General features: G+C 44.3%; 5 protein-coding genes across 5 annotated transcripts; 2 read left to right on the plus strand and 3 right to left on the minus strand.

Annotated features, from left to right (window-relative positions):
* Window positions 1-4,883: 4,883 nt before the first annotated feature.
* WFDC13 (WAP four-disulfide core domain 13) lies at window positions 4,884-9,200 on the minus strand. The gene is made up of 3 exons (XM_086330848.1): window positions 9,113-9,200; window positions 6,406-6,556; window positions 4,884-4,926 (listed from the first exon to the last, which is right to left on the minus strand). The coding sequence occupies exons 1-3, from the start codon at window positions 9,198-9,200 to the stop codon at window positions 4,884-4,886; spliced, it is 282 nt and encodes a 93-aa protein (XP_086186974.1).
* Window positions 9,201-10,646: 1,446 nt separating this feature from the next.
* Window positions 10,647-11,901, plus strand: WFDC10B (WAP four-disulfide core domain 10B). The gene is made up of 2 exons (XM_086331249.1): window positions 10,647-10,725; window positions 11,667-11,901. Exons 1-2 carry the CDS (start codon window positions 10,647-10,649, stop codon window positions 11,801-11,803), a joined length of 216 nt encoding a protein of 71 aa, XP_086187375.1. The 3' UTR covers window positions 11,804-11,901.
* A 3,264-nt stretch (window positions 11,902-15,165) lies between these two features.
* On the minus strand, window positions 15,166-25,171 carry WFDC11 (WAP four-disulfide core domain 11). The gene is made up of 4 exons (XM_086331250.1): window positions 25,116-25,171; window positions 23,112-23,164; window positions 21,387-21,483; window positions 15,166-15,382 (listed from the first exon to the last, which is right to left on the minus strand). Exons 1-4 carry the CDS (start codon window positions 25,169-25,171, stop codon window positions 15,166-15,168), a joined length of 423 nt encoding a protein of 140 aa, XP_086187376.1.
* Window positions 25,172-26,837: 1,666 nt separating this feature from the next.
* WFDC10A (WAP four-disulfide core domain 10A) lies at window positions 26,838-30,822 on the minus strand. Its single transcript, XM_086330849.1, has 2 exons — window positions 28,079-30,822; window positions 26,838-27,151 (listed from the first exon to the last, which is right to left on the minus strand). The coding sequence occupies exons 1-2, from the start codon at window positions 28,164-28,166 to the stop codon at window positions 27,003-27,005; spliced, it is 237 nt and encodes a 78-aa protein (XP_086186975.1). The 5' UTR covers window positions 28,167-30,822; the 3' UTR covers window positions 26,838-27,002.
* Window positions 30,823-48,579: 17,757 nt separating this feature from the next.
* Window positions 48,580-67,462, plus strand: WFDC8 (WAP four-disulfide core domain 8). The gene is made up of 7 exons (XM_086335162.1): window positions 48,580-48,603; window positions 53,885-53,976; window positions 59,212-59,321; window positions 62,929-63,069; window positions 64,367-64,534; window positions 66,091-66,231; window positions 67,323-67,462. The coding sequence occupies exons 1-7, from the start codon at window positions 48,580-48,582 to the stop codon at window positions 67,460-67,462; spliced, it is 816 nt and encodes a 271-aa protein (XP_086191288.1).
* Window positions 67,463-69,184: the final 1,722 nt, after the last annotated feature.

The following is a 69,184-nucleotide window of genomic DNA, read 5'->3' on the forward strand; positions in this document are numbered from 1 at the left end:
AGGCCTCCCTGTCCATCACCAACTCCCAGAGTTCACTCAAACTCACATCCATCGAGTCAGTGATGCCATCCAGCCATCTCATCCTCTGTCGTCCCCTTCTCCTCCTGCCCCCAATCCCTCCCAGCATCAGAGTCTTTTCCAATGAGTCAACTCTTCACATGAGGTGGCCAAAGTACTGGAGTTTCAGCTTTAGCATCATTCCTTCCAAAGAAATCCCAGGGCTGATCTCCTTCAGAATGGACTGGTTGGATCTCCTTGCAGTCCAAGGGACTCTCAAGAGTCTTCTCCAACACCACAGTTCAAAAGCATCAATTCTGCAGTGCTCAGCTTTCTTCACAGTCCAACTCTCACATCCATACATGACCACAGGAAAAACCACAGCCTTGACTAGATGGACCTTTGTTGGCAAAGTAATGTCTCTGCTTTTGAATATGCTATCTAGGTTGGTCATAACTTCCCTTCCAAGGAGTAAGCACCTTTTAATTTCATGGCTGCAGTCACCATCTGCAGTGATGTTGGAGCCCCCCAAAATAAAGTCAGCCACTGTTTCCACTGTTTCCCCATCTCTTTCCCATGAAGTGATGGGACCGGATGCCATGATCTTCGTTTTCTGAATGTTGAGCTTTAAGCCAACTTTTTCACCCTCCTTTTTCACTTTCATCAAGAGGCTTTTTAGTTCCTCTTCACTTGACTTTATATATATATATATATATATATATATATATATATATATATGTATGTATATATATATAGGCTGTGCTGGGTCTTTGTTGCTGTGCGAGGGCTTTCTCTAGTTGCAGTGCGTGGGGGCTACTCTCTACTGGTGGTATAAGGGCTCTAGGATTTATGGGCTCAGTTGTTGTGGTTTGCCAGCTTAACCACCCCAAGATATGTGGAATCTTCCTAAACCAGAGATCAAACCCATGTCCCCTGCATTGGCAGGCAAATTCTTAATCACTGGATCACCAAGGAAGTTTGATAGCTGTCGTTTGAATAGGTCAACCTTCATGTGAGAGGACCAGCTCACTAGGTCAACTTGAACACACCTGGTCAATTCAGGTGATAAAGGAGACTGCAGAGTTTTCTGAACAATGTCTCCAGCTCTCAGGCAGGATTTATCAGGGATCCGCAAGTAAAGAAGGGTGTCACATAAGAGAGGAGTAGGATATGGAATTATGATACATTTATCTTGGGAAAAGTTTATTTGGAGGAGATGTGATTGGGGCAACATTGAATCGTGGGACTGGGTGACCACAAATTTCCAAGTTGGTAACATTTACATGGGACTCGAAGAGAGAAGCAACATCTTTCTTAGCTGCTGGAGGTTTAGTAGAGAAATTGAGATCATTGTTAAATTAGCTGAGCTTTTCTTTGGTTTAATCACACAGTCTTTCAGAGATGGAGTGCTTTTCATAGATATGCCTTGTTCCATCTTAGAAGCTGTTTCAAACATCAGACACACGATACTGGTCTTTGAGAGCTAACGTATATGGAACCTAGAGAAAAATTTTTTAAGAAACATAAAGTTTAAGGTAGAATGTACACTTTGATTCCTTTATAAAACAAGAATTTTAGACAAACAAGGAATTGGGATTACTGAATAATAATAGTCACATTTTCCTTAGACTCTCTGCCAGGCACTGTGGCGTGTACTTTTATCTGTCTCATTTCATTTTGTCTCATGACACAATTCATCTATTTACTGATGAAGAGGTTGGAGCCCTGAAGACTTGGAGATACCCAGTGTCACCAGGTCAGCAAGCGCAGAGCTGGGCTGAGTCCCACAGCAGCCAGGATCCCTAGCCCTTACTTTCTCCTAGTCCCCCTTATGAATGGGATATTCCCACACTTCTTTTTTGCTTGTTATTCATTCTATTTCTATCTTCAAAATCAAATATAAATGAGTCTTTAAGGAAAAGAATTTGCAAAACACCTGAGTCCAGACAAAAATTGAAACAGACAGCTCCATCTGAATGCTTCTGGATGCTTCACTGGGCTAGCCAGTGAAGATTTTCTTTGGGAGAAGAATTCATGAAATGTTAGGATTAGGCTACACCTTGCCAGCCTGCTTCTCATCCTCATTTGAAGTCAGAATTGTGTCCTCACTATGGGCTTCCTTGGTGTCTCAGATGGTAAAGACTCTGCCTGCAATGTGAGAGACCTGGGTTTGATCCCTGGGTCTGGAAGATCCTCTGGAGAAGGAAATGGATACCCACTTCAGTATTCTTGCCTGGAGAATTCCATGGACAGAGGAACCTGGGGGGTTACAGTTCACAGGGTAGCAAAGAGTTGGACATGACTGAGCAACTAACACTTTCAATTTCACTATGTGCAAGGCATGGTGTTGGATTTTAGGGTACCGTGGCATAGAAATCAAACACAGTTTCTACTTTTAGGAAACTCACATTCTAGATAAAGAAAATACTAAGGTAAACAACTACAGTACAGTGTGATAAAGTAGAAGGTAGGACCAAGATGGAGAAGGCAATGGCAACCCACTCCAGTACTTTTGCCTGGAAAATCCCATGGATGGAGGAGCCTGGTAGCCTGTAGTCCATGGGGTCTCGAAGAGTTGTACATGACTGAGCGACTTCACTTTCACTTTTCACTTTCATGCATTGGAGAAGGAAATGGCAACCCACTCCAGTGTTCTTGCCTGGAGAATCCCAGGGATCGGGGAGCCTGGTGGGCTGCCGTCTATGGGGTCACACAGAGTCGGACACGACTGAAGCGACTTAGCAGCAGCAGCAGGACCAAGATAAGGTTCCATGAAAAGACAAGAGAACCATTCTGTGTGGGGTGAATTGGTGAAGCTTCCATGGAGATCTTTTATTTAATATGAAACTTGAAACATGAGTGGGAGTTTGTTGAAAAGTGGGAGAAAGATATTCTGGGCAGAAAGAAGCTGGGGCATTGGCATAAGACCAAGTTTAGTGAGGCAGGTTTCTAAGCCTGAAAGGGCTTGGAAAGGAGTTTTGAAGCCCGAGTTGACAGCTGGACGAAAGCATCAGTGGAAACATTCAGTGGAAATAGGAAGTGTGAAAATCTACTCAGCAGAAATGAACTAAGTCACCCACGGTGACAATCCTTTGGGCTTGTCACCCCAAGCCTCAGGTTTGTAATCTAGCTCCACCACTGACTGGTTGGCTAATGCTGAGATTATTACTTTAATGCCACAATTCTCGGTTTGTCTATAAACTGGGTATTATTGTTGCTGTGAGGACCCCGTGAGATGAAGGCATCATGGCTAAAAATGTTAGTTCTCATTGACTAAGTTGGAAGCCCTTGACAACACCCAGCAGAGCCCAGGTTTCCTGGAAGACTGTGACAGGATTTGCCTGGTCTATGCTATCCTCCATTCCCTGTCTCCACAGGAAGCTCAACACTGCCTTTTCTGGGAATAAGATCAGTATTTTTTTTCAGGCTCTCACTGGTACTACCATCTTCTACCTTGCCTGAACTTCCCAGCCAACACTGGGGTCTCCACAGTAGGAACTGTCAGTTCAGGGGAACCATTCTGCAGAGGACAGGCTGCAGGATTGGGGAGAATAAATACTGTGACACAAGGATCTAACAGATCTGACAGTGAATGCTGTACGGGTCCTGGATTAGGTCACAGAGTTGATGCATTGGTTGCTGGCCAGTGTGTGACTTGGGAAGTTAATTATTATTAGGTGCAGAGGAAGTTAGCATGGCTGGCTCCTCAGGACCTGAGCGACTGTGGTGACATGCACTTCAACACCTTCACTGGCCTCTGCTCGCTACCATTTATCTAATGAGTGCAGGGTTTCTAAGCTGAATACCAAGGTTTTAACTTGGAAACTCTGTTGACTTCAGAAGGGCTGTTAGAAGACCCTAAGCTCCTCATTTCCCCCCAGACAGCCTGAAAAAAAAAAATGCTACCAAGATGTGAAGTGAAGTGAAAGTCGCTCAGTAGTGTCTGACTCTTTGTGGGTAGCCATTCTCTTCTCCAAGGGATCTTTCCAACCCAGGAATAGAACCTGGGTCTCCCACATTGCAGGCAGATTCTTTACAAGCTGAGCCACAAGGGATGCTCCCAAGGTATGAAGAGTAGCTTTCTTTTTATGGTGGAGTTACAGAAGATTCCATTTTTCTCCCTTTTCTTGTAACTTTGGTAAAATAATAAAGATAACCCCCCCCCCCCCACCCCGCTCCACACACACACCTTTTGCTTTGACCAAGCTGCAAAGCATGTGGGATCTTAGTTCTCTGACCAGGGGTAGAACCCGTGCCTCTTGCAGCAGAAGTGCGGAATCTTAACAACTGGAATGCCAGGGAAGTCCTCCCCCTATTTTTTTTTTTTAAAGAGGAAAAGCCTGGAACCCAGAAAGTGTGAGTTGCTGGCAACTTCTAACCTATGCAGCGTCTTCACAATGACCAGGTTCTTCCATTCCACATGGCCTCGTGTAATCCTCACAGAACCCGAGGGACATGTTTGCTTATCTTTCCCATGGGGACGTGGATGGTCTCAGAGACATAAGGTGAGCTGACCAAGGCCACACAGTGTGAAGGGCTCAGCTCTACTCCCTGCCCAGGGCGCTATCCACCCAGAGGCTGGCAGACCCGGGTCCCTGGCATAGATTCAGATCTGAGTGTCCTGAGTTCCCCTTGGGCCATGACCCAGCCTCCTTTGCTGATCTGTGTTGCAGAACTGACTCTGGACCACATCCTGCCCCAGGGAGTGAGGACATAGCCCCAGGAGGGGAACAATCGAGGCGGGGCCATCAGCGACAAAAGGTTCTTCTGACCTTCTGGGAATCTGTGAGTCCCTGGAGAGGCTGGAGAAGGAAAACTGGAGAAAACTTGTCTGGGGAAGCCCAGGCCCAACCCTGATACTTACAAAATGCTCTGGGAAATAGGCCTCACTTTCCAACCCCGTTGTTTCTTAAGGTTTTGGGTTTGGGTCTGTAGAAGAAAAATATTTTCAAATGTTACCTGATGAAGTTTTTTTCTTAGAGATATCATTTTCAAAATTTCCACTACTTCCATGATTGAAACAAGACCGTGAAGCTAAGTCCTCATGTCATAGGGAAAGTGGAACCTCAGAGAACCCAGAGAACACAGAGATTCAGACTTAGGCTTGTGCCTTCCATGGTGGAGCCTTGAAAGATGTTGAGCTGAATGGTAAGGGCCAGTCTTGAGAGAGAAGTGGTTGTCTTATCACTAAAATTTCCTGAGTAATTATTATGTGGCAAAGGGCTTCCCTGGTGGCTCAGACAGTAAAGAATCTGCCTGCAATGTGGGACACCTGGGTTTGATCCCTGGCCTGGGGAGATCTCCTTGAGAGGGGAATGGCTACCCACTCCAGTATTCTGGCTTGGAGAATTTCATGGACAGAGGAGCCTGGCAGCCTATAGTCCTTGGGGTCACAAAGAGTTGGGCATGACTGAGCGACTAACACTTATACAGAAAGGAAAAAAGATAGTATTATGTGGCAAGCAATGTTTTTAGAGATTGTCTGGATTTTCTACTTTAACTTCACTTTTGCTATTTCAGTTTTACAGATGGGGAAGCTGTGGCCCAGATAACTCAGACAAGAAGTGGTGAAGCCAGGATCTGGGTCCAGAGATCTAGTTCTGGGCTCATATTTGATCACTCTGGACCAAGGTCCTATGTGGGCTACTATGCCCAAGGCAGGAAATGCAGCAGAGAGTAAGATAGTTTAGAAGCTCACTGGTTATGTTTCCTGTCTTGTGGGTCTCTTGAGAGCTTGTCTGGACCTCCATAACCACCATACAAAGATGGGGAAAAAAAGAGTCCCCATTTTCTGCATGAGGAAATGAAAGGCAAAAATAGGGAATTGTCCTACTCAAGGTCACAGAAAGACATGGTTGCAAGATAGGATTAGAAACCAGACATTTCATCGGGCCTGTAATACCCTTTCTCTCTTCTGGGAGTTCTCCCTATTCAACAGAATTGGGGCCAGTGATGATGCCTGGGCAAGTAATCAGAGCATCCCTTGTACTGGAGCATCTGCAGAACCCAGGAACACTGCTGGGGGTGGGTGGTTGGAAGTGTGGTGTTTGGTAAAAGAGTGTGAGCAAAACCAGAGAACAGAGTTACTTTGGGATTCCAGTGATGCAGCTCCAGATACAGGGTTCCAGAGTATGGATTCTGAGACAGGTCAGTGGATGGAGGAGTTTATCAGAGAGGTGTATTCAGAGAGACAGATATAGAGATTGACAGATGTGATGATAGGGAGAGAATGATTATGTAGTTCTTGAGTGGAGGAAGGCTCCATCAGGACATTTATGGTAATTATTCTTGGTAAAGAGAAAGAAATGGTAGAGAGAAAGAGATCCATCATCGTGACTGGTAAGAGACTCTTCTATTGAGCTCTCACCAGCAGTGCTACGGTCAGGGCTGGGCAGGAGAGGCCCTTACCTTTTGCGGTTTACATCTTTGTTTAATGTACAGACTATACCACAGAAGGCAGAACAGCACTGAAATCCTGGTTGGCAATCTTCCTGCAATGTGCAAAAATCAGTACAGTTTTCTGGGTCTGATCGGCAGGGTGGAGGTTCCAAGATATACCCTGGAACACAGTAGGAAAGAGAAGCCTGGAGTGACATTCAGAACTCTACAAGTCCAAGGAACTGCTAGGGAACCAGGCACGCTGACTCCCCCTAGTGTGGTCACAGGGAGGTAGAATAAGATTTTGGGGCCGAGAACTCTTTCCATCAAAGACAGAGTTTGGGAGAATCCTGCACGTAGGGGTCACTCATCATCCTTAGATCAAATGCTAAGTCCCCATTGGCCCTGGTTGAGTCTGGTTCAAGGGAATGAATGGCATATATGTGTGGGTCCATTTGTACTGATTCATTGTGTAGACTCAAATAAACAATAGTTTATCCCAGGGTTTGACCTAACATGTTATTTGTGCATAGGAAGAATGAGTAAAAGGGATGATTTTTGAAATTGATGAAGACCGCTTAGCACACTCAAGTTATTGGCATCAGAATGCTAGAACCCAAATCTCAAATGAGTTCTGGGGATGACTTCTTTCATGGGAAGAAGGATGGGTATTTCAGAACGGGGTGCAAAGATCAGCTGGTCATCTTCCCAGGTCTCTAGTGATTGAGAGGTCAGAGTTCCATGGCCCCCCCCACTTTCTATTGTTGGAGAAGAATAAGTAGACATTCCTTTACCCCATCTACCAGAAATTAGATCAAAGCCAAGAGCACCTCTACCAGGGGATCCTGCCCCAATGCTCCAGCTCACAATATTCTCTCTGTTCCTGAACTCTAAGGCATTAAGAACGAACCCATTAACTCCTTTAGTCAAGCCCTGCCAGATCTTAATTTTGTCCCTTTTGACTTGTCATAGGAAGAGCATTCTATAAGTCTTTGTTGGTTTACTGCTCTGCAGGTATTTGCAATTATAAGGGGATCTGTAGGATATCATGCTGATCTAAAAGGAGTAAGTGGTGAATGAAGCTGGGGCTATAACAGTAATAGCAAATGACACCGGAGATGGTGAGTAAGAAGCCAAGATCCAGGCCGATGACAGTTTGGCAGAGACCAGGGCTTCCCTAGTAGCTCAGACGGTAAAGCATCTGACTGCAATGCAAGAGACCTGGGTTTGATACCTGGGTCAGGAAGATCCCCTGGAGAAGGAAATGGCAACCCACTCCAGTATCCTTGCCTGGAAAATCCCATGGACAAAAGAGCTTGGTGGGCTGTACAGTCCATGGGGTCACAAAGAGTTGGACACGACTGAGTGACTAACACACAGTACTCAGTACTCAGCCTGTCATCCTTTAGCTCACTGGATCAGTGCAAGAAATTGGGCTTCCCTGGTGGTTCAGTGATTAAGAATCTGCCTGCCAATGCAGGGGTCACGGGTTCAGTCCCTGGTCTGGGAGGATTCCACATGCCGCGGAGCCACTAGGCCCTAGCACCACGATTACCGAGCCTGTATGCTGCAACTACGAAGCCAGTGTGCCTAAGCCTGTGCTCCACAACGACAGAAACCACCGCCACAGGCAACCTGTGCACTGCGATGGAGTAGCTTTTGCTTGCTGAAACGGGAAAAATCCCTCGTGCAGCAATGAAGACCAACACAACCAAAAACTTAAAAAAAGAAATTGGAGCTGATCCCCACTTTGGAGAGCTTGGGGCTCAGTGGAACACTGTGGGAAAAGAGTCCATGAGCCAGGAATCTCAGAGAGGTTGACCTTCTCAAGTTTTGCTTCCTTTTCAGGGTATCTGGTCCTAACCTCAGTATGGTACTTACCAATCTTTCATAAAGCCTCCGTGTCTCCCTTTCCTCAAATTTTAGTCTTTGGTTCTCCAGCTAGCCCCTATCCTGGATACCCCTGTTTTCTTGCAGCTTGTTTAGCCTTCCTTGGTTAAACCTGGACTCTGTCTCTGAGAACCTAACATAGGACCGTGCTCCCTAGGTACATGAGACAGGACACTCAGTCCTCTCCTGAGCCTGCAGTATTCTGAAGCTACGTCTCCTATGGAGAAGTGCAGGGATAACGAATAACAGCTGTGGCCAGAGCTCTTATTTGGTTGGAGCTAGGCAACAGTGGCTGCAGAGATGAACCTGACACCTTCCCGTGGATGCTAATCACTGATACCTGTGCAGGCACCTCTGAGCATTTAACATGGGTCATGTAATGCAACACTTTGCTTCCTTTCCTCCCAAAATATCCTCTGAGGCTAAGATTACGTAGGTCGCAGGTTGAATTCTGCCAATTTAATTTTCCTCTCTGTTTCAATGCTTGAATAGTTGGCCCAAGCATCCATGAAGAAGCTGGATGATGGAGGTGATAACATTGACAGTAGTTAATACTTACTGAGCACTTACCCCGGTTCAGCAGGGGCACTCTATGTCTACATGCATAGTCTCCGTTTCTTCTCCCAACTACCCCACTATTATTCTATCCATCACAAAGATAAAATCCACTCTACTTAAGCTCACTCAGTGTGAAACAGAGCAGGGATTCAAACCTAGATCTTGCTGACAATAAAACTTGGACTCTTGAACACGAAACTGTATTTTTTCATGAGATGTATCCATCCCTCACATCCTCTCATCTGTCCAGATGCTTCTTCCCTCCCCTGGGACCAGACCCAGCACCTACTCCTAAAATGTTGCTTGGGACTCCCAGAGACCAGCTGCGATGCTACGTGAGTCAACAGCAGGAGCTGGAGAAACAGCGCAGGCTTCATGCTGCTGGTAGGATGGGTGGGCAAGTCCTGGTCAAAGCTGTGACCAGGCACAGCTTAGAACAGAAGGCAAAGTGAAGGCAAGGAGCTGTGACTGCCTTACACCGTGTCCACCAATCAGGAGGCTTTGGCAGAAATCGAGGCACCTCCCAACCACGCCCACTGCAGGGCCAGGTAGCATTTTCGAATCCACACTCTCATCACCCCCCTCATCCTGACCTTGTCAGGTTTCTCATCTATCTCTGTCTTGTTAATATCCTTTCACAAAGTTTTAATAAGTTCTTCTACGTAGAGTTCTGGCTTGTCTTTGTTATATTTATTCCTAGAGGTTTGAACTGTTAAAATTGTAAACAGCATCCTAACTTTTTAATTATTCCTTTTCATTTGCTGCTAATGTAGATACATGACTTTTGTGTATTGATCTGTAGCCAGTTATCTTAATAAACTCTCGCATTGTTTACCGTAATATCTTGATGTGTTCTTTTCAGTGTTCAATGTATTCAACATCATTTGCAAATAATGACAGTTGTATCAGTTGTATTTTTCCTCTTGGAACTTTATTGCCCCCTCCCTTTTTTTTTGGTACACTCTGTGGCATGCAGGATCTTATTTCTGCAGCCAGGGATTGAACCTCATCCTCTGCAATCCAAGGAGGATTCTTAACCACTGGACCATCAGGGAAGTTCCCATCATTTCTTTTTAATGATGATAACATTTAAGATGTATTCTGTTAGGAACTTTCAGGTATATAATACACTAAGATTAGTTGTAATCACTAGGCTGTACATTCCGTTCCCAGAATTTATTAATTTTATAACTGAAAGTTTGGACCATTTCCCCAAATCTCCTCTTGTCCCCCAACCTCAGCTCCTATGAACCACAATACTACTCTTTGTTTCTATGAATTCCGTTTTTTAGATAACACATATGTGATATCATTTATCTTTTCCTGTCTGGCTTTTTTCACTTATCCTAATGCCTCAAGTTTCATCCAAGTTGTAATCAATGCCAGGACTTCCTTCTTTCTCGTGGCTGAATGATATTCCATCATATATATGTATCACATCTTCTTTATCCAGCCACCTATGGTTGGACTTTGGTTGTTTCCGTATCTTTTAAACTATGTTTCTTCTTTAATTTCTTCTGTAAATTATTTTATAAAAAAAATATAGACCTACAGTTTTTTTTTGCAGAAAAAATGGTCTGTTTACAAAAGGAGAAGATTAGCTGTGAGAGGAGGACCGTCCCTGTAGCAGCCCCAGTGCCACAGGAGTGGGCCGTGGTGAGGGGCAGGCCACGTGAGGAGCAAGAACTCCTTGCTCTACCCTGGCTTGGCCAGGAGAGGCAGCGAGGAGCCCAGGATCACCTTCCTTTCTCCTCTTCCCTCTCCCCACTCAGCTCTCCAGGGGAGTCCGGGCCAGAAGAGGGCTCACCACTCTGGCCAGAGTCATGAGAGCCCAGGCTCTGCTGCTCCTCTGCGTTCTGCTGCTGCAGGCCCCAGGAGGGCAACACAGCCAGAAGACAAATCGTAGGTGGTGGGGGAGGGGGCGGGAGGGGGCGGGGGAGGGGTGACCCGTCCAGTCTAAGGAGGACCTGGGAGTTCGAACTTTCCGGCACATCCTATTCGGTCGGACCACAGCACTGTGAAGACTCTGGTTCTTCCCAAACCACGGCCCTCCAGCCTCTTTATCTGGCTCTGGGAAGAGTGATGAGGGGGTGGAGGGGGAAACTGCATCTTTTCATTCCCCATCCCTCAAATCCAGAGACATGTGGTACCTACAACAGGGAAAGATACACCTGAGCGAGAATCAGGTGGGAAAACAAACAGCTATTCTTTGGTTTATGCACACAGGTGACAGGTAAACATTCCGAGACATTCAGGGGAGCAGGTGTAGAATGAAAGTACGTGGGAGAGCAACATTTGGGGTGCAAGGGTCAAGGTAAATTTATCTCAGAGGGAGCAGGATGCTGAGAGTGGAAGGGAAACACTGAGGGTGCTACTTTGCTGGGAAGTGGCAGGGATGGAGCAGACAGTGGCAGCATGAGAGGAGAGAGACGACGAAGGGGCAAGTTCATCTTCCTCTCTGGTCCCCGCGGATGGTGGAGAGTAGGGGAGAGTTAGCAGGTCATCCTCGCCTTTGTGGAGTTCTCAGGGGTCGGGTGCAGGTTCTGTGGAGGTGACTTGGCCAAGGCCATGACAAATATGGGAGACGGAGTCCTGTTGCAGGATTATGGAGAGAGTCCAGGAAGTCCAGGCATCGAGGTCTATTGGGGAAGAGTAGGAGAAATGGATTTAAGATACTACCCATCACCAGGATCTGGTGAAGGGCGGAGGTGAGTTCCCTGAAAAGTCCAAGTGTCTCCTGAGTAGATTTTGAGGTCTCAGATCTCTGGGGGGCTTTCAACTCGAGAGGAGTTCTCTGAGAAACCTGGTTCCATTGACCCTGCTTCTGCTCCTGCTCTTTTTAGATCTCAAAGCTAAAGCCTGTACGAAGCGGCCCACGGAATTTACTTGTGGGAACCACTGTTCATACTTCCAGCACTGTCCACAAAATACCATATGCTGTTCAACCTTCTGCGGGAACATTTGCATGAACGTCCTGTGAGTCAGAGAGCCTGGGGCCTTACATCTTGCCCCCCCAGCCATCTCCGCAGACACTATACCTGCGGCTGAAGATAAGGACCTGACCCTGGACACAAGGATATCAACAGGAATGCCACCCTGTCCAGCCAGTATCTGAACAACCTGTCCCTGTCAAATAAACCAGAACGAATGTGGAAGGGCCTGCCTAGTTCACTCCCAGTGCCTGTGATCGTGGAGAACCCGGCACAGACCCCAGAGGGCCCCCGCCTTTCTGGGTCTGGGTCTCTGATCTCTCCTCTTGTCAAGCTTCTCTGCTCCCCCTCCCCACCTCCCCCTGCTTCCCTGCCAGCCCCCCTGTTCCTCTGCTCACTGAACCAGGACTCCTGGGGGAGGACCTGCTCGGTGGCACCTCCTGGTCCGCAGGAGAACGTGCCTCGCCCGGAGCCACAAAGGGCCAAGTTCAACATGACATGCCGTGAGGCTAGACCCTGGGGCACAGAAGGGGAGGCCCCCGAGAAGGACTCTTCTTAAACTTGGTCCAACCCCATCCCATCCTGCTCATCGTCCTTGAGAGGTTCAGGTCACTGTCTCTTTGCAACAAAGAAAGTGAATCCCAAGTGAGATGACATGTCCAAGGTCAAAGGAGAGGGAGAAGTTGTGGTCTGCTTGGAGGAGGAGGTTTCCTCTGTGCTCCCCTCTCTGCATCCCAGTGGGACGGTCCACGGGGAGTGAGTCCTGTGCTGTCCCCACTCCAGCACCACCAACAGGCTGCTTGTGGAATGAGGCCTGGCTGCGATCCCTGGGACTCCAGGCCCTTCCTTTAACTGTGCGGTCCCAACCTTTCCTTATGGCCTCATCTTTCTTCTTTTTTTTAATCCAGAGGGAGGAACAGTTGGTTCAGGGTGATGTGACAGGATTAATTGGCACAGGATGCCTTGGGTCTTGCCCCTGATTTCATGGTGAGTCAGTAGAAATTCCTCCCTGGGGTCCAGAGTCCCTACTACTCTGTACAATCACCACTTCTCTGATGTGGTCCTGGGACTAAGTCCAGAGACCGGGCGAGTGTGTCCAGCTGGGACGTGGGGTCAATTGTGAAGAACTTGGGAGGGCAGACCCTGCTGGAGGTGGGGATGTGGTGCTATGCTCCAGGCCAGTGGCTCCTGCTGAGCATCAGTGAAGGAGACACACCATGCCTCCATCAGCCTAGAGCCTCTGACCCATCTCAGGAGCATCACAGGGCTTCTGGTACTGCAGGGTCTCCTCTTCTGCTAAGAGCTGCCCTCAGACAAGGGGGCCTTAGGAAAGAGATCATGATCATAGGTGCCAGGCTGACCTTTTCCTTTCCACAGTCTACCCTGCCCTAGAGAACTCAGAGGCTATCCCTGGAATGTTATGGTTAGGAGTGCTTGCCTGGACACCAGTGCGTGTTCTGGTTTTATTGAAATAATCGAGTGCCTCTTTATTACATAAATAGAAGGAGTGGAGGTCCCTTGGAAGACCTTGAAATTTATGGAGGCAAAGGAAGAAACAAATGCATACTCTGCTTTGATTTGGGTCTCCAAAAGGTCAAGTCCCAGCCTGCAGAGAACTGCAAATCAGAGCTGATCTGTTTTGAGCCAACCCATCGCCTCATGGTTGCAATGACTTTAGCATGACTTGTTCTCGTCCCCTGCTCTTCTCTATGTCAAGCATATGAAAGGACCCTAGAAGTATCCTCCTCATCTCGTACATCATGATGGTGGTCAACCCCCACCTGCTCCCACTGACTGCCCCCAGTGTTCACAGGAGGATTAATACTGATGCCTTCATCAGCAAGTGTATTCCATCCTGTGTCTCTAGCTGTCTGTGTCATAACTAGACACAGAATGCCTAAGTAAGAAGCTTCAGGAAGATATATGGAATGCAGATGTTGGGGTTAGGTGCTGGGTGCAAGATTTACTACTAAGAAATGCCCATCAGCCCAAATATATTGGTTCCTTGAACCATTCCAGGAAGATTTTCTTTCCAGAAGGAGATGTTCATAAGTCCAAAATAACATTATCTAGGAGTATGCGTGCATGCATGCTGGGTCCCTTCAGTTGTGTCTGACTCTTTGAGACCATATCTACTGTAACCCACCAGGTTCCTCTGTCCCTGGGATTCTCCAGGTAAGAATACTGGAGTGGGTTGTCATTTTCTTCTCCAGGAGATCTTTCCAACTCAGGGATCAAATCCATGTCTCCTGCATTGGCAGGCAAGTTCTTTACCACTGAGCCACCAGGGAAGCCCCTGTGTGTGTATATATAAGGTTGACCAAAAAGTTCATTCGGGTTTGTCCATAACATCTTACAGGAAACCCAAGTGGACTTTTTGACCAACCCTATATATATATATAGCTGAGCGTGAGTTCATATTGATATCTCTGATTTTAATCCAGTAACCCAGGGTTCATTCTAGCATTTTCCTTTTGCTTATTTCTAACTTCTCTCACAGAAACCTGACTCTTATCTACCAGTTACTTACCTGTTCAATCTTTCATAGCTGTAAAATAGTTTTAGAACTGTTTACCCATACCCTGTGAAAACAAATTCACCGGAGACCTGCTGTCTGAAAAATGGAAAGAAAGGGCTGCTTGCCAGTTACCCACATTAAAATGGCATGCGAGAAATAAACTTCTTTTTTTGAAGTCCATGATTTAGCCTATTAGTTCTAAGGTAATCAAATGGGGAAGCAAGATTTGGAAGCAAGAGTTGGAAACTTACATACATACTATGACAATAGAAGGGAGTGTAATAATGGCATTCAAGGGTAGTGGAATGGAGTGGAAAAAAAGTCAAGGACCACTGCTGGCAGGTGAGTTTATTAGCCAAGGATTTACTCCTTCCCAGCCCTCAGTGAGAATGAACTGGTGTCTCAGTGGGAGGCTAGGCTTTTAGCTTCTTCAGTGATTAGCTGCAAGAGAAAAAGGTTAGATGCTTAGAGGCTCTGGAAATCTGGGAAGCAAGAATTCATTCCCAAGCTTAATATTATTCATCTTTACCAGATCTTGAAACAAGAATACTTCATGTAACAACAGGAATTGTCCACTTCTGATTTGGAGGAAGGGATGGTATTAGTTCACTGAATAGATACAGGTAGAAATATGGGATCTGGGTAAGCTAAGATGGTTCATGGTAAAGTCTGACTGTGGATGCTATGGCTAGAAATCTGGATGAAAAAACAAAAAAAAACACCAAGCTGTTGAAATATAGAATGAAGACATCACAGGCATTGATTATATATCGAAAGAAACAAGGTGCTCCAAGCTGGTATCTTGGTCTATTTGCCAGTGAATTGGCTTCCAGGTTTAGTGGACATGGTCTTCTGCTACGTTTGTGCCTAGGATTTAGGACCTCAGCCCTCTGTTTAGGGATAACAGCATCTGAGAAAAAGGTGAGAATCAGTGATGACACACACCCAGGCGTGCATCTCCAAACTCACTGTATTTTCCCAGCAGATGTTTCCACAGTAGGTCCAGCAGCATGTGTGATTTATTTTTACACATCTAAAATTTCTAGAACACTTGTTGTTACATTCTCGGATGGTTGGCTGTCCCCAGCACTCCTGAAGGAGCAATTCCCTCCTGAAAATGAGATGAGATGGTAAGACATTGGTGGGGCCGTATAAACAAGTGTGGGAAGAGAAGTCCTTCATAAGCTTAACAGCTTATGTTAAGCTAGAGGGCCCCTCTAGGGGCCCCTCCTAGAATCCTGGCCCCAAGTCCCCACTAAAGTACCTATCTTCTAAGAAAATCCCCTTCCTTAGCCTCCTCATTGTATTGTCACTGACCCCATTGCATCTTTACTAAACTCTTAGACTTCTCTGCTCCCCAAGTCCTATAGTGTTGCAGACTTCTGGGTCCTCTTTGAACATCCTAGAGATAAGACTCCATATACTCCCAGCATTCATCTGCCCTCCTATAAAAGTTACATCTTTATAACGGGGGATCTCAGAGTCTGAGATAACCTCTACCCTCGTTATCACACCTATTTCACAGCATGGGAAACTAGACCGGGGAAAGTAAGGAATAGATTGCCTCACTTTCTTCCCCTCCTTGCTGACCCTGCCTTTAATGTAACTCAGCCTCAGGACTTCTCTGGTGATCCAGTGGTTAAGAATCCGCCTTCCAATGCAGGGGACATGGATTTGATCCCTGATTGGGGAACTAAGATCCTACATGCTTCAGGGCAACTAAATCTGCATGCCACATCTAGAGGAAAAAAAAAATCATCCTATTAAAAAAAATAAAGTAATTCAGCCCCTCTCCAAATTCTCTCTCTCATCTCATTTTCTTGGCCCCCTCCATTGATTTCATTTTCTCATCATATGGCCCCCAACATTGCTCCACTAAAGACCCATCTCATGTCTCTTTTCCATATTTTTACATTCTGAACTATCCTACCAATGGGTCGGCTTTAACTCAAGCAGTCATTCCATTGCATTGGACTTCTGAAATATCCTATCGCTAAATTAAGGGTATATATCATGAAATGATATTGGTATCATTTGGTAATCATCAACATGCACACAGTTAGGACACAGAGCTTCTGGAAGAATGGGAAAATATGGTAGCTCTCTACTGGTGCCCCATCTCCTCCAAGATAGCCTGACACGGGAAAATATTATATCCTTATAATTTATGGAATGTATCTAAAAGCTGACAGATACTCATTGATACTTTTAAGGTTGGAAGAAGAAACACTGAAGGATCTCAGCTTGTGAATTTCTTGGATCTCTGTCTATAGAAAAGTATCTATACACTAATGCTCCAACAGGTGATCCAGGGAAGTGAGTCCTGGGTCAGATGTATCAGGCACGATACTTCTTCATTTGTCCAGAAATAAGCACAGCCCCTTCATGCCCTTTTGATCCTCAATCCAGGCTCATCACCTGCTGCTATATCTTTCCTTCACTGCTCCCAGCACAGACAGTAGTACCATACAGAGGAACATCATGAGGAGAGGTGTCCAGAACTTCATGATGTTGACCATATATATATATATACGTCTGAATAGGTGTTGTCAGGAGTTCTTTCCTTTGAAGTTGCTTCTAGAGATCAAAAGACACAAATAAAGAGAGCTGGGAAGCAAGAGGAAAATTCTCATGAAATTTCTTTACACTCTGTCCTCTAATTATTCTTCCTTGACCTCCACCACCCAACCACAGGTACAAACCAATTCTGGATGTTGACTTTGCTAACAGATATCTCTCCATCTCAAGTTTCATGCCTTCCTTTTGCAGGAACCCGCCCCAGCCCCCCTGCTTTTTTTTGATGTGCTATCTTCCCTTGATTAAAAAATAACTCAAGGGATTTCTGGTAGTCCAGTGGTTACAAATCTGCCTGCCAACACAGGGGACGTGGGTTCGATTCCTGCTCCAGGAAGATCCCACATGCTGCAGGGCAATGAAGCCCATGCACCGCAACTACCGAGCCACCACTCTAGAGCTTGAGTGCCGCAACTGCTGAAGTCTGTGTGCCTAGAGCAAGTGCTCCACGACAAGAGAAGCCACCACAATGAGAAGTCCGCACACCGCCACTAGAGAGAGCCGGCACAGAGCAACAAAGACCGAGTGCAGCAAAATAGATGAATACATCTTTAAAATAATGATAATTCAAATTTAGCACTTAAGACAAGCTTCATGCCTTCCTTTTGCAGGAAAACCTTTTTTATTTTTATTGTTTTGCAAGTGTGTGTTATTTTCCCTTGATTAAAAAAATGACTCAGGGGCTTCCCTGGTGGTCCAGTGGTTAGGAATCTGCCTTCCAATGCAGGGAACTTGGGTTTGATCCTTGGTCAGGAAACTAACTCACACAGCACAACTAGAGAGCCCATAAACTGCAACAAAAGATGAGCGTGCTGCCACTGAGACCCAACGCCAAATAAATACATAGAATATTTTTTAAAAGAAAAAAAAAGGAAGTAAGTGGTCAGGGAAAGATATCACAATAAACCAGCTGGTAAAGAGATGGATTCAGCCAGATCAAGACAACCACAAGTGAGCAACTTCCATCATTTGGGTGGGGGAAAACTCAAGCCATGAAACCACCCATGACAGAGTCAGTTTGAAGCAGTACCAAATCCAGAAGGTACAAAGTTCAAGAATGCAACACTGCCTGCCAGAGGAGCTGTCCTGACCCCGTTATCTATTCATGCTAGATAAAGCCACCTCCAAATGGCTCTTAGCTACCTGCAGGAGGAGAGGAAAGAGCAAGGAAACTGACCACTCTCTTTCTAGGTGTGGAGGGAACAACCGTTTTAATTCAAGCTTAGTGTTTCAACTATGCTTGGGCTTAGACTTTTTTCTAAATTTATTATATTATGAATAATATATTTTAGCATATAATATACTATTATATTTTAAATTTAAGCAGTGACTAGAAAAGTCTAGTTCTATACCCAAGCTCTCATATAGAACCAAGAAATGAAGTAGCTCTTCTGGATATATTTAAATGGGACAAAGGACAAGACTTTCAACATATTACTAGTAACATTCCCAGTGAATATTAATGATATGTGTACCAGTAACACAGATTATTAATATTTTCCCATGGATCATAACACATCTGAAAATTTGTGATTTCTCTTTCTTCAGGGGGAAAAATGTCTTTGGAAACCTCCTTGCAACTGAAATTCGGTTAAATGCATTTGTAAATGTGGAGATCCTTGGACAAAGGATACTGCCTATCTCAAACCCTAGGTGGGGTTGGTGCCAGTTTTTCCTGTTTTAAGATTAGTTTATTCTCAAAAACAGACTCACAGATTTAGAGAAGGAACTTATGGTTATCAGGGGGGAGGGCGGTCTGGAGTGATAGCTAGGAGTTTGGGATTAACAGGTACACACTGCTATATTTAAAGTGGAAGGACTTCCCTGGGGGTCCTGTGTTTAAGATTCCTCAATTCCAATGCAGAGGGGCACAGGTTGGATCCCTAGGGAACTAAGATCCCGTATGCCCCACATGCCTCATGCCATGGCCAAAGATTTTTTTTTAATTTTTAAAAATTAAAACTGATAGCCAACAAGGACCTACTGTATAGCACAGGGAACTCTGCTCAATATTATGCAACAATGGGAAGAGAATTTGAAGAAGTATTTTTAAAAAATAAAAGAAAAGAGAGGTAGAATGAACTGGGAGATTGGGATTGATAAATGTACAAATGTATATACAGATACATGTATACATGCATAACGCAGATGGCTAATGAGAACCTACTGTATAGCACAAGGAACTCTACTCCATGCTCTGTGGTGACCTAAAGGTCCTAAATGGAAAAAAAGCTATATGTGTATATATATATATAGAGAGAGAGCTGATTTACTTTGCTGAACAGAAGAAACTAACACAACATTGTAAAGCAACCATACTTCAAAATTTTTTTAAGTACAATTTAATTTTATCAATAATGGCTGTGGTTTCTCATAGCCTTAAAGAGTTAGACATATAAAAGGAACCTAGATGGGGTCGCTAAGAGTCGGACACGACAGCGACTTCCCTTTCATTTTTCACTTTCATGCATTGAGGAAGGAAATGGCAACCCACTCCAGTGTTCTTGCCTGGAGAATCCCAGGGATGGGGGAGCCTGGTGGGCTGCCGTATATGGGGTCACACAGGGTCGGACACGACTGAAGTGACTTAGCAGCAGCAGCAGCAGAGACACATAACTCTAAAATGTTTAATTATTTAAAAATTGGTTTATTTTACCAACAGGATATACATCCTGTCTTATCAATAGGAGGAAAATTCTCTCCCACTTGACACCACACTGAAAACTGTCAGTGTGGCATAGACAGTAAATTCCTGTGACTTTCTGGAGTCAGATATTCAAATTCCTGTGAATTCCCAACCCCAACATGCCTAGTTTAATATAAGCTATGTGTTTGGCTAACCACCTAATTTCTCAAAGACTCAGTTTCCCTGGATGTATTATTTTTGGGCTCCAAAATCACTGCAGATGGTGACTGCAGCCATGAAATTAAAAGATGCTTGCTCCTTGGAAGAAAAGCTATGACAAACTTAGATAGCATATTAAAAAGCAGAGACGTCACTTTGCTGTCAAAGGTCCGTATAGTCAAAGCTATGGCTTTTCCAGTAAATAGATGTAAGGGTTGGACCATAAAGAAGGCTGAGTGTGGAAAAACTGATGCTTTTGAACTGTGGTGTTGAAGAAGACTCTTGAGAGTCCCTTGGACTGCCAAAGAGATCAAACCAGTTAATCCTAAAGGAAAGCAATCCAGAATATTCATTGGAAGGACTGATGCTGAAGTTGAAGCTTCAATAGTTTGGCCACCTGATGAGAAGAGCTGACTCATTGGAAAAGACCCTGATGCTGGGAAAGATCGAAGGCGGGAGGAGAAGGGGACGACAGAGGGTGAGATGGTTGGATGGCATCACCGACTCCACGGACATGAGTTTGAGCAAGCTCCGGGAGATGGTGAAGGACCAGAAAGCCTGGTGTGCTTCCTTGGGGTTGCAGAGTCTGACACGACTGAGTGACTGAACAATATGGGGATGATATATCCACGTAGCAAACGTTGACTATATGAAGCACTAGCAAATAATTTAAGTTTTAAAAATTAAAAAATTAAGCCTCTTGGCATATGTTACAAATTATAAAATAGGAAAATATAGAAAATTTTGGGGATTTCCCTGGTAGTCCAGTGGCAGACTTTGCCTTCCAGTGCAAAGGGGTTTGGATTCAGTCCTTGGTTATGGAGCTAGATCCCACAGGCCTTGCAGCCAAAAAATCAAAACATAAATAAAAGAAGCAATATTGTAACAAATTCATTAAAAGACTTTTTAAAATGGTCGACATGAAAAAAATCTGTTAAAAATAATAAAATAAAAATTGAGGCACATAGACGGTTAGCTGGGTTGCCTTTAACTTCTAAAACACTGTTATTTGGAAATGATTTCAAAATTACAAGAGTAAGACTAGTCAAAGAACTTCTACATACTATTTACTCAGATTCACGTATTTTAAGAATTTACCCCAATTGCTTTCTCTCTCACATGTGTGTGCGTGTATATATATATATATGCCTAAGCCATTTGAGGGTAAGTAGATACATCATGGTTCTTATTTAGGAATAATACTTCAGTGAGTACTAACAATAGGAGCATTCTCTTCTGTGATCACAGTACAACTTCATTAAATTGAACACTTCTAAATTCTTTTTATCGAATCTACCATCAGTATCCCATTGTGTAAATTCACCCAAGAATGCCCTTCCTTTATCTTTTATGAGGTTGAAATTTTTGACGACACTAGACAGTTTTTTCTTTTAAATAACATTCCTCATGTGGGGTTTGTGTGCAGTGTCTTCATGATTAGGTGCAGGTTATGCGTTCTCCCTGAGACTACTCTGAAGACAATACACAATGGGCCATGTGTTGCCGACAGTAGTGTCAAGTGTATTGTAGGCAATACATGGTGAGTCGGCGTCCATCTGTCTCATTTTCTCTCACTTTCTCCATTCGAACATCAAGGACCATTACTTCTTTCTGGGAGCATGAATTGGACACAAGCCACAAATGAAAGCATTTTCAGCCTCACATTTCCAGCCCCAAGATTCTGACCCTCACCTACCTCTGAAGTTGTTGGAGTTGGAAGTGCCGGTATTTATATGACTGATGGCTCTTCTTCCTGGTCTCTGCGAACTGCCGAGCCCTTGCACATGGGGAATCTGATGAGCAGAACAGAGCTCGAAGGTTCAGAATGTAATCATGGTTCTGGTTGTGGCAGATCTGGGAGTTCTGCCAGTAAGTTGGGTACATATAGAACATTGTCCCTAAATTCCTGTAAAAAGTACTCAAGGAGTACTTTTTTTTTTTTTTTTAATCTCTTTGTGCTGCAGGTAATACAGGTAAAAGCCAAACACTGGAGAACTTCAGGAGCCTTCCCTCCCTCAACACACACATTTCCTGGCTGTCTGGGTGATTGTAAGGGTAGTGAAGGATCTGCATATCTCTTTTTTGCTAACATGTGTGCGATGACTTTTGTAACATCCTATCCATCTCTATGTTAACTTCTCCATGGTTAGCACCAGCCTAACACTACCTGCAATGGCACCCAACTCCAGTACTCTTGCCTGGAAAATCCCATGGACGGAGGAGCCTGGTGGGTGCAGTCCACGGGGTCGCTAAGAGTCAGACATGACTGACCCCACTCCAGTACTCCTGCCTGGAAAATCCCATGGACGGAGGAGCCTGGTGGGTGCAGTCCACGGGGTTGCTAAGAGTCAGACATGACTGAGTGACTTCACTTTCACTTTTCTGCATTGGAGAAGGGAATGGCAACCCACTCCAGTATTCTTGCCTGGAGAATCCCAGGGACAGAGGAGCGTAGTGGGCTGCCGTCTATGGGGTTGCACAGAGTCGGACACGACTGAAGCGACTTAGCAGCAGCAGCAGCACTACCTGAGCACAATGTCCTGTGGGTTTTGAGCTACTGAAAAAACAGAGCTCTGCCAAGAGAGCTTGGAAAGGCCACCTAATACGGAGATTTACAACACAGACTTAATCTGGATTCAAATTCTAGTTCCCACTTACTTTTGGTGAGTCACTAATCCTCTCCGTGCATCAATTTCCTCACTGACAAAGTGGATTAATAGCGGTGCTTTCCTCATAGGGTTATTGTGAGGGTTCCCTGAATGATTATCTGTTAAGCACTTAGAACCAATGTCTGAATTAAATCAACAAATGAGAGTGTTACCCAATGAAGTGTCAAGCATCACCCAGTTTAATACCAGATTTACTACCTGTCAGATATTTAACATGTATTAGCTAGTACTCTCAATGACCCTATGAGTTTAGTACCATCATTCCTATTTTACAGATGCAGAAACTGAGACATAGAGGAGTTAAGCAACTCCTTTGAAGTTCTTAAGGGCAAGATATAAATAAATAAATAAGAAAGTAAACAAGTAAATAGATACAGCATGATTGTGGCTATCTAGTTTTAGCTGTTTTTAGAAAATCCATACCGATCAATAAGGAGCAAATAAATCACTCCACACATAACCGTCAGCCTAATGAGGAAATAGAGAATGTTACAAATTTCAGTTTGTTAGGAGAGAAATAAACACCCCAACGTAGCAGGTGCAGTGTCAGAGTCCGTGTTTGTGCATGTCTGCCTGGTCACTCAGTCATGTCCAACCCTTTGTGGCCCCATGGACTGTAGCCCACCAGGATCCGCTGTCGATGGGATTTTTCAAGCAAGAATACTGGACTAGGTTGCCATCTCTTTCTCCAGGGGATCTTCCCGACCCAGAGATTGAACCTGTGTCTCTTGTGTCACAGGCGGATTCTTTACCTGCTGAGCCATCAAGGAAGCAGAGACATACGAAGACCACAGAGACTGCATGCCTGTAAATGAGGTAGGGGCACTGGGCTTAGGCCAGGACACAGATAAAATAACCCTCAGAAAATGGAAGTCTGAATGCAAATGGAGGAATGCTGAGAAACAGGCTGCCATCTACAACAGATCCCTGGACTCTGAGAAATCAAAAAGAGAGGTGCAAGTACAAGAAACCCTAAGTAGGCAAACACAGGAAGACGTCATTTCTCAGAGTGCCAGCGGGGACACAGAAAGGGCAGTGCCTCTGGTAGACTTAGAGGCCGTGGGAAAGGATGAAGCTAGAGAGGAAGGCAGTGGGTCCTCAGAGTCCACACACCTGATTATACAGGTGACTCATTTCCTCTGGAACTGATCAAGCTCAGTCTCATTTATACCATTTCCATTTGACAATGAACCGCCTCTATGCACTGCCCCCCATTTTGAGACTTCACAGATCAGAAAACCCCCCAAGTTGCGATGGAAGCTTTCAGTTGCAGAGTGGTTTGATGTCCCCTGGTTAGACATGAGTCTTTACCAGGGTTTGCTAGCAAGGAAAAAGCTGCTTCAAAAATGGAAACCATCTGGCAACAGAAGAGAAAGTCTGACCTCAACACAGGTGTGCATTCTTTGATTCTCCTACTGGAACTTGCAAAGAGACCAGTCAGCATCTTAATCAACCACAGACACTTTGTATAATGCATGTACTAGGGGCTACGACCCAAGGGGCAGGCAACTTGCAAAATATCCTGGACCTGTTGCAGAAATATTCCTTAATTTGGATTCCACTCAAAACTAGCAGCCTTGGACTTCCCTGGTGGTCTGGTGGATGAGAATCCGCCTGCCAGTGTAGGGGATGTGGGTTCAATCTCCTGTCTGGGAAGGTTCCACATGCTGTGCAGCAATTAAGCTGTTCTAGAGCCCAAGAGCCCCAACTACTGAGCCGGCAGGCTGCAAGCACTGAAGCCCATGTGCCTATAACCAGTGCTCTGCGACAAGAGAAGTCACTGCAGTGAGAAGCCCATGCACAGTAACAAAGAGTAGCCCCAGTCGCTGCAACTAGAGAAAGCCCACGTGTGGCTCTGAAGACCCAGTGCAACCGAAAATAAAAATTAGTGAATTATTTTAAAAAACTATCAACCTTATGTTCCCCCAGAAAGTCAGTAAGAGCAGAGTGCCCCCAAAGTGGCCTTTATTGTCTCCAAAATCCAAAGAGCACCACCAAGGGAATTCCCTGGTGGTCCAATAGTTAGGACTCGGTACTTTGATTGTTGTGGTCTGGGTTCAGCCCTAGTTAGGGAACTAAGATCCTGCAAGCTGTGTGTCACGGCCAAAAAACAAAACGACGACAACAAAGCAGAGCCCCACCACGTACTGTGTCTTTCTTCACGGTGGGCAGCAGAAGGTGCAGCAGCTTGTCTGCTGCCTCCCAGGGTCTTTCCTATACACCTGGACAACTGGATCTCTGGAAATGTTACCAGCAGAGCAAGTCCTGACTATCGTCAGGTGTCAGACTTCTGTCAGTCTGGACTATTGCCCCACCCTCTGGCATGCAAGTGCTAAAGCATCTAGGGTGCCTGCTATTTCCATTCTCTATGGCCAGTGAGCAGAGTGGCATAGGTATGATGAAGCTGGCGTGATGCTCCATGGAATACCAAGGGATCAAAGTCTCTTCAGACTATGAAGTCAAAAGCCCAAAGAGATGAATTAGTCCTGAAGTAAGACACTGAGGGTCTATTGCTAGGTCTGTACATGGGAGAAAGCTACTTCCGATTATCTTGGTTGATAGGAACCAGAGGTAAAAATTTGCTAGAAGACTGGAACTTGAGAGGACAACAAATCATGCAATAAATAAATATATAGAGAGACAGACAGGCAAATAGATAAATGAATGAGTGAATAAGGCATAGCAACCAGGAGCCCATGTGTTTGTCACAAACAGATCAGTCCTGATCTGCGATTTTCTGTAGGCAGGGACTTGACCTTTTGGAGACCCAGATCATGGCAAACTCTGCACTTGTTTCCTCCTTTGTCTCCATAGATTTCAAGGTCTTCCAAGGGACCCCCCCACTCCTCACTTTTAGGTAATAAAGAGGCCATTGTTTATTCTAATAAAAATAGAACACGAAGTGGTAGCCGGGCAAGCACTCCTCCTAGCCATAGCGTTCTAGGTGTGGCCTCTGAGTTCTCCAGAGCAGGGTGGACTGTCCAGAGAGGGTCAGGGCATCAGTTACCACAAGAAGAACAGCTGCTTCCAGTAAAATTCACGGTCCACGGTGTCCACCAGTGGCAAGGAATAGGTCAGCCTGGTATCTCCGATACACCCGTGGAGTAGGACACGATGGACTTGGACTTGGGAGGCCATTCACTATGTGGTCCCCTGGCAGGTAATTTTGCCTCTCTTAATAGTCTGTCCCACGGTGTTTGAGGGGATAGCCAAGCTTGGGAAAACGCTTGCAGAGTGAGGTTATCTGAGGAAGTACCACATAAGAGCTCCTTTAGAGCATGCCCTTAGCACCCAACTACCTCCAAAGATGTCTGAATTGCTAGTGGATCATGATCTCTTTCCTAAGGCCCCTTGTCCAAAGACAGCTTTTAGCAGAAGTGGAGGAGACCCTGCAGTACCAGAAGCCCTGTGATGCTCCTGAGATGGGTCAGAGGCTCTGGGCTGATGGAGGCATGGCGTGTCTCCTTCACTGATGCTCAGCAGGAGCCACTGGCCTGGAGCATAGCACCACATCCCCACCTCCAGTAGGGTCTGCCCTCCCGAATTCCTCACAATTGACCCCACGTCCCAGCTGGACACACTCGCCCGGTCTCTGGACTTAGTCCCAGGACCACATCAGAGAAGTGGTGATTGTACAGAGTAGTAGGGACTCTGGACCCCAGGGAGGAATTTCTACTGACTCACCATGAAATCAGGGGCAAGACCCAAGGCATCCTGTGCCAATTAATCCTGTCACATCACCCTGAACCAACTGTTCCTCCCTCTGGATTAAAAAAAAGAAGAAAGATGAGGCCATAAGGAAAGGTTGGGACCGCACAGTTAAAGGAAGGGCCTGGAGTCTCAGGGATCGCAGCCAGGCCTCATTCCACAAGCAGCCTATTGGTGGTGCTGGAGTGGGGATAGCACAGGACTCACTCCCCGTGGACCGTCCCACTGGGATGCAGAGAGGGGAGCACAGAGGAAATCTCCTCCTCCAAGCAGACCACGATTTCTCCCTCTCCTTTGACCTTGGACATGTCATCTCACTTGGGATTCACTTTCTTTGTTGCAAAGAGACAGTGACCTGAGCCTCTCAAGGACGATGAGCAGGATGGGATGGGGTTGGACCAAGTTTAAGAAGAGTCCTTCTCGGGGGCCTCCCCTTCTGTGCCCCAGGGTCTAGCCTCGTGGCATGTCATGTTGAACTTGGCCCTTTGTGGCTCTGGGCGAGGCACGTTCTCCTGAGGACCAGGAGGTGCCGCACACGAGCAGGTCCTCCCCGAGGAGTCCTGGTTCAGTGAGCAGAGGAACAGGGGGGCTGGGCTCGCAGGGGCCTGGCAGGGAGGCAGGAGGGAGGTGGGGAGGGGGAGCAGAGAAGCTTGACAAGGGGAGAGATCAGAGACCCGGACCCAGAAAGGCGGAGGCCCTCTGAGGTCTGTGCCGGGTTCTCCATGATCACAGGCACTGGGAGTGAACTAGGCAGGCCCTTCCACATTCGTTCTGGTTTATTTGACAGGGACATGTTGTTCAGATACTGGCTGGACAGGGTGGCGTTCCGGTCGACATCCTGTATCCAGGGTCAAGTCCTTATCTTCAGCCGCAGGTATAGTGTCTGCGGAGACGGCTGGAGGGGGGACAAGATGTAAGGCCCCAGGCTCTCTGACTCACAGAACGTTCATGCAAATGTTCCCGCAGAAGGTTGAACAACATATGTTATTTGCTTGACATTCTCGATCATCACTGCAGGGGATTTTGCACATATATATTTTGGGTCTTTTCTCACACTGCTTGATTTCTGGGGGTTGCTGCTTTTCTGAAACAGAGCAGATGAAAGGTCAGTGGAACCAGGCCCCTGAGAATACCTCTCTAAAGCTTAAAACTTCCAAGACCCCAGACACAGGCCCACTCATGACTCTTGGACTTTTCAGGGAACTCACCTCCGCCCTTCACCAGATCCTGGTGATGGGTAGTATCTTAAATCCACTCCTCCTACTCTTCCCCAATAGACCTCGATGCCTGGACTTCCTGGACTCTCTCCATAATCCTGCAACAGGACTCCGTCTCCCATATTTGTCATGGCCTTGGCCAAGTCACCTCCTCAGAACCTGCACCCGACCCCTGAGAACTCCACAAAGGTGAGGATGACCTGCTAACTCTCCCCTCTCTCCACGATCCGCGGGGACCAGAGAGGAAGATGAACTTGCCCCTTCGTCGTCTCTCTCCTCTCATGCTGCCACTGTCTGCTCCATCCCTGCCGCTTCCCAGCAAAGTAGCACCCTCAGTGTTTCCCTTCCACTCTCAGCATCCTGCTCCCTCTGAGATAAATTTACCTTGACCCTTGCACCCCAAATGTTGCTCTCCCACATACTTTCATTCTACACTTGCTCCCCTGAATGTCTCGGAATGTTTACCTGTCACCTGTGTGCATAAACCAAAGAATAGCTGTTTGTTTTCCCACCTGATTCTTGCTCAGGTGTATCTTTCCCTGTCGTAGGTACCACATGTCTCTGGATTCGAGGGATGGGGAATGAAAAGATGCAGTTTCCCCCTCCACCCCCATCACTCTTCCCAGAGCCAGATAAAGAGGCTGGAGGGCCGTGGTTTGGGAAGAACCAGAGTCTTCACGGTGCTGTGGTCCGACCGAATAGGATGTGCCGGAAAGTTCGAACTCCCAGGTCCTCCTTAGACTGGACGGGTCACCCCTCCCCCGCCCCCTCCTGCCCCCTCCCCCACCACCTACGGTTCGTCTTCTGGCTGTGTTGCCTTCCCCTGGCCTGCAGCAGCAGAACGCAGAGGAACAGGATGGGCAGCAGAGCCTGGGCTCTCATGACTCTGGCCAGAGTGGTGAGCACTCCGTCTGGCCTGGACTCCCCTGGAGAGTTGAGAGGGGAGAGAGAAGGGAAGGAACGAAGGTGATCCTGGGCTCCTCGCTGCCTCTCCTGGCCAAGCCGGGGCAGAGCAAGGAGTCCTTGTTCTTCACGTGGCCTGCCCCTCACCACGGCCCACTCCTGTGGCACTGGGGCTCCTACAGGGACGGTCCTCCTCTCACAGCTAATCTTCCTCTTTTGTCAACAGTTTTTTTTTTTTTTTTCTGGAAGATGTAACTATTTCTATTTTGTAATTACAAAATAATTTATAAGAAAAGAGACAAAGAGTGTTAAAAAAGATGATCATCTCACTGCCTGGAATTAACATGGGCCCTGTTATACTGTCTTTCTAGTTCTTTGCATATTTACTATGTACAGTTCTTTGTCTTCTCACATTTTGAATCACCCAGCTTTTGTTACCCATCCTTTCCACTCTTAATGAATATTGTAAATATTTCACAAAATATGATTTCTCATAATTGCACAGCCCTCACTTAACATAAATGCCTATTGTCAAGCATCTGTATTACATTATGGAGAAGGCAATGGCATCCCACTCCAGTACTCTTGTCTGGAAAATCCGATGGACAGAGGAGCCTGGTAGGCTGCAGTCCATGGGGGTCGCTAAGAGTCGGACATGACTGAGTGACTTCACTTTCACTTTTCACTTTCATGCATTGGAGAAGGAAATGGCAACCCACTCCAGTGTTGCCTGGAGAATCCCAGGGACGGGGGAGCCTGGTGGGCTGCCATCTGTGGGGTCTCACAGAGTCGGACACGACTAAAGCGACTTAGTAGCAGCAGCAGCAGGATTACATTAATTACTGATTATCTGGACAATATCCTGTTGAACATTTTTATTCAGAAGTCCTTTTTTCTTTTTCTTTTAAAGTAAGGCAGCTGGAATTTGTGGGTGAGAAAGTGAGTTAGGTACACAGTGTTCTTCCCGGCTTAGCAGGAGACACTTCTCACATCAAAGAAAATCCAGGACTTCTGGATGGGTGAATATCACAGAGGCTGGGATGTGACCAGAATGCTCCTGAGTGGGAATGAAAGACGGGCTGCAACCAAAATCACCTTTAAGTTCCCAGCCTTTGAACTGACTTTTTCTCCTCTTCTGCCCCCTGTTCCAGACCACAACCCCTGCCCGCTCCCGCCCCTCCACCGACTCTCCCAGTAGGAAGAAGCCAGATAAAAAAACAGCCTGTTACTGCAGACACTCCACTCAGATGCCTTCAGAGGTAGGTGGAGGTAAGGGTTTTGAGGAGTGAGTTTTTATTTGTGGCTTGCTCAGATGAGTTTCCTTCCCAGTGATATCAACATTCTTCCTGTTAAATGGGGATTATTGCCTGAGGTATGAATAAGAAAGTTGATAGAGAGGGCATGGGAACTGTTTGAAGTGCTCTGGTAAAAGGAGCAGAGAGTAAACAAGATGACAATATCCCTGACTAGAAAGCCCCGGTTCTCTCCTTTAACATCTAGAGAGCCCAGGACCCTGAATTTGGGGGAGGGGGCAGTAGTTGTGTGTCTTTGTGATGCCTAGAGACCATTTCATTGCCATACACCCTATGTCATCATGGCCAAAAGATTCGCCCAGACCTCTGTATGTGAGTGGTACACAGCCTGCGCGGGATGATACTTTTCCTCTCTGGGATCATTTAGGACACCTGAGGTGTGCAAAGAAGGGGACTGGGCATCCCCAGGATCCTGAACAAGCCCTCTAGGGACAAGTGAGAACCTCAGAGAACAGGACAAAGAATGAGGCTTTTTAAATGAACAGGTCTCAAAGCTCTGGCAAACTTGCATCTAGAACGCTATTTTTGAATACAAATAAACAGCTTCATTGAACCCATTGCTTTGAATTTATTGTGTCTGTCTTCCTCCTTCTGTGTGCAAAAGGCGGGGGTGTCAAGAATTCAGAGGCCGGTCCCAATCCATGCCCAACTCCACCCAGTTCTCTTTTGCCTTACCCCTGCCTATAAGTGGTTAACAGAGCATCCTCATTACATACCTGTCTTGCTATGTGCTGCTGCCTTTGGAGGATCAGAAGAACACTGAGCCCGGCCCAAGGACTGGGAATCTTACCACTCTTAGCTGGCTTTCCAGTGCAAAAAAAATGTGAGTCATTTACAGGATTTCTGGAAGCCCACTGTGCATAAAGAAAGTTCACCTTTAGCTTGGAGCTTCACCAGTTAAGTGGTATCCTTTGGTATAAATATTGCCCAATGTGTCAGTAGGTGAACTTCACAGTTTGCCCTCCCCATGCCCTGCTGAAGCAGGCTGGCAAGAATGTGGGTTCTGAATGGACATGGTTGGAGAGCAAATATACGCATCTGAGTGGAAGCCCCCGGACATCTGATCTTTTACCTTTCCAGTTTTTCTGACTGTGCCGTGAGGCATGTGGGGTCTTCGTTCCCCAGCCAGGATTGAACCTATGCTCCCTGCAGTGTAAGCGTGGTCTTAACCCCTGGACCACCAAGGAAGTCGCTTTTTTTACGTTTTAAGGGCTTTTCCTCTCCTCTTATTCATTAATCTCCTTCTCTTACTGTCTCTCCTCATCTCCTAAATCCAATTTGCCTCTAAGTCAATGCATCGAGGGATTCACATGCCTAAAATGTGCATTTTTGCAACTTCCAAATTTCACGTATTCTGAGTGGACAATGAGTTTTCAAAGATCCCTTTGAAAAATTCCACACCTTTTAAATGATCTCTAGCACTAGCCTTGCTTTTAAGCAAAGGCATTTTGTTTCATTCCGAGGAGTGTGGTTTCATAGAATTTTCTGTGATGATGGAGATATTTTACATCTAACCTATCCAATAGCCTAGCCACTAGCTTCATGTGGATATTGAAGCCTGAAATGCCTGGAAACTAAACTTAAGTTTAATTTTTAATTGAAGGACAGTTGATTGATAACACTGTTAGTTTCAGGTGTACAGCATAGGTTTTTGTTTTTTTTTTTAAGGTTATATTCCATTAAGATACTGAGTATAATTCCCTGAGCTACACAGTAAAACTTTGTTGTTCATCTTGCACTTTAAGTTAATTTATATAGTCATAGGTGCCAGCAGCTACCATACTGGACAGTGTAGTCTTCTGGTGGATTGAAAATTTCTAAAGACTTTCAGGGAGAGAAACAACCTCTACCTTGTTACTATGTAATCTGTGATCAAAATTTTACCCTTTTCTTAGATTCTTTCATTTTTCTTCCTGTTTGGTTTTAAGAGAGCAAGACAGCAGATAAAGGATGAAGGAAGCAGATGGGAGAGGGCGGGGACTTCTAATTAAGTCTCCTTCCCCGCATGTCCTCCACCCCTCAGCTGCCAGTTGTCAGCAGGCTATATCATCTTTTTTCTGCTTCTTTGTTTTCTCCTGAGTGAGTGAGTGAGTGAAGTCGCTCAGTCGTGTCCGACTCTTTGCGACCCCGTGGACTGTAGCCCCCCAGGCTCCTCCGTCCATGGGATTCTCCAGGCAAGAATACTGGAGTGGGTTGCCATTTCCTTCTCCTGAGTGCTTACTATCAAATATGTATTTCCTTATTCTCTTACTTAACTAGAATGGCAACTCTACAAATGTATGGATTTTTGCCTGTTTTCTTCATGACATGGGGAATGATCGTAATATTTATCATTGTATTGTTGGCATGACTTGTGTGATGTGATCATATTATTTTTGTCCCCCGCCTGCTCTGTTTGATTTTATTCACAATCTATTTATTCAGAATAGATTTTATTCTATTCAGGAAACAGCTAGTTTTTCCCTTGCTTCTTCAGGAAAACTTTGGTAGCTGCCCATAACTTCTGTGACTTTAGTCACAAAACATTTTCTCAACCTAATCATTAGAATGTGCAGGCCCACAAAGTTAGCCACAACTTCCTAAATTGCTTAGAACTGTGGATCCTCCTTTTTCTCAGAGGCTCCAGCTGTGGAAGAGGATGTGGCCAACATCTTTCTCTTGGGTTCTTTGTGATTCTGTTCCTCCGCCCCCAACTGGTTTAAAAAAGTTTCTGGCCCCTGGGTAGTAGAGGGAGGAAGGACCACTAAGAGAGACTGGGAAAGTTCTTACACAATAGGCGTGATCACTGGCTGGCACTGGGCTTTTGGTCCTCTTTTATGGGTGATTTCAAGAGTTCATTGGAGACACAAAATGGCATCAGGCCATTTACAATTAGATACTTCTCAAACTGTAGCCCTCTTCTCTGCTACTACAGGTCGCTTTAGACACATTCCTTACCCTTTAGAGTTTTCAGTCATGACTGGAACACAAGTCTACAGTGTCTCTGTAAACTTTTGGGGACATACTGGAGACTCTGAGTAGCAGCCACAGAGCTCATGCTCCCAACTTGGAATTGGAAGACAGCATGTCTACTTCTCTGGGCAAAGCTTCTGACCAATGAGGTCTCCTGCAGCATCTTCTCTCATAACGCCTTCAACTTTGGATCATCTTTGCAGATGAAATTTTTTTTCCCAGTTTTTTACAGTTTTATTAATTTTTATTGGAGTATAGTTGCTTCACAATGTTGTGTGAAAGTCTTGCTTCTAAGTTTGGCCAGCAACTTTTCTCAAGTCCTGCTGAGTCATCTATCTCATCCACTCTGTCTTAAGGTCTCAACTAAAACTTCCACTATATCATCCTGTTACCTGTGTTCTTAACAGATCAGATTATTTCAAGTAGTCTATTTTTCCAATTTCGTAAAATAATGACTGCAACATAAAAGCATAGACATTATACAGTTATCTCTGGGTAGTGGAATAATGGATAATGCTTACCCATTTCTTCTTCTTCTTTTTTTTTTTTTTAAATAGCTGTGCTGGGTCTTTGTTGCTGTGCAGGCTTTTCTCTTGTTTCGGTGAGTGGGGGCTACTCTCTGTTTGTAGTGCACGAGCTTCTCGTTCCAGCCGCTTCTCTTGCTGCTGAGCACAGGCTCTAGAGTGTTAGGGCTTCAGTAGTGGCAGCACGTGGGCTCAGTAGTTTCAGCGCCCGGGCTCCAGAGCACAAGTTCAATACATGGCATACATGCTTAGTTGCTCCGTGGCACATGGGGTCTTCCCAGACCAGAGATCAAACTCGTCTCTCCCACATTGGTAGGTGGATTGTTTACCACTGAGCCACCAGGGAAGCTCTCCTGTTTATTTTTTTAACAATACAACCTGAAGATAAATTGCTTTTTGATCAGAAAAAAACAATGCATTAAAAAAAAAAAAGTAATTTCATAAAGGAAGGGGTACCTAATGTGAATGGGGAAGAAGTCCAGGGAAGCCACTGGCTAGTTTGCTGTGTTGTTGGGGCCAGCGGGCGGAAAGGAAAAGTAGGAGAAGAAGAACACAATATTCACAGGCATTTTCTCTTTCTTTCCTACCCTGTCCCCTTAATTCCTATCTCTAGTAGCATCGGGAAAAGACCTGCTTTCTGCCAAAACCTAATCCACACACACGTAGAAACGACCATGAAGCCCTGGATTCTTCTACTCATGCTTCTCACCTATGAGCTTGTGATGTTTCTGCCCGTGCTGGGAAGCATCAAGAACAAACTTCTCTGTAGGTGGTGTGGCCAGGGAGGACAGGGAGGAGGGTGCTTTGTCCAGGCCTGGGGTGTCTTGTATAACTGATTCAGGGCCCACATTTCTAGGATCACCCTTTAAATGAACAGAGTCCTCCTTCAAGCAAGAGATGTCCAAGAAAGATTAGGTTGGCTGTTCCCAAACTGGCATCTCCTTAAGCTTCCTTTCCCAGCTCTGAAAGCTGTAGTGGGTACATGGAAAGGGAATGTAGCTTTTGCCCACATTCCATAACCTAGCAGCATACAATAGTGGCCAATGTCAGACCACCTTGGGTGGAGGAAAGACCAACACAGAGTTTCCCTCTGAGCCCACAGTTTTCCAATCTGAAAAATGGGTATGGAAATTGGAGCTAGAGACGATTGCAGACCTTGCAATCTAAAGTTATGTGGGAACGGACTTGGTGAGGTGGTGTCATCTGTGTTGGGGTTGTCCGAGGCCCCATCTTTAGGCAACCTGGACAGAACCTGCAGCCCTGCAATGCTGTGGGAACATGTGGTAAGAGGGAAGTCATGCCATATAAGGATGGTCTTCTGTAAAAAGCCACTGCCTAGGGTTCACAGAGGGATTCTCTTCAAAGGCAGAAAAATATCTTGTGACTTACAGCTCAGGGATTTTTCAACTTGAGAAAAGATTTCTTGTCCAAGTACTGGGTGGATAGACACTGCCAACTTCTATGCTCTTGATTCCAGATGAAATAAAAGACATTGATCAATGCTGGGTACAGCCTCCATCATTAAGGTATTGTGTAAAAAGATGCACTAAATTAAGGGAATGTTCCTTTCCAAATCACACATGCTGCTGGACCTACTGTGGAAACATCTGCCTGAACAATGAGTGAGTTGATTGGGGTGGGAAGGTTGGCCTGTGGATGCTTCCTTCCTGCTCCTTGCCCTTGTTCAGAAGGTGTGACCTGGGACAGAAGACATCATCACCCAAACCCTGGTCAAAGAAACAAGCGGCATAAGGCAACGTCCTCCTGCCCCCACACCTAGGCTGCCACTCACTGCAAAGTAAACAAGATACCAGCATGGGGGCCCTCCATGTATTTTTTTCACTCTCATTCAATTCCCCGCAACATCACCCATCAATTTGTTCATCCTTCCCTTGTCCAAGGTTCCTATTATTGCCTCAATCTGGCCTCTCCACTGGCCCCTTTTCTTAGCCAGGCCCAAGGAGACCAGGTCTTTACTTGTCTGCTCAACTGGCAAATCTCTTGAGAGAAATTGATTTAAAGCAGGTAACTCCTGATCTTCTAGGAAGACTTCCTGTTTCCATTAACTGGGACTAGAAAGTCAGTTAAGTCACTTAGTCGTGTCCAACTCTTTGTGACCCCGTGGACTGTAGCCCACCAGTCTCCTCCGTCCATGGGATTCTCCAGGCAGGAATACTGGAGTAGGTTGCCATTTCCTTCTCCAGGGGATCTTCCCGACCCAGGGATCGAACCCAGGTCTCCCGCATTGCGGGCAGACACTTTAACCTCTGAGCCACCAGGGAAGCACCTGGTACTTAACTGGGACCAAGGGAGGAGTTAAGTTTGGGAATGGATGCCCCCCAGAGTTCTGTGACTTTTAACCACTTAACTTTTCTCTTCCAGGGAACCTTTTAAATTCAAGTGAAAATCCTAGTTTCTAGCTGACCTCCTCCCAGCTAGTGTGGGCTGGAGGCTATGTGGCCAAGAAGAGGGCTGCCTGGTTCTCTGTTGGGATACCCACTCGCTCCAGCTGAGGATTTCTGTTCTTCCTTGACCTTTCAATCTTGAGAAGGCTCACGTCTTTGCCAAATAAACTGATGCACCAACTTGAGCATTCTGTGTTTGTTGGTACTTTATCCCTGTGACTTCATTTCTTTCATTATAACCCTCAACAGCCCCCAAAAGTATTCCCATCCCATCATGGGCACAGGCACTCAACTCTGCCTTTCCATTAGACCCATGTATTAGTCTGGCATGGTCATGGTTGTAGCAAAAATACAGAGTTTATAAAAATCTTGGGGGGCCACGTGCTCTAGATCTCACGTGCTGCAACTCCTGAAGCCTGCAGGCCTTAGAGCGTGTGCTTTGCAACAAGAGGAACCACCACAAAGAGCAGCCCGCACAGCGCAACTAGAGAGTAGCCCACATCTGCAGCAACGAAGACCCAGCTCAGTCAGAAATAAATAAACAAATAAATAAGTTAAAAAATAATTTAAAAAACGTATGTGGTCAACACAGTAAAGTTCATCCTTATTCATAATACATCAGGGTGATCAATGAATGATCCATGTCAAGATTCAAGGGTCCTGGCTCCTCCCATCTATAGATCCATCATCTCCTATGGCTGCTTCTGCATCCAGCCAGCAGATGGGAAAAGAAAGCTAGGATGGAGGCCCTTAACTTTTAAGGGCCAGGCCTAGAAATGAAGTTTATTATTTCTCTCCAATATTCTATTTGCCATTATGTGGTCCCACCTATTGGCAAAAAAGACTAAGAATTATAGTCTAGCTCTATGCTCAATAAGAACAGGAAAATGGATTTGGTGAACACATGACAGTCTCTCACCTGCCTATTTATGAAAAACCAGACTCCTGAAGTAAGACCTAAGATGCTGGCCTCCATATCACTCTCGCCCCGGGAGCAAGCACCCTTGATAACCTCTGTTGTTGGGCTTTCCTGGTGGTTCAGACGGTAAAGGATCCACCTGCAATGCAAGAGACCTGGGTTCAATCCCTCAGTCAGGAAGATCCCCGGAGAAGGAAATGGCAACCAACTGTAGCAACCTTGCCTGGAGAATCCCATGGACAGAGAAGCTTGGCAGGCTGTAGTCCGTAGGGCTGCAAAGAGTCGGACACGACCGAGGCGACTTAGCACACTGAGCTTTAGAGCTCAGAACAATGAAAAGGGACAATGGGCCAGGGGCTTGGGTAAACATCCTTCAGGAGTGGGGCTCCAGGCTCCCCGCTTGGGTAAACATCCTTCAGGAGTGGGGCTCCAGGCTCCCCACTATGGAGCGCCCCTGGGGATTTCCCTTCACCATCAAAGTGGTATTTTACTTCCTCCTGGTTTAGAGATCCTGTTTCTTGCAGCATGCAAGATCTTTAGTTTCAGCATGTGAAATGTAGTTCCCTGACCAGGAATTGAAGATGGGTCCCCCTGCATTGGGAGCATGGAGTCTCAGCCACTGGACCACCAGGGAGATCCCTATTTCAATCATTATTTCTGCAATTCCTTTTTTTCCATCAAATTCTCTCACCATGAAACTAGGACCTGATTTTTGTCAGTAAAATACTTGTAAACAGGTGCAAGTATTTTGGGGATTAATGAACTAAGTTTTATTTAAAATCCCTTGTGGCTCAGCTGGTAAAGAATCTGCCTACAATGTGGGAGACCTGGATTTGATCCCTGGGTTGGGAAGATCCCCTGGAGAAGGGAAAGGCTACCCACTCCAGTATTCTGGCCTGGAGAATTCCATGGACTATATCGCAAAGAGTCGGACACGACTGAGCAACTTTCACTTCACTTCACTTCGTAGTTGATTTACAATGTTGTAAATCACTATAAAGCAAAGTGATTCAGTTATACATACATTTAAAAAACATTTAAAAAATATTCTTTTTCATTACAGTTTATCATAGGATTACAATTTTTAAAATTTGGGAGTTTACAGCTCTTTTTTATAAAAGATAAAAAGCCCTAGTATCTACCTATATCTAGGTAATGGATAATCAACTGACAATACCTCATTACTCTTCTTCATACTTTTCTGTGTTTTTCAAACTGCTAAAATAAAAATTAGTAAAGTACAAAGAATCCATTTCTACAATGAGAGGAGTATATAAAGTATAAGAGGAGGCAAGTGCTTCTTGAGACATCAATGCCCAGCCCAGGAGTGGTGGCTGAAGACGGAGAGGAGGCAGAACCAGACTGGGCACTGAGAGAAGGTCACGTGGTCTCCCAACTCCCCACCCTGAAACCCTTCTTGAGCCCCTGCAGAACCTGGCCCAAGTGCTGGGTCTTCTGCCAGGCTCACCTTGACATGTCCGGGGTCAGCGTCATGAAGTCGTTGGGTCTCCCGCTGCTGATGCTCTCCTGCATGGCAATCCTGCCAGTTTCAGGAAGCTGGAAAGAAAAAATAGATTCTCCCTTTGAACTTCCACCTTACAGTAGGTATTTGGGCTGGGCTTCCAGATGAAGAAGGAATAGGAAACAAAAGGACCTTTCTCGGTCCAATTGCAGAGAAGAACCAGGGTCTGTAATAGAAGCAGTGGTTTTTTTTAAAGTCCGGGTACCAGAGGAAGGTTGAATGTTTTGTTCTCAATCTTGAGGGTCTTCTGATGCTACACGGAATGCGATTTTTTTTTTAAACATGTGCACATAGAGTTTTTGTCCAGGAGAGCACTTAGCAGTGAAAAGCTCCATGGGGTCTAGAGCTTAGCTTGAGCTACCAGGAGTTTATGTTCTCAGGAGTTTCAAGGATGAGCAGCAAACTGGAAAAGGACTGGTAATAATTTCTTGAAATATGCCCTTTGTTTACAATGTTCTGAGTATTTCAGAACATTGGGTATGGAGAGGAGAAATAAAACACATGCTCATCTAGAAAAATGGTACTGATGATCCCAATTGCAAGGTAGGAATAGGGATGCAGACATAGAGAAGGAACTTGTGGACACAGCAGGGGAAGGAGAAGGTGGGATGAGTTGGAAGAAGAGCACTGACATAAATACCGTACCGTGTGTAAAACAGATACCTAGTGGGAAGCTGCTGTGCAGCACAGGCAGTTCAAGGTGGTGCTCTGTGATGACCTGGACGGGTGGAATCGGGGGGAAGTGACAGGGAGGCTCAAGAGGGAGGAGATATATTTTCACATTTAACTGATTCACACTGTTGTACAGCAGAAACTAACACAACATTGTAAAGCAATTATACTCCAATGAAAAAACAAATAAAAAATAGATTGAGGGGAAAATAAGCCTAGATATTCCAAGACTAAAGGCCAATAAAAAAATTCTGTTCCATGAAGAGAAATTTAGAACCACTGGTGTAAAAAAATTGAAATCAATAGAATTGAGGGGAGAAGAGCAGTGAATAACTAGTGATAGATGTTTCTAGGGAAGAACTAGGTGTGGAGGGCCATTTCCACCAGAGGTGGAACAGTGGAGTCTCTGCTCTGGGACCTGGTTCCCCTCATTCTGTAAAATGAGAGTGGGAGACTGGGAGATCTCTTGGGATTCTTTGTTCTGAAACTTGGGTTTCAGGACCCAGGTTCTGTGAGTTTAAATTCCACAGGGGTGACTTCAGGGTGGCTGGGTTTGTTGGGGGCAGGGGTGGGAGCAGGATCTTGAGTCTGGGCACTAGGAAGTCCACCTAGACCCCCGGGCAGGCAGAGGAAGAAGAGAAATGAGTGGAGCAGGTCCTGGGGTCTTGGAGGGGCTGATAATACTGAGGACACTCTTCTTCTGGGAGTCAGTACTCATGTACTCTTCTAAGTTGAGCCAAAGCTGAAACTGAAACCCTGCAACAAGAGTCCCACTAATGAGCAGTGTGCCATCAAGTGCAAGCTTCACACGGAGTGTCAGCTCGGTCATCACTGCTGCAGTGCCTTCTGCGGAGATGTCTGCATGCTTCTGAAGCCGAACGGTAGGGTCTAAGAAGCACCCTTCCTTGCCTTGCCATTTGGTTCTCAAGGACTATGGACTCCTGGGACATCCCTGGCAGTCCAGTAGTTAAAACTCTGTGCTTCCAATACAGGGGGCATGGGTTTGATCCATAATCGGGGAAATAAGATCCCACATGCCCCAAGGTACAGCCAAAAGATTTTTTAAAAAAGGAAAACCAAAAGACTATGGATTCCAAATTGCGGGGAGACAGACTGCAGGAGACTCAGCCTCCCCTCCTTCTCCCAGTTCCAATATCTAATCAAACCTGGGATCCCCTGCCTCTTCATTCATCTGAGTCCTTGTCTGCTTGTGGGCCTACCTGATTCATCCAGACTTCAGGAGGTCTGACATTTATGTCTCCTTGCTCATGGCTGACTTAAAACATCCCTGGAGAAACCTTGTGTGGCCCTTCCCTACATTGCAGAACACACCCGTGCCCCTATGGTTTGGGAGGATCTGTTTTCTCTGGATTGTGTGATGACTGAGTACCTACCCCTCCTCTCTCCTAGTGAGCAGCAATACAGACCACAAAATCAGCAACATCCTGTCCACCGTGCAGCCCACAAAGCACCCGTGAGAGTCGGAGGATACCTAGGAGGCCTTGGAAGACCGTGCTGTGACCTCCAGTAGGATCATCTTCCTGACTCAGCTCTGGGTGGGGCGAGGAGGGTGGGCCCGGGTAATGTCCCCCTGCCAACCCTCTTCCCTAAGCTATTATGTTATCAGCTTTAATTCCTTGACAAATAAGCTGACAGTAAAGGAGACATCTGTTTCTTCTTCCATAATGCCGGCCCGTATCGTTCGCTGACCATCCCCACCCCACTTTATACATGCCCTCAACTTCTGCCTCCCAGCTTTGTTTTGTTTTTCTGACCACATCTTGCAGTATGTGGGATCTCAGCTCCCCAACCACTAATAGAACTTGTATCTTCCGCAGTGGAAGCACAGAGGCCTAACCACTGGGCCACCAGGGAAGTCCCTGCCTCCCGGTTTGGATCCCCCTACCTCCTCCCCCTTTAGGGGCTTGATGTCCTTAGCCAAGATTTCTGGATTCTACTCTTCTTTGTCCACGGACCAACCTCCCTGGGATGTTCTTATGGCTACAGAAAACACTGTTCCTCTGAGATCCCCATAACGTGGTGTAGCCTTTCTCCTATAATCTCAGGCCTGTGATTTAACTAGTTCATGAGCTTCCCAGGTGGCACAGTTGGTAAAGAATCTGCCTGCCAAGGCAGGAGATGCAAGAGACTTGGGTTTGATCCCTGGGTCAGGAAGATCCCCTGGAGTAGGAAATGGCAACCCACTCCAGTATTATTGCCTGGAGAATTTCATAGACAGAGGAATTTGATGGGCTCCTGACAGTTCATGGAATCAAAAAGAGTAGGCCACGACTGAGCACAAATGCACACACATGAAATTACAATCTTACCTAAAAGGGATAGCACCAATGGTCTAGAATGAAAGGAAATACCCCTGGCCTCCCCAAGTTCTCTTCCTGAACAATGCCTAACGTGTTACCATTACTTATTCAATCATTTGGCACCTACAGGGCTATTTTCAGATGTAAATACTCCTAGAAATCATAAGCAACCTTTGGAGGGTGGTAGCCTACCATGTGCCCAAGATGGTGGCAAGGCCACTCCACATAAATGAGGGTGTCACAAACTCTATCTGTTAGCATTTTACCCAAGGAAGGAGGTATAATCCAAACAGCTAGAAACCTGAATGAGACATGACGAGAAGGGGCCAATGGACAGACAGTGCATTAAAGTACAGAAGACAGTGGGTAGATGTAATCAGGCTTCCTGCAAGGAGAGATGCTTGGTCCTATCTTGAAGGATAGAGAGGAATTGGAATGCCCCAAATGATAGTTATTTTCCCTTCTTGAGTAGATTAAATGTAGACTTGGGGGGAGAGGAAAGGGAGCTTGAAGGACATGAAAGCCTGCTACCCTAACCTCCCCCTGCCCCCAATAGCAACAGACGAGTTTGCCGAAAGGGTTGGATCATGAATTTGGTACTAAATTCTATGGCCCTAGCATTTCTAATTTGCAACTTTTCCATTTTGATCTGTGCTGTTATGCCCATTAAGCCTGCAGAGAATAAGTTGTTGTTGTTCATTTCCTAAGTCATGTCTAACTCTTTGCGACCCCACGGACTGCAGCAAGCCAGACCTCCATGTCCCTCACCATCTTCCAGAGTTGACCCAAGTTCACGTGCATTAAACTGGTGATGCCACCCAACCATCTCATCCTGTTTGCCAAAATTAGTAACGGAGAACAAACAGGAACTAACAGGTGACTGAACCTATCCAAACTCACTGGGCAACTTGATGATGAATGAATATGCAGACCCCATTCTCCAAACACCTCTGCACTTGAGTTTATGGAAGTTTATCTGTGTCAGGGGACAAAGATGTGCTTCAGGGAAGGGGTCTGGTGGGGAATAGAGTTAGAGAGGGGCACTGTGCAGAAAAAGCATTAAGTGAGATGCATGATGGAGGACAGGTCCTCAATGTTTTCCTGGACAAGCAGGGGGTGATTGCCTTAGGACAAAACCAATGAACTAGTCACTGTTGAGTGATTAGAGAAAAAGAAAGTTGAGAAAAATCTCTGGAATCACTTGTCAGAGAGAAGACTCTCATTTCCCCAGGGGTGTGCTAGGAACACACTGAAACAGCCTTTGCACCTGGTTATCTAGCTTCAAAGTGTGGAGTCAACCCACTCTGGAAATGGGTGGTGATTGCTACTCAAAGATGTGTACTGAGAGCCCCCCAGGGGATCTCATTTTGGCTTTACTGGGAGGATTGGTTCTAAGTAAACTGGCCTGCCATGGTTGATCAAGCATGATTGATCAGCAGCAGACAGTTTTAACATCCTTCTCTCAGTAACTGATAAAATAGGATGATATGTCTGCTCCCTCCTCCACAAAATCAGCAAAGAGACAGAATATTTGAGCAACATAAAGTGACTATTCGACTTATATCAAAAAGAATTCAGGACTTCCTTGGTGGTCCAGTGGTTAAGAATCCTCCTGCCAATGCAGGGAACATGAGTTCAATCCCTGGTCTAGGAAGATTCCACATGCTTCAGGGTAATTAAGTCCATGTGCCACAACTACTGAAGCCCCTGCACCTAGAGCCCGGGCTCTTCAACAAGAGAAGCCACCACAGTGAGAAGCCTGCTCAACACAACCAGAGGGGAGTCCCCACTCTCTGCAACTAGAGGAAGCCCCAGTGCAGCAACAAAGACCGAGTGCAGCCAAAAATAAATAAGTAAATAACAAAGAATTCAGCATTTCTGTGGAATATACTTTTTCCCCCCAGAGCACGCGCATGTGTACTCAGTCCCTTCAGTCATGTCCGACTCTTTGCGACCCTGCGGACTGTAGCCCACCAGGCTCCTCAGTCCATGGGACTTTCCAGGTAAGAGTACTGGAGTGAGTTGCCATGTCCTCCTCCAGGGGCTCTTGCCAACCCAGGGACTGGACCCGCCTCTACTGTGTCTATGGCATTGCAAGCAAGGTTCTTTACCACTGAGCCACCAGGAAAGCCACATGGGAACGTTAAAGGATGTCTCAGTGAATGTCAATAAATTGCAATCAAACTGACTACGGTGGAAATTCAAAGTGACCACTGTGGAAATAAACTAGAAAATAAAATGAAATAGCTAGAAAACTATCCATACATAATTAAAAATAAGGCAATTCTAAGGAACCATGGGTCAAAATGAAATCATGTTAGGAAATAGAAAACATTTTGAACTGAAAAATGAAAATATGACAGATCAAAACATATGGATACAGAATGATGTCAATAAAACAATGACCTAGGAGACCCCAGTCTCTGTCCTCCTACAAAGGACAATACTTAGACAGCTATCTGTGAACAAAAACAGCTCTGGGGGAGGGTTGGAGCCCACTTACAAAATCTGGGCAAGAAAACCTGAGCAACACATGGAATACCACCCGAGAGAACCACCTAAGAGGAGAAGAGAACTGTGAGCTTGTTTCCGTTTTGTGAATAAGCTCATTTGTGCCATATTTTAGATTCCATGTATAAGTGGTGCCATACATATAAACATGGATAAAACGGAGTCACGTTGCTGCACACCAGAAACTAACAGGACACTGTAAATGGACTATTCGTTGTTTCGTCTCTAACTCGTGTCTGACTCTTTGCGACCCTATGGTCTATAGCCCGTCAGGCTCCTCTGTCCATGGGATTTCCCAGGCACGAATACTGGAGTGGGTTGCCATTTCCTTCTGCAGGGGATCTTCCTGATCCAGGGATCAAACAGGAATCAAACCCAGTCTCTTGTGTCTCCTGCCTTGGCAGGCAGATTTTTTTTTTTTTTTTTTTTTTTACCACTGAGTCATGAGAGGAGCCCAATACTTCAACAAAAAAACAGAAAAAAAAATTTTTTTTTAAAGGAGAAGGGAGAATGGTTGCATTTTGCTTACAGCATCCCATCCCTGAAAGAATAATTGCTTAGGCATTGCTCAGTCCCCAGTATCGAGACGAATTTTTCCAGGTAGAAAGAATTCTCCTCCCTAGGAAAGAAAGGATTTTCCTAAGAATGAAAGAATTCTCCCCTAGGAAAGAAAGGAAACATGTCAGAACTTTGGTTATCATCCCTGAGGCTCTGTATACCTTTTTCAATATATTTTTCTCTGTTGTTCAAATTGGATCATTTCTATTGCTCTGTCTTCAAGTTCACTGCTCTTTTCTCTGTCATCTACATTCTGATATTAAGCCCATCTAGTGAGTTTTTTATTTCAGTTATCATATTCTTCTCTTAAAAAGTTTCTATTTCAGTCTTCTTTATCTCATCTATTTCTTTGCTGAGGCTTTTTACTTTTCCATCAGTTTCAAGGGTGTTCATAACTGCTTGCTGCAGAATTTCTATAGTAGCTGCTTTCAAGTCTTCATCAGTGACCTAAATGGGAAGCAAATCTAAAAAGGAGTGGATATATGCGTATATAACTGACTCACTTTGCTGTACAGCAGAAACTAACACAACTTTGTAAAATAACTATACTCCAGTGAAAAAATCAGAGAAGGCAATGACACCCCACTCCAGTACTCTTGCCTGGAAAATCCCATGGACGGAGGAGCCTGGTAGGCTGCAGTCCATGGGGTCGCTAAGAGTCGGACATGACTGAGCGACTTCACTTTCACTTTTCACTTTCATGCATTGGAGAAGGAAATGGCAACCCCTCCAGTGTTCTTGCCTGGAGAATCCCAGGGACGGGGGAGCCTGGTGGGCTGCTGTCTGTGGGGTCTCACAGAGTCGGACATGACTGAAGCAACTTAGCAGCAGTGAAAATATATTTTTAAAAAAGATAACAACAACAAAATCCCTCAATCATAATTATCTTGCCTCTCCCAACTTTATAGAAGAGGGAACAACTCTTATTGTAAGACCTTTGTCATTCAATACAAAGTAAGTTACAGAAATAGGAAAGATTAGGATGCCTATTACAAGCTGTTCATCAACTAAGAATGGATGTTTTTGGAACAGTTAAGGTGTGGTCAAGGTTTAAAAATTTTGAAAAAATATTAAATGATTTATTTACAGAGAGAAGTTTTTAGGTGCATAGAGTAATCTTGGATCTTTACTATGTGAATCAACAGAATGCAAGAAAACTTCCACTCGTGTTTTTGCTCTTCTTCAAGAACATCAGTGAATTTGTGGAGAAAATATCACTGGTACGTCCATGTATACATGTGCATACTAAGTATTTTATATTTTTATTACTTGCTATCTTATGAAAAAATACCAAAGAAATGTAAAAAGAAAAAAGTCTTTGTCAGATAATTCCAACATTTATTTCATCTTAGAATTGGAGTCTCTGGATAGTCTTTTCCCTTATGAGTTTTTATTTTCCTTTTCCTTCATCCAATTTCTAGTTCACTCACTCAGTCATGTCCAACTCTTTGTGACCCCATGGACTGCAGCACTCCAGGCTTCCCTGTCCATCACCAACTCCTGGAGCCTGCTCAAACTCATGTCCATTGAATCCGTGATGCCATCCAACCATCTCATCTTATGTGGTCTTCTCCTCCCGCATTCAGTCTTTACCAGCATCAGGGTTTTTTCCAATGAGTCAGATCTTCATATCAGGTGGCCAAAGTATTGGAGCTTTCAGCTTCAGCATCAGTCCTTCCAATGAATGTTCAGGACTGATTTCCTTTAGGACTGATTGGTTTGATCCCCTTGCAGTTCAAGGGACTCTCAAGAGTCTTCTCCAACACCACAGTTCAAAAGCATCAATTCTTTGTTGCTCAGCTTTCTTTATAGTCCAATTCTCACATCCATACATGACTACTGGACAAACCATAGCTTTGACTAGATGAGCCTTTGTTGGCAAAGTAACATCTCTGCTTTTTAATATGCTGTCTAGGTTGGTCATAACTTTCTTTCCAAGAAGCAAGCATCTTTTAATTTCATGGCTGCAGTCACCATCTGCAGTGATTTTGGAGCCCAAGAAAATAGTCTGTCACTGTTTCCATTGTTTCCCATCTATTTGCCAGGAAGGGATGGGACTGCATGCCATGATCTTTGTTTTTTGAATGTTGAGTTTTAAGCCAGCTTTTTTCACTCTCCTCTTGCACTTTCATCAAGAGGCTATTCGGTCGCTCTTCACTTTCTGCCATAAGGATGGTGTCATCTGCATATCTGAGGTTGTTTATATTTCTCCTGGCAATCTTAATTCCAGCTTGTGCTTCATCCAACGTGGCATTTTGCATGATGTACTCTGTGTAGAAGTTAAACAAGTAGGGTGACAATAAACAGCCTTGATGTACTCCTTTTCCAATTTGGATCCAGTCCTTGTTCCATGTCTGGTTTAACTGTTGCTTCTTGACCTGCATACAGATTTCTCAGGAGGCAGGTAAGGTGGTCTGGTATTCCCATCTCTTTCAGAATTTTCCATAGTTTGTTGTGATCTACACAGTCAAAGGCTTTGGTGTAATCAATAAAGTAGAAGTAGATGTTTTTTCTGGAATTTTCTTGCTTTTTCTATGATCCAACAGATGTTGGCAATTTGATCTCTGGTTCCTCTGCCTTTTCTAAATCCAGCTTGAACATCTGGAAGTTCATGGTTAATGAATTGTTGAAACCTGGCTAGGAGAATTTCGAACATTACTTTGCTAGTGTGTGAGATGCCAAATAATTTTGGATTATATACTGGGCATTTTGAATATTGTATTATGGAACTCTTGGGTCTTGTTTAAATCCACCAGAAAAAGCTGATATTTTGTTTTTAAAAGTCATTGAAATGGTTAGGTTCAGGTTTAAAAGTTCCATCTGTCTTCTGCGGGTGGTGGTTCCAATGTCAGTACGATTTCTAAAGCTTTGCAGTTCATTCAGTAACTTCCCTGCCTGTGTACCACCTAGTGGCTAGTCTGGGACCTAGACAATGTTTTTGTTCATTTCTCAAGGCAATGGCACCCCACTCCAGTACTCTTGCCTGGAAAATCCCATGGACGGAGGAGCCTGGTGGGCTGCAGTCCATGGGGTCGCTGAGTCGGATACGACTGAGCGACTTCACTTTCACTTTTCACTTCCATGCATTGGAGAAGGAAATGGCAACCCACTCCAGTGTTCTTGCCTGGAGAATCCCATGGACGGGGGAGCCTGGTGGGCTGCCGTCTGTGGGGTTGCACAGAATTGGACACGATTGAAGCGACTTAGCAGCAGCAGCAGCAGGGTATGTTAAATAGGCTTCCATACATGCTTGGAGGTGAGCCTAGGAGTAACCAAGTAACTTTCCTGAGTTATTTTCCCTGTGATCTCCCCAGTATCTTGTGTTTCTTCAAAACACCTAAAAGCATGGGCTTTGGTTACCCTGCTCCTCTAGGCACTTCCACAACTGCATCCATACTCAGGGCAAGTGGCAGAAGAACAAAGACAGAAGTGGAGGATGGCAGGGGCCCACCTACTCTCAAAAGTACAGTTGTACCCCATGAGGAAGATTTCCCTTCTTTCAGGGTCTTGGTTCCTTCTAATTCCTGTACTAACTGCAGTCGTCACTAGCATAGAATTTCTTAGGGGCCAGGGTGAAAAAGAACAAAAAAAAAAGAAAGGAAAAAATAAAAACAAAAAACCTGCACCGCTGCTGAACATTGCAAGTTCCCTTTCACATGCATCAAGCCAAAATTAGAAGGTTTCTTCTGAAGCTCTGTCTCTCTGCACCTTAGTGCTTATTTCCTGGTTAACCAGGAATATTTGATGGAGGAAAAAAATGCCAGTAAACTCATGATTGGTAGTGTGGCCCTTGCAGTCTTTCCCAGTCTGCCGGCTATTACTTATTTTACAGCTTTTATACTCTATTCAGTGGGAGACACAAGGAACCAGAACCAGTAAGTAGCTTTTCTTACCCCTGGAAATAGGCTCACCTTTCCTTCTACTAGACTTTGAGTTTGTGTGAATCTATTTCAGAGCAGGGCTGCGTTTGGGGTGACTGGTTGATGGTTGCTGTGGTTGCCCTTGAGTGCACCGCGAATTTTAAATTTCATCCTCAAAACAGAAATAGTGTCTGTGTTTAGGGTGGAGCTGGGTTTATCAGGTTTTTTCCGCCCCCCAACAACTGCTCTGATTTCAGCTTCGGGCTGGCTCTGAGAATGACACTCTTGCAAGTTGCTTATTATTCAGAGTTTTTAGCCAGGTGAGGCGGGAGGAGGTGTGGTTGGGGTCCATTCTCTGTCGTTCTGGTTAAGCCTCAGTCTTAGGTAGATGCACTGTCCTGAGTCTCAGGGGAGTGGTCTTAGTGATCTTACCCTTCCTCCCACCCTCAGGGACAAAGTTCTGAAGCTGGCCAGTATTTGGACCCCTCCTCCGGCTGCACAGAGATTTCACTGGTATCCTTAGGGCAACAGTATTGCTTCATTCTCTCTAAATGAAAAGTCCCTTTGGAGGAAGGACAGGAAAGCTTTCAGGTGGAATTTCTTGCCTTTCCATAGTGGGGGCTGCCTTGTCTCCCCTCCCCAGTGTTGCCCCTCCAAGAGACTTTATCAGAACTGTAAATTTTTCTCTATGAGGGCCCCGTGGGATTCCTGAGAGAAGGAGTGTGTGGACTTCCCGCTGTATTTGCAGCCTCAGGGACTGCGCTATCTTGCCAGTGCCCACTCAGCCTCCAGCCATTTGCCAGCCCTGGAGGTGTACTCCTTTTACTCGTCCTGCATGGTGACTGCTGCACGTCTCCAGGTAATCCAGCTCACAGTGTGTCTCTCTGAACAGGTGCCCATCTTTCTCTAGATACTGGACGGGTTGATTGGTGAGTTCAAGAAAAGCTGTCCAGCTTTTTTTCAAGGTAAGTTTGGGAGGTTTATTCAGCTCTCTGCATCTCTGAGCATAAAGCAAGAGTCTCTTTCCTTTTATTATTAAAATTATTTGCAATTGTGGTAAAATATGCATATATAAAGTAGACATACACCTGTGTGTTAGTTGCTCGGTCTTATCCAACTCTTTGCGGCCCCATGGACCGGGGCCCCCCAGGTTCCTCCTCTGTCCATGGAATTCTCCAGGCAAGAATACTGGAGTGGGTGGCCAGTTCCTTCTTCAGAGGATCTTCCTGACCCAGGGATTGAACCTGGGTCTCCTGCATTGCAGGCAGACTCTTTACCATCTGAACCACCAGGGAAGCCCAACTACACAGTTCAATGGTTTTTTTTTTTTTTTTAGAATTTTTATTTTTTTATTTTTTAACTTTACAATATTGTATTGGTTTTGCCATATATCAACATGAATCCGCCACACGCGTACACGTGTTACATTCATCTTGTTGTGCAACCATCATCATCACCCATATCTATTACTTTTTCTGTTATTTATTTTCCATTATGGTTTATTAAGTCAAGTCGCTCGCTCAGTCGTGTCCGACTCTTTGCGACCCCGTGGACTGTAGCCCACCAGGCTTCTCCGTCTATGGGATTCTCCAAGCAAGAATACTGGAGTGGGGTGCCAGTTCCTTCTCCAGCTTCCATTAAATATAGGAGCTCACATACAAACACACATAGACATACACATTCACAACATAGGTTAGAAAACAAGAAAAGATGGGGGGGAAAGAGTAAAGAGAAACAACAGAGAACATGTTAAAACAATGAGATTAGAACATTTATTCACACCACATACAAAAATAAACTCAAAATGGAATAAAGATCTAAATGCAAGATCTTAAACCATAAAACTCCTAGAAAGAGAATGTTGGCAGGACACTCTTTGGCATAACTCATAGCAATGCCTTTTCCTTTTTTTGGATCTGTGTCCTATGGGCATAAGAAATAGAACCAAAAATAAACAAATGGGACCTAATTAAACTTAAAAGATTTTGCACAGCAAAGGAAACCAGCAACAAAATAAAAAGGCAACCTATGGACTGGGAGAAAATATTTGCAAATAATATGACCAACAAGAGGTTACTATCAAAAATAAATAAACAGCTCACACAAATCAATGTCAGACAAACAAACAACAACCCAATAAAATACTGGGTTCAAGGCCTGAATAGACATTCTTCCAGAGAAGAAATACTTATGGCCAACAGGCACACAGAAACAAGCTTAGCATTGCTTATTACTAGGGAAGTGCAGATTAAAACAACTATGAGGTGTCATTTCACATCCGTCAGAAAGGCTATCATAAAGAAGTATACAAATCACAAATGCTGGAGAGGATGTGGAGAAAAGGGAACACCTGTGTGCTGTTGGTGGGAATGTACATTGGTGTAGCCACTGTGGAAAACAGTATGAAGGTTCCTCAAAAACTAAAATTAGCATACCATATGATCCAGCAATCCCACTCTTGGACATAGAGCTGGAAAAAATGAAAACACTAATTTGAAAAGATACATGCACTCCAATGTTCATCAGATCAGATTAGTCGCTCAGTCGTGTCTGACTCTTTGCGACCCCATGAATCGCAGCACTCCAGGCTTCCCTGTCCATCACCAACTCCCAGAGTTCACTGAGACTCACGTCCATCAAGTCAGTGATGCCATTCAGCCATCTCATCCTCTGTCGTCCCCTTCTCCTCCTGCCCCCAATCCCTCCCAGCATCAGAGTCTTTTCCAATGAGTCAACTCTTCGCATGAGGTGGCCAAAGTACTGGAGTTTCAGCTTTAGCATCATTCCTTCCAAAGAAATCCCAGGGCTGATCTCCTTCAGAATGGACTGGTTGGATCTCCTTGCAGTCCAAGGGACTCTCAAGAGTCTTCTCCAACACCATAGTTCAAAAGCATCAATTCTTCGGTGCTCAGCCTTCTTCACAGTCCAACTCTCACATCCATACATGACCACAGGAAAAACCATAGCCTTGACTAGATGGACCTTTGTTGGCAAAGTAATGTCTCTGCTTTTGAATATGCTATCTAGGTTGGTCATAACTTTCCTTCCAAGGAGTAAGCGTCTTTTAATTTCATGGCTGCAGTCACCATCTGTAGTGATTTTGGAGCCCAGAAAAATAAAGTCTGACACTGTTTCCCATCTATTTCCCACGAAGTGGTGGGACCGGATGCCATGATCTTTGTTTTCTGAATGTTGAGCTTTAAGCCAACTTTTTCACTCTCCACTTTCACTTTCATCAAGAGGCTTTTTAGTTCCTCTTCACTTTCTGCCATAAGGGTGGTGTCATCTGCATATCTGAGGTTATTGATATTTCTCCCAGCAATCTTGATTCCAGCTTGTGTTTCTTCCAGTCCAGCATTTCTCATGATGCACTCTGCATATAAGTTAAATAAACAGGGTGACAATATACAGCCTTGACGAACTCCTTTTCCTATTTGGAACCAGTCTCTTGTTCCCTGTCCAGTTCTAACTGTTGCTTCCTGACCTGCATACAAATTTCTCAAGAGGCAGATCAGGTGGTCTGGTAGTCCCATCTCTTTCAGAATTTTCCACAGTTTATTGTGATCCACACAGTCAAAGGCTTTGGCATAGTCAATAAAGCAGAAATAGATGTTTTTCTGGAACTCTCTTGCTTTTTCTATGATCCAGAGGATGTTGGCAATTTGATCTCTGGTTCCTCTGCCTTTTCTAAAACCAGCTTGAACATCAGGAAGTTCACGGTTCACGTATTGCTGAAGCCTGGCTTGGAGAATTTTGAGCATTACTTTACCAGCGTGTGAGATGAGTGCAATTGTGCGGTAGTTTGAGCATTCTTTGGCATTGCCTTTCTTTGGGATTGGAATGAAAACTGACCTTTTCCAGTCCTGTGGCCACTGCTGAGTTTTCCAAATTTGCTGGCATATTGAGTGCAGCACTTTCACAGCATCATCTTTCAGGATTTGGAATAGCTCAACTGGAATTCCATCACCTCCACTAGCTTTGTTCGTAGTGATGCTTTCTAAGGCCCACTTGACTTCACATTCCAGGATGTCTGGCTCTAGGTCAGTGATCACACCATTGTGATTATCTGGGTCATAGATGTTCATAGCAGTATTATGTTCATAGCAGTATTATTTATAACTTCTAAGATGTGGAAGCAACCCATGTATCCATCAACAGATGAATGGATAAAGAGATGTGATATATATATGAATATTAGCCATAAAAAAGAATGAAATTCTGCCATTTGCAGAATGGATCTAGAGAATACTATGTTCAGTGAAGTAAGTCAGACAGAGAAAGACAAGTACTGTATGATATCACTTATGTGGAATCTTTAAAAAGTCAAACTAGTAAGTATAACACAAAAAAGACTCACTTGGGGAATTCCCTGGTGGTCCAGTTGATTAGGATTCAGCACGTTCACTGCTGTGGGCCAGGGTTTGATCTCTGGTCACGGACTAAGGTCCCATAAGCTGTGTGGTTGGGCCAAAACAAACAACAAAAGGCAGATATAGAGAACTAGTGGTAACCAGTGAGGAGAGGAAAGTGGTGGGGGTGGGGGGGAGCAGGCAAAATAGGGGTAGAGGATTAAGAGTTAGAAACTAATAGGTATAAAATAAATAAGCTACAAGGATATATTGTGCAGCACAGGGAATATAGCCAATATTTTATAACTATAAATGGAGCATAATCTATAAAAATTTGAATCACTATGTTGTACACTTGAAATTAATATAAAACATATAAGTAAATCAACTATACTTCAATTAAAAAAACACCTAAGTGCCTTGAAAGGTTGAAAGCAAGAAGATGGAAAAAAGTCATCTTCTGTGTCTGTGCTCAGTTGCTCAGGCATGTCCAACTGTTTGCAATCCCATGGACTGTAGCCTGCTAGGCTCCTCTGCCCATGGAATTTTCCAGACAAGAATAGTGGAGTGGGTTTCCATTTCCTCTTCCAGGGTATCTTCCTGCCCCAGGGATTGAACCCGAGTTTCCTGCGGCTCCTGCATTGGCATGCAGATTCTTTACCACTGAGCTACCTGAGAAGCCCCAAAGTCTAGATAACTGTGAACAAAAGAAATGGTATAGTTTGGTTAATATCAGACAATCAAGAACTCTAAGGTGAACATTTATTTTAGCGATAGAGAGTAGGTCACTATATAATGACAGAAGATACAATTCACAAGGAATGCACTGTTTCCCTGGTGGGTCAGAGGTAAAGAATCCCCCTGCAGGTTCAGTTCCTGAGTCAGCAAGATCCCTGGAGAAGGGAACGGCAACTGACTCCAGTTTTCTCACCTGGAAAATGCCATGGACAAACGAGCCTGGCGGGCTACAGTCCATGGGGTTGCAAAGAGTCAAACACGACTAAGCGATTAAAACAGCAACAGCAACAATAAGTATATAGAATCAGGATATATTAAACAAACATTAGTGGAATTACAGGCATAAACTGAGACGCCTATGGCTATATTGATAGCCCTCAACACATCTTTTCCAATTACTGATAGGTTAAAGATCTTAACTGTGTTAAGGATCTTAACACAGTTTGGAGACACAAAGTGCTCTGCATTCCACCCTTAGAGACTGCCTTTCGTCAGTATCAGAGTGTAGATTGCTAAGTAGGTGTTATTTAGAAGGCTGTATCTTTGGAAGAGGCATCTACTTACTCTACCTGAGCTTAGGGCATGCTGTGTGTGTGCTCAGTTGCTTCAGTTGTGTCCAACTCTTTGTAATTCTATGGACTGTAGCCCTCCAGGCTCCTCTGACCGTGGGGATTCTCCAGGCAAGAATACTGGAGTAGGTTGCCATGCCCTTCTCTAGGGGATCTTCCTGACCCAGGGATCAAACCCACATCTCTTACATCTCCTGCATTGGCAGGTGGGTTCTTTACCACTAGCACTACCTGGGAAGCCCATCCACAGAGCTAACTGTCCTCCTCAAGGTCTCCTGCCCAGGGACGGAGGCTCAAGGCACATTACTGGTTGAGCCACACTACACCAGAAGAAGATGTGAGCAAGGAGCTCTCAGCCATGGAAACAGGGCTGGGTTTGCTCCCAGTAGGGGAGTTAGAACGTGGTGGGACATAGTGGAGACAAGGTGGAGCCTTTACCTGTGGTTCCAAAGGTTGTAACCTGGAAATTCACATGTTCCCCCAGCTCCTGGTCATCTGTAGACCTTTCAGTTGCAACATGTTCCTCAGTCTACTGCCAAGAGTAACCTCGGCCACGCGGGGAAGCTGGGCAAAGAGGTAGGTTCAACGACGAGGCTCTGGGGACACTCCTGACCAAGCAGGCTCAGGAACCAAGGAGGATGCTGGGCTTGAAAGTGCCCTAAGGAAATTTGGAAAATAGGAGAAATCTCCCCGTCATCTTTCTCAGTGGCTTAGATTCTTAGGGTTCTAGAAATTTAAGCCAACTACTTTAATCTCTTAAAATGTTTTTCAGTCTTACCACTATGCATCTATGAGAATGATTAAAATAAAAGCATTTACATTAATACATATACATTACTGTATATATGATAGATACCCAACAAAGACCTACTGTATAGCATAGGGAAGGATACTCAATATTGTGTCCTAAACCACATATCTATATCTATATATCTGAATCACTGACTGTACACCTGAAACTGACATGGCATTGTAAATCAACTATACTTCAATTAAAAAGCAAAAAAATATTTACAATACTAAGTTCTAGCAATCATGTGGAGCAGGTGGAACTCTCATCGAATCCTTGTGGAAATGCAAAATAGTACGGCCATTTCGAAAAACATTTTGGTAGTTTCTTATAAATGTGTGTGCATGTGTCTCAGTCGTGTCCGACTCTTTGTGAACCCATGGATGACAGCCCCCCAGGCTCTTCTGCCCATGGGATTTGTCAGGCAAAAATACTGGACTGGGTTGCCATTTCCTACTGCAGGGAATCTTCCAGACCCAGGGATCGAATCTAGCAGGTTTGATCAACTTCAGTACTGACAGGCGGATTCTTTACCAATGAGCCACCAGGGAAGTAAAAAGATACCTTACATTCATGCAAAATCTTATATGCAAATGTTTGTAGGGAGTTTATTCATAATTGTCCCAAACTGGAAAAATCCAAATATCCTTTAGTGAATGGATAAACAACCTGTGAGACATCCATATAGTGGATTTAGGACTCATCAATAAAATGGTACAAACAACACACAGAAACATGAATGAATCTCAAATGCGTTATGCAAACATGTTGTAAACTTTATTCGGCCATGCCATGAGGCTTGTGGGATTTTAGTTTGCTGATGAGGGATTAGACCCTGTCTCTCAGCAGAGATAGCATGGTGTACCAACCACTGGACTGCCAGGGAATTCTCTGTTGTAAATATTAATACTTTACAAAAACCCTGCTACATAACAAATGAATCAGTTGGGGCCAAAATACCATAATAACTTGATATACAGCATCATTCATTTAAAAAATATGTGAAAAGCACTTGAAGAGTTGGAAAATTTAAAACACTTCTCCTTGAACTTCTCTTTCCATTGCTCTTACCCCACAGACTTTTAATCTGATGAAATACAATCTTATGCTCAAAAGCCTTTTATTCATGACTTTTTCATATTGCTATGCAGCAAGAACATGAGTTTAAATTAAAATTTAGCCTTTTCATTTACAGTGATCATAAGACTATAGGAATAAAATGTTTTCCTTTGGATTGATTTTCACTCCATTTGTTATTTAAATAACATAATAATAGTAATGACTATATAAGTAAATATATTGAAATTATTGATAAATAAAATTTTATTGATACATTCCATAGGTAATGCAACTCAATGATATGTAAGTTCATGGGAACAAATGGAGTTCGGTTATAGGTATGTCACTCGGTTCTTTGAACTTCTAGCAAGTTGCCCCCCAGTCACATAATTCTGTATAATAAAAATGTATTTTAATGATCTAGTTAAATGTTTAAGAAAGTTTTATTAAGCCCTCTTTCAATTTTTATTTAGACATACAATTGGAAAACCTACCCTTGAAAATAATTTGTTTCCAGTAATTAGAATACTGATCACAAATCACAAGTGATTTTCTTAATTTCTGGAAAGTTTACCAAAAAGGTTTTAAGAGTATTTGCCAAATGATCAAAGATGTTTGATTACATCCATTACTCTTTTACTTAGACACCTTACATAATCTTATATGTTCTGTAAATGTTGGAAAGCTTAACCTGATTGAACTTTGATAGCATATTTTCATAAAATGCATTAATCTTATTGAAGTCCTTTAGTACATTTAAAAAAATCTTTGATGCTACAGATTTTCAGTTCAGTTCACTCACTCAGTCATGTCTGACTCTTTGCGACCCCATGAACCACAGCACGCCAGGCCTCCCTGTCCATCACCAACTCCTGGAGTCCACCCAAACCCCTGTCCATTGAGTCGGTGATGCCATCCAACCATCTCATCCTCTGTCATCCCCTTCTCCTCCTGCCCTCAGTCTTTCCCAGCATCAGGGTCTTTTCCAATGAGTCAGCTCTTCTCATCAGGTGGCCAAAGTATTGGAGTTTCAGCTTCAGCATCAGTCCTTCCAATGAATATTTAGGACTGATTTCCTTTAGGATGGACTGGTTGGATCTCCTTGCAGTCCAAGGGACTCTCAAGAGTCTTCTCCAACACCATGGTTCAAAAGCATCAATTCCTTGGTGCTCAATTTTCTTTATAGTCCAACTCTCACATCCATACGTGACCACTGGAAAAACCATAGCCTTGACTGGGTGGACCTTTGTTGACAAAGTAACATCTCTGCTTTTGAATATGTTGACTAAGTTGGTCATAACTTTCCTTCCAAGGAGTAAGCATCTGTTAATTTCATGGCTGTAATCACCGTCTGCAGTGATTTTGGAGCTCAGAAAAATAAAGTCAGCCACTGTTTCCACTGTTTCCCCATCTATTTGCCATGAAGTGATGGGACCGGATGCCATGATCTTAGTTTTCTGAATGTTGAGATTTAAGCAAACTTTTTCACTCTCCTCTTTAACTTTCATCAAGAGGCTCTTTAGTTCCTCTTCACTTTCTGCCATACGGGTGTTGTCATCTGCATATCTGAGGTTATTGATATTTCTCCCAGCAATCTTGATTCCAGCTTGTGCTTCTTCCAACCCAGCGTTTCTCATGATGTACTCTGGATATAAGTTAAACAAATAGGGTGACAATATACAGCCTTGACATACTCCTCTTTATTTGGAACCAGTCTGTTGTTCCATGTCCAGTTCTAACTGTTGCTTCCTGACCTGCATACAGATTTCTCAAGAGGTAGGTTATGCACTATATTTGTGGAAAAATGTTAACCAAATTGTCTAATTGGCAAAGTCAGTCCTCAGTCAACCAAATCAAATGACTTTCTTCCATAAAAAGATTGAATTAATTGTTCAATTTAAATGTTTTAATACACATTCCTGTAGCAACTATCATTCTTCTGAATTCTAATTCTATTGCCCAAACAAGTCCCCTTCCAATCAAAATGAATTGATTCTGTTTTAAAGTTTCCAGATTTAACAAGTACAAACACGTGATGACCAATTCAATTTGGGGGGTTCTTTTGGCTGTGCTATACAGCTGAGGGCCGAAGAATTGATGCTTTTGAATTGTGGTGTTGGAGAAGACTCTTGAGAGTCCCTTGGACTGCAAGGAGATCCAACCAGTCCATCCTAAAGGAAATCAGTCCTAAATATTCATTGGAAGGACTGATGCTGAAGCTGAAACTCCAATACTTTGGCCACCTGATGAGAAGAGCTGACTCATTGGAAAAGACCCTGATGCTGGGAAAGACTGAGGGCAGGAGGAGAAGGGGATGACAGAGGATGAGATGGTTGGATGGCATCACCGACTCAATGGACATGAGTTTGAGTAAACTTGAGGAGTTGGTGATGGGCAGGGAAGCCTGGCGTGCTGCAGTCCATGGAGTTGCAAAAAGTCAGATATAACTGAGCGACTGAACTGATTGACACAGCATGCAGGATCTTAGATCCCCAACCAGGGATGGAAACCATGCCCTCTGCAGTGGAAGTGCAGAGTCTTAGCCCTTTGACCTCCAGGGAAGTCCCAACCAACTCAGTTTGAATGAATAATTTTTGGTGTAACTACAGTCCTTACATTGCATGGGATATGCTTATACTAAAAATGATAACTGGACATCCTATATTATATTTGGTAATCTTATTTATCCGTATCCTTCCCTTTACCCCTTTTCAGGCGTTCTGCTTCCTACTAACTGACTATAGGCTAATCCGATCAACTAACTTTCAAGAGTTAATAGATGTTACTTCCCTGGTGGCTCAGTGGTAAAGAATCCACTTGCCAACTCAGGAGACTTGGGTTCGATCCCTGGGTTGGGAAGATTCTCTGGAGAAGGAGATGGCAACTCACTCCAGTATTCTTGCCTGGAAAATTTCAAGGACAAAGGAGCCTGGCAGGCTACAGTCCATGGAGTCACGAAAGAGTCAGACCTGACTTAGCAACTCAGCAACAACAACACACTTTGGCATAAAAACTTTCTTTCTTCCCTACCCTCTTCCTTTCTGTCTTCCTCCCTTTCTTCTTGCCTCCTTCTCTTGCTATTTTTGAAATTTACTCCGAGAGGCAATACAGTAAGACATTATCAGTTCTTCACATTATTAAAAAAAAAATAGATAAAGGCCAGGAAAATACATAGAAAATGGAGACTTAAGTGGGGGAAGATGTCCATTTATCTGGTTGTCTGGACATATCATAAGCTCCTAGGCTTGGATAACATCAGAAGGAATAAGAGGGATCCCTTTGTTAACCTCAGGCTTCCTTTGTGGCTCAGCTGGTAAAGAATCCGCCTGCAGTGTAGGATACCTGGGTTTGACCTCTGGGTTGAGAAGATCCCCTGGAGAAGGGAAAGACTACCACTCTAGTATTCTGGCCTGGAGAATTCCATGGACTGTATAGTCCATGGGGTCGCAAAGAGTCAGACATGACTGAGCAACTTTCACTTCACTTTGTTAACCTCAGATCAACTGGCATCTTTTTGGCTCTTGGGGCACTAAAACCCAGCAGGATATGGCCAGGCCTCCCTGCAAATCTCATATCATCATCAGTTTCTTGTTCGGTGGAGCAAAGAAAAGATTCTCAGTAGTGTCTGGGGTTGCCCCAGGACTGATTGTGGGCAAATCAACTTGGTGTTCCAGACAGATCCCTGTGATCACTCATGTGTGGCCTCTAGCCTGGGAGCAAGACAATGGGCAAGTGTCTGGGTAGGTAATGTACAATCCACAGCAGAGCGTGGGGCCCCTGGGAGGGTGTTGGGACTGAGAGACCTGCCCTGCTTGCCACGTGACTGACCTCACGTGATGCGCCTTGGTTTTCTGCTCTGTGAACTCAGGGAATTGGTGGGTCAGCTCCAAGGTTCATCTGCAGATGCTTGCATCTCTCTGGCTTGTGCCTAATCCCTGCCCTCTTCTCTTCCCCTTCCACAGGCATCTTCCTCTCCACAGCTCCACCTTCTCCTGGAGAAATGTTGCCCTCCTGCTGCTTCTCTCCCTCTCTTTGGAGCAGACATCTGCCTCGCCAAGCTACAGAGTCAAAAGTGGGTTCAGAAAAGCTGCAGCTGCTCTTCTTTAGAAGGAGATCTTGGGGACTGAGGATTAGACACGAGGACTTATGTCAGAGGAGGCCACTGCGATGGTGGCTTCAGAGAACTAGCCCCACTCACCTGTCCTGAGCCCTTTATATCCTCCCCTCACCTTCCTCCCCCCAAATTATTCCCCGACTTTTCCTGATACATGTCTTTTCCAAGTTTAATTTTTGAAAATTTGTCAGTTGCTAGGCAGGACTCTGAGGGCAGAAGACCGATGAGGAGCCTGGCGCAGTAGTTGAGGGGGGAGATGGGAGAAGGTTGGGCTTCCCTAGCAGCGAGAGTGGTGAAGAATCCACCTCCCAAAGCAGGAGGTGCAAGAGACACAGGTTCAATCCCTGGGTTGGGAAGATGCCCTGGAATAGGAAATGGCAGTCCACTCCAATTTTTTTGCCTGGAAGATTCCATGGACAGAGGAACCTGGCAGGCTCTAGTCCATGGGGTCGCAAAGTGCTAGACATGACTTGGTGACTGAGCACACAAAGCACGCCTGGGAGGAGGTCAGCTGCTGCCCTGAGGAAGTGGAGCAAAGAGGAAGAAGAGATGGGATTTAGAGAGCTGAACTGACCCAAGTCTATGACTGGTAAAATGCTGGGGTGGTGGCGAGCGAGGGAATTGAATCTCAGGATTCTAATAACAGATCAGGGGACTGTTGATGCCAAACATCAAGACGGAAACAGAGAGAAGGTGCTGTTTGGACGTGGGGAGATGCTAGCTCCATTGTCTTCTTCTTATTCTTTTAACTGAAGTATAGTTGATTTACAAAATTGTGCTGATCTCTGCTGTGCGGCAAGATGACTCATATATATACACACATATATACATTTTTAAATATTCTTTTCCATTATGGTTTATCCCAGCGTACTGAATATAGATCCCTGCGCTATATATCAGGATTTTGCTGTTTATCCACTCTAACCCCGCACTCCCCGTCCATCTCCCTCGCTCCTCTCTCTTCCTTAGCAACCACGGGTCTGTCCTCTATGCCTGAGTCTGTTTCTGTTTTGTAGATAAGTTCATTTGTGCTGTATTTTAGATTCCATGTGTAAGTGATTAGTTCCATTTTAAACATGTTGGAGCAGAGGTGTTTATTAAATGCCCAAATGGTGTTTTCCATTGGCTATAAAGTGTCTTAGCTTGGAAGAGAGGCTAGGTCTGAAGGGAGCTATAGGAACCACAGTTGGGATTGTGGGAATGGATGTGATCTCCTGGGAAGTATGAGCCAAGGAATGACAGGAGAGGGCTGATACCATCTTCTTTTCTCAGCTTTAGGCCATCCTTGGAGAGTGCATTAAGGATAGCATGAAGAGGGGGCATCCCTGGTGGTCCAGTGGTTAAGACTTTGCACTTCTGATGCAGGGGGCACAGGTTTGATCCCTGTTAGGGGAGCTGAGATCCCACATACTTTGAGGCTTGGCCAAGAAAATAATAAATAAATAAATGTTTTTAAAAAGGGTAGTATGAAGGGCAAGAAATATATTTGGAAAGCACTAGAAATCTCAGTGGCCAGTCCTCACCAAAGAAGCGGGTCTTCTGGAAAAAGCCATGGACTGGAAGTCCCAGACCTGCCCCCAATTCACTATATTATTCTACGTGACCTCGCTCTTTCTTATTTTAACCTATTAGATTAAGAAGTTGATACCAATGATAAATATGTTTTTTTCTAATTCGAAACTTCTGTAATTTCAAGATTCAGTAGTATCCAAAAGAGTCACGTCTCTCCAGTCAGATTCCACCAGAGAGATGCTCAGTTTTGAGACGTGGAGCCACAATAAATATTGTATCAGTTATCTTGCTGTGTGACAAATTACCTGTAGGTTGGAAGTCTGGCATGGAGTGTTGAGGTTCTCTGCTCAGGTTCTCACCAGACTGAAATCAAGGTGTCCATCAAGGCCGCCATTCTTATATGGGCTCAAGGGTCTCCTCCTATCTCATTGGTTGTTAGCAGAATCATTCCTGGCAGCTGTAGCACTGAGGTTTCCTTACTGGTTGTCAACTTTTAGCAGTCACCCTCATTCCTAGGCAATTAGCTTCTTCCATCTTCAAAGCCACAAATAGCAGGCCAGATTCTTTTTTTAATATCTCTGACCTCTTCTCTACCAATCTGGAAAAAACCTTCTTTTAAAAAGACTTAACAGATTGGGCTGAACTCCAGTTACTCCTTGCCTCTCTGGGAGGCTCTCTACAATCAGCAGGGGGTTCTGACCTTGGCTCCTTTCAAATCACTGCTTCTGTCCTGGGTCCCAGAGCAGGTGAGATTTTGTGTGTGTCCTTCAACAGTGGAATCTTTTTCACAGCCCTCTGCCTCTCCTGAAAGTAAGCCCCTCTGGCCTTTGAAGTCAAGCATTCTGGGTCTTGTCTTCCTGATATAGGACTCCTGTGTTGGGGAGCCCAATGTGGGACTCAGACCCCCTCACTTCCTGGTGATAATCTCTTCAAATTATAATTATCCTTCTGTTTGTGGGTTTCCCACCTGGGGTATAGGTCTTGAGTAGACATCTCTGCCCCTCCTACCCATCTTATTGTGGTTCCTTCTTTGTATCTTTCATTGTAAAAGATCTTTTCTGCTAGTCTTCTGGTCTTTCTCCTGCAGAGTTGCTCCATGAAGATTTGTAATTTTGGTGTGCCTATGGGAGGAGGTGAGCTCAGAGTCTTCCTACTCTGCTATCTTAATCTTTCTGAAGAGCCTATAGAGATTGTAATTCTCATTTCATAGATGGGAAATTTATAACTCAGACAAAGGAAGACATTTCCCCCAAGATTATTTAGCTGTTGTGTAGAGTCAAGCACCTAAGCCAGAGTTGTCTTATTTATAGTGATTCTTCCACTCCACCATTTCGTCCCCCTTAGAGACAACTGCAGAGTCGTAGAGTGGAACTCAGATTGGTCTTGAATTCACAAGGAGTCAGGAACCAAAATCAGGGCTCCTGACTCCTATGTCCATGATATTTCCACCACTCCTCACTAATTAACTTCCCTTATCAACTAAGATACAGGAGGCAGAGGAATTAGGCATTAAAATAATTAGTTTTGAGAGGAGAAAGGAGATCCTGAATTTAAGACTAGGGTCTTGATCCCTATAAAACCCTCTGCCCTGGAATCTGAATGGGTAAAGAAAATGTGGTATATATTACTATTACTCGGCCATAAAAAGAATGAAATAACGCCATTTGTGGCAACATGGACAGACCTAGAGATGATCATGCTCTGTGAAGTAAGTCAGAGAAAGACAGATATGATTTCACTTATACGTGGAATCTAATTAAAAATAATGTAATGAACTTAGTCATGAAACAGAAACGGACTCACAGATTTTGAAAGCAAACTTATGGTTACTAAGATGCTTCCCCTTTGGTTCTACCTGGGTACAAATTCCTGATTCAGATCTACCTAAATGTGTGAAGAGTGGTGAGAGGTAGACCCTGAATACAGCAGAGTGACAGTTAAGAATTGAAGGTAGAGTATAGGACTGAAGGAATCTCACTATCCACTTTTTTCCATGGGCTGGTAAGAGCTGAAACTCTCAAAAGATGTGAATTTGGACATTTTTTTCTTACAGTGAAGCCAGGAAAGTGCCCCCAGGAAAGGATCACCTGTAGTTCTAAAGCCCCAGACTTATGCAAAACAGATTTCAATTGCGGTGAATACCTCAAGTGCTGCCCTTTTGCCTGTGGGAAGAAGTGCATGGACCCGTATGAAGGTAGGGCCATCCAGGCTGAGAGCAAGGGTGTCTGTGAGGTGTCCTGCTTCCTGCTCTGTCAAGACCTGCTGGAATGACCCCCTTGAACGTTGGGATAGGGAGGCCAGGGTTCAAGCTTTTCGCCTTCTCTAATGAGCCTCCCAACCCTCAAGTACAAACAATGAGTCTAGGCATGGTGGACATCAATGGATACTCTTGATGTTATTTTTCTTTGGTCCAACATCCAATCGCTCCCAGTAACTAAAGCTTGCTGCTTGTTCACTGTGCGTCAAGAAACTATTGTTGGCACTGTGGCAAGTAGCAACCTCAGTTCAGAGGCTGGACTTGCTCTCTGATTCTTTGCCCTTCGAGGAGGTTTTCTGGTAATTCAAAGTATCTAATAGTAGGGAACTGTGCATTTTGTATAGATTCACTCTTCATTCATTCATTCCTTCAACAAATAAGTAGTGTCAATGCCCTTGGTTAAAGACCACCAGGAACAGATCTGCAGTTGAACAAGTTGAGCTTATCACTTGCTGCAGCGAGGGAGAAAGTTCACCGCAGACAATTTGAAGTGTCTCGAGAAGAAACTGTTAGGAAGTATCTACTACAGGATGAAGGCTTTGATTGGGGAATTTGGGGGAAGATCTAAGGAAGTGGGAATTCACCCTAGATTGGGTGCTGTCAGAAAGTGGGGGGAGTTGTATAACTATCCTGGTAAGTCTCTTCAATAGAGTGGGAAGGCTAGGAGGAGGGTAAAGCTGTAATTGGTAGAGAAGCATACATCACTCATAGGTGTTTGGTATTTTGTAGGTTTCACAGTGATCTTTTTTTTTGGTCCCACTCTATCACCTCAGAGTAACTTTGTTTGATGTGGATGTCCTATGGGATTAAGTCCAACAGGAGAACAATATGGCTTAGCTGTGAGCATCAGATCAATTTCCAGACAGAGAGGGACTGCTCTTTTTCTGTCTCAGTACCTCATTCTTTCTATGTGCCAGGTGCTTTGATAGGCAGTTTGGATACAGTTCTTGAACAAGTCTTTCCCTCTGAAAACTCAAAGCAGTGAAGTAAGTATGAAGGAAGTAAGATCAGCTCTGAATCTTTCTTATATGCTCTTTGTGACCACCTTTGCAAGGTAGGAAGAATGCTCAGGGATGTTAAAGAGTGACCATATAGAGCTAGGACCGGAACTTTTATTGATCATGGCTCTTTCTACAACTTGGATAATAACACCTGGAGCTATACAAAAGCTGAGGGCCTAACCCCTATCTTTTTTGCTACTCTTATGTTCTTCCCTCTCTGTCTCCTGTCTCAGAACCCTGCTTGTTACCCTTAGACCAAGGACACTGCAAGAATACAGTTCAGCAGTGGTATTTTAACACCAAAGAGCGTGTATGCAAACCCTTTTTATATGGAGGCTGCCTTGGGAATGCCAACAACTTCTCCAAGAAGGAGGACTGCATGCAGGCTTGCTTATCAGCTGGTAAGACTCATACCCTTGGCAATCTGTGAGCCTAGTCTGATGAGAAATAGTATACCGTCCCAGTTGCAGATTCAGGCTTTGAGGTGAAATTGCCTTGGTTTAAATCTCTGCTGTGTCATTCACTGGCTGGGTAGTCTTAGTTTTGTGTCTTTCATGGGCTTTAGTTCTCCTGTCTATAAAATGGGAATAATAATAGTCTTTACCTAAAGGAGTTGTGCCAAAAAATGAGGTAGTGCATATCAATTGTTGGTAAACTTTGGCCAGTGGGACCTGAGAGTCATGTCTACACTTTGGAAACAGGTTATTTTCTCATGACATTGACCTGCTGAATATTACCTAAGGATTCACCCAAGAATGAAGCATAGACAGGTCAGCTCTGGAATCCCATGGAATAGGGATGGAGCAGGGAGAAGGTGAAGAGTAGAGCAAGGAAAGGGTTTCCCTCGTGGCTCAGAGGAATGGCAACCCACTCCAGTATTCTTGCCTGGAGAATTCCATGGACAGAGGAGCCCAGGGGGCTACAGTTCATGGGGTCAGAAAGAGGTGGGCATGACTTTCACTTTCAGAGTGGGCTAAAGGTAAAGTCTGTGGATTAATTCCTGTGCAATGACCAGTAAGGATACAGCAGGACAGCGTGATACAGAGCTTAGGAGTCAAAATACTGGCTAGAAATCTGTCTTTCTCACTGCAAATTTCTTCGCTTCTTTGAGTTTCAGTTCCTCCCCTTGTAATACTGGAATAATAGTATTGGAATACTGGAATAGTACCTCACTGAATTGTTGACAGGGTTATGTATTATCAAGGACACACAGATTTGACAAGGTTACGGGGTCACTAAGGAGTAGGAGGAGGAGAGCAAGAAGGAGAATGACAGGGACAAGGAGAAAAAAACATTTCTTGCTGTCAGGGAATTTACAATCAGATGAGGGCAAACAGAGACATGCACATGCATCCTTGATATCTGTCTTTCTCAATCAACATCCTTTGTTAAGAAGTCATTTTAGACTTACCTGGAAAATAGATCCAGAATCAGATCAGTTCTTACCACAACCACAGCTGCCACCCTAACCTGAGGTGCCATCTTCTCATCTAGATTAATCGCAATGACCTCCTAACAGATCTCCTTGCTTCTCTCCTTCCCTTCTTACAAGTCTGTTATGAACACAGTAGCCACAATGATTCTTTCAAAATTCGAGTCAGATCACATCACTCCTCCTGCAAAGTAAAGCACGTCCCCTAAAATAGCTTACATGGACTTGTGTGGATGTCACATAATTAATCCTACCTTGTAGAGAAGGAAACTGGAGTCATTCATTAACTGGCAGGACGGGGACTTTACCTTGGGCCTTCAAACACCAAGTTTAACTCTCTTCTATTGTATCTCCTGATACAGCGGAGCATTTCATCACTCCACAGCCTACTAGAGGTGCCCGTGGACAGGGTAGAATGAACCACATCCCAGAAAGAGATACTAGTTTTAAAGAAAAGGAGAAGCTGTTTGAAGGGTGATGGGAGAGGATGGGGTTTGAAGGAACTCACATCTGCTCTCATTTCAGTCAAGGATGGACAGTGCCCACTCTTCCCTTTTAAGAACCGTATGGAGTGTTCAGCTTCGTGTAAGAGTGACTACGATTGCCCCTTAAATGAAAAATGTTGCGAATCCATGTGTGGCTTTGATTGTGCCATGGCCTGGACAGGTAAGGACTGGGGATATACTTCCCAAAGTCTACTGGGCAAACCCTGAGAATGCCAAGCTGTCCCAGAGTGGTGGATGCCCCTTTGTTTAACTCAGAAGTCTCTCGGGAAATTTCCCTCACTTAATGGCCAACCAGGGCTCTCATGTTGCCTTCTTGACCTTGGGAGACTGTTGTGCTATTCTTCCAAGCCAATCTTGCATGGTAACCCTCTTCATATTTCTCAATGAAAATGTATTTATTTCAAGTCTCATTCTTCAGTGTCCTACAAGGTGACTGTATCCACTTATTCATATAGAAAGTTCATAACCATTCATAGATGTAATTCAGATGAATCCTATGTCTGCACAGAACTTCATGTAAAGTATGCAGGGGAAAAGATGGGTAGCAAAGTGCTGTTGGAGTAGAAGCGAACTCTTCCTCTATAGATGCTATTCATTCCCTCATGCAGTGCTAAGATACTGTGGTCTTGTCCCAGGGATTGTCAGTGTTTTGAGGAACAACATGGTATGGCGGAAGGAGTCAAAGGCTTTTCAACTGACTTCAACTTTCCTGCTTGTTTTCTGTGTGACCTTAGGCAACTCAATTCCCCCTTTATGGTCCTTAGTATCTACGGTTTATAAAACAAGGAAGTTCTTCGTGTTCTCTAACACTCCTACTTCTGGTACTCTGGGATTAGATAACCCAAATCTATTAATTTTGTAGAGTCAATAAGGAATCCTATCAGATTTTATAAATCAGAGATGGCAAAACTTTGTTTTCTGCCCATTAAAAAAATATTTATTTTTAAATGAAGGATAATTGCTCTACAGTATTGTATTCATATCTGCCAAACGTTAACATGAATCAGCCATAGGTATGCATATGTTCCCTACCTCTTGGCAAGACTTTCTGATTCTCCTCAAATAATTATTAAAATTATTTATCACATAGAAGTTGATACCCCACCTATTCCACCTTATTGTTACTCTAGGGGGGAGGGTAAGAAGCTTAATTAGAGGAAAACCTTATTTAAGGTTCCCAAGATTCCCCTAATTTGTCTCAAAGTATGGTCAAGTATTTCAAGGTCAAGTGTCTTGCTTTACCTCATAAAGTCAAAGCAGGTTTTTGCCCAAACAAGCCGCCAATATGTTCCACGATTGATAGACCCAAGTGCCTGCAGGATAATGATTGCCCATTGACAACGAAGTGCTGTTCACGCTGTGGACTAAAGTGCCTGGAATCCCTGAAATGAATAGTAAGTTTAAAATGTTATCATCAAAGTAGTTAATGATGAGCAGTATAATAAAAGGGCTTCCCTTGTGGCTCATGTGGTAAAGAATCCACCTGCAATGTGGGAGACCTGGGTTCTATCCTTGGGTTGGGAAGATCCCCTAGAGAAGGGAAAGGCTACCCACTTCAATATTCTGGCCTGGAGAATTCCATGGACTGTATAGTCCATGGGGTTGCAAAGAGCTGGACACGATTGAGTGACTTTCACTTTCGGTATAATAAAGAGCTATCAATTTTGTCTTGCATCCGACTAGTTTGCTAAATGGCCTTATTAAGTATAACAATATTTATTGGGGTTACTTTGATTTTATATACAATCATATAATCTGAAAATGATGATAAATTTGACTCTTTTTTCCCCCAACTTTATGACTTACTTTTTAAAAATTTCAGGGCTTTTTATATTATATAGAACCTCTGAAATAATGTTGAGAATAAATTCAATAAGCTCTAGCCCTGTCCAGTTCTTTATTTTAAAGTCAGTGTCTCTAGCTGTATAAAATGACATTTGTTTTTGGGTTTGGGACATATAGGTTTTATTGCCCTTGGGTCATTTTCTCTTTAATCCATTTATAGCTGCTGCAGAAAATTACTACTAAATTTTGTCATATATTTTTTCAGCATCTAGTGATGCAATTATTTTTTTCTTCTAATTTGTTGGTATAAAAACGTATACAATTTTTTTCAATACCTTTAGACCATGAAATTTCTGCACCTGGTCTTATGCCTCTGGATATGTTCCAGTGTCTCCTACCTTATAGTCTATGGGAACTTAAATAGAATTTGTATCCTACTGTTGTGTGAAAATTGTATAAATCTTAATTACATCAAGTTGGTTCATAATGTTTTTCAGATCTACTATCTTCATCTACCGGAGAAGGCAGTGGCACCCCACTCCAGTACTCTTGCCTGGAAAATCCCATGGGTGGAGGAGCCTGGTAGGCTGCAGTCCATGGGGTCGCTAAGAGTCGGACATGACTGAGCGACTTAACTTTCACTTTTCACTTTTATGCACTGGAGAAGGAAATGGCAACCCACTCCAGTGTTCTTGCCTGGAGAATCCCAGGGACAGGGGAGCCTGGTGGGCTGCCGTCTATGGGGTCACACAGGGTCGGACACGACTGAAGCAAGTTAGCAGCAGCAGCAGCAGCAGCATCTTCATCTACTTTTCTGTACATTCATTTTATTAATTTCCAAGAGTTTGATATTGAAACTACAACTAAAAATCTTAATTTATCTACTTAAACAATGGTAAAATACAGTGGAATTACATGTAACTTTGTTCTGTATTTTCCAAGTCTCCTGTAAATGTGTTATCATATTTTCATAATTTAGAAAATAAAAAAGAAAGACAAAAAAAACTTACACAAATTTTCATATGTTGAACCATCCTCATATTCCTAGAATGACTTTAATCATGTTGAAGGTATAATTGAATTAATACATTGTTGGTTCTTTTAGCAGATAGTTTATTTAGAATTCCCATATCTATAGTTAAAAGAAAAAACTAGGCCTATGATTTTTGAGTGCTTTGCTATTTGAGTCATATTACCTCAGAAAACTAGCTTGGAAGACTATTTGGGAAACTTGCCTATTTTCGGCTCCTTCTATAATAGTGTGTGTGTGTGTATATATATATATATTTTTTTAGGTTAGATAGGATTTTTTTCAATTGAGGTATATA

Source organism: Bos grunniens, chromosome 13 (assembly GCF_055505025.1).
Source record: "Bos grunniens cultivar Pamir isolate PY7600 chromosome 13, Bosgru_T2T1.0, whole genome shotgun sequence".
Classification (NCBI taxonomy): Eukaryota; Metazoa; Chordata; class Mammalia; order Artiodactyla; family Bovidae; genus Bos; species Bos grunniens.

What these genes read in the sequence shown, in the direction of transcription:
- WFDC10B (XM_086331249.1), top strand. Translation starts at nt 10,647, where the DNA reads ATGAGAGCCCAGGCTCTGCTGCTCCTCTGCGTTCTGCTGCTGCAGGCC. An exon ending in ACACAGCCAGAAGACAAATC is followed by an intron (nt 10,726 to 11,666) that starts GTAGGTGGTGGG and finishes TGCTCTTTTTAG; the next exon opens with ATCTCAAAGCTAAAGCCTGT.
- WFDC10A (XM_086330849.1), bottom strand. Translation starts at nt 28,166, where the DNA reads ATGAGAGCCCAGGCTCTGCTGCCCATCCTGTTCCTCTGCGTTCTGCTG. An exon ending in ACACAGCCAGAAGACGAACC is followed by an intron (nt 27,152 to 28,078) that starts GTAGGTGGTGGG and finishes GCTCTGTTTCAG; the next exon opens with AAAAGCAGCAACCCCCAGAA.
- WFDC13 (XM_086330848.1), bottom strand. Translation starts at nt 9,200, where the DNA reads ATGAAGCCTGCGCTGTTTCTCCAGCTCCTGCTGTTGACTCACGTAGCA. An exon ending in TCCCAAGCAACATTTTAGGA is followed by an intron (nt 6,557 to 9,112) that starts GTAGGTGCTGGG and finishes ACTGTGTTCCAG; the next exon opens with GGTATATCTTGGAACCTCCA. An exon ending in AAAGATGTAAACCGCAAAAG is followed by an intron (nt 4,927 to 6,405) that starts GTAAGGGCCTCT and finishes TTTCTTCTACAG; the next exon opens with ACCCAAACCCAAAACCTTAA.
- WFDC11 (XM_086331250.1), bottom strand. Translation starts at nt 25,171, where the DNA reads ATGGAGACAAAGGAGGAAACAAGTGCAGAGTTTGCCATGATCTGGGTC. An exon ending in CTTCCTTGATGGCTCAGCAG is followed by an intron (nt 21,484 to 23,111) that starts GTAAAGAATCCG and finishes TCTGCTCATCAG; the next exon opens with ATTCCCCATGTGCAAGGGCT. An exon ending in CAACTCCAACAACTTCAGAG is followed by an intron (nt 15,383 to 21,386) that starts GTAGGTGAGGGT and finishes TCTCATTTTCAG; the next exon opens with GAGGGAATTGCTCCTTCAGG.
- WFDC8 (XM_086335162.1), top strand. Translation starts at nt 48,580, where the DNA reads ATGGTGACTGCTGCACGTCTCCAG. An exon ending in TGACTGCTGCACGTCTCCAG is followed by an intron (nt 48,604 to 53,884) that starts GTAATCCAGCTC and finishes ATGTTCCCCCAG; the next exon opens with CTCCTGGTCATCTGTAGACC. An exon ending in CGGGGAAGCTGGGCAAAGAG is followed by an intron (nt 53,977 to 59,211) that starts GTAGGTTCAACG and finishes CCCCTTCCACAG; the next exon opens with GCATCTTCCTCTCCACAGCT.